The sequence below is a fragment of the Macaca fascicularis genome, chromosome 20 (genome assembly GCF_037993035.2).
Source record: "Macaca fascicularis isolate 582-1 chromosome 20, T2T-MFA8v1.1".
Classification (NCBI taxonomy): domain Eukaryota; kingdom Metazoa; phylum Chordata; class Mammalia; order Primates; family Cercopithecidae; genus Macaca; species Macaca fascicularis.
The window spans coordinates 37,523,616-37,595,704 of NC_088394.1; positions in this window are offsets into that span (position 1 = coordinate 37,523,616).

The window sequence follows — 72,089 nt, forward strand, 5'->3', positions numbered from 1 at the left end:
AATCTGTAACTCTGTGAGATGATTTCACAGAACACAAAGAAGTTTCTCAGAAAGCTTCTTTCTCTTTGTTATCAGAGGATATTTCCTTTGGCCCTATAGTCTCCAAAGGGATCCGAAATATCTGTTCTCAGATTCCACAGAAATAAGGCTAGCAAAGAGATCCACGAAATACAGATGCAACTCTGTCAGATGAATTAAAAGAACACTAAGCATTTTCTCAGAAAGCTTCTTTCCAGATTTCATCTGAGGATATTTCCTTTTTCACCATAGCCCTCTATGGGCTTCGAAATATTACGTTGCCAATTCCACAGGAACTGTCTTAGCGAAAGGCTTCTTGAGGGGAAAGCTGTAACTCTGTGAGATGATTTCACAGAACGCAAAGAAGTTTCTCAGAAAGCTTCTTTCTCTGTGTTATCGGAGGATATTTCCTTTGGCCCTGTAGTCTCCAAAGGGAACAGAAATATCTGTTCTCAGATTCCACAAAAATAAGGGTAGCAAAAAGATCCACGAAATACAGATGTACCTCTGTGAGATGAATTAACAGAACACTAAGCAGTTTCTCAGAAAGCTGCTTTCCAGATTTCATCTGAGGATATTTCCTTTTTCACCATAGCCCTCTATGGGCTTCCAAATATCATTTTGCCAATTCCACAAGAACTGTCTTAGCGAAAGGCTTCTTGAGGGGAAAGGGGAAAATCTGTGAGATGATTTCACAGAACACAAAGAAGTTTCTCAGAAAGCTTCTTTCTCTTTGTTATCGGAGGATATTTCCTTGGCCCTATAGTCTCCAAAGGGATCCGAAATATCTGTTCTCAGATTACACACAAATAAGGCTAGCAAAGACATCCACGAAATACAGATGTAACCCTGTGAGATGAATTAACAGAACACTAAGCAGTTTCTCAGAAAGCTTCTTTCCAGATTTCATCTGAGGATATTTCCTTTTTCACCATAGCCCTCTATGGGCTTCCAAATATCACTTTGCCAATTCCACAAGAACTGTCTTAGCGAAAGGCTTCTTGAGGGGAAATCTGTAACTCTGTTAGATGATTTCACAGAACACAAAGAAGTTTCTCAGAAAGCTTCTTTCTCTTTGTTATCAGAGGATATTTCCTTTGGCCCTATAGTCTCCAAAGGGATCCGAAATATCTGTTCTCAGATTCCACAGAAATAAGGCTAGCAAAGAGATCCACGAAATACAGATGTAACTCTGTGAGATGAATTAAAAGAACACTAAGCAGTTTCTCATAAATCTACTTTCCAGATTTCATCTGAGAATATTTCCTTTTTCACCATAGCCCTCTATGGGCTTACAAATATCACTTTGCCAAATCCACAAGAACTGTCTTAGCGAAAGGCTTCTTGAGGGGAAAGCTGTAACTCTGTGAGATGATTTCACAGAACACAAAGAAGTTTCTCAGAAAGCTTCTTTCTCTTTGTTATCGGAGGATATTTCCTTTGGCCCTATAGTCTCCAAAGGGAACCGAAATATCTGTTCTCAGATTCCACAGAAATAAGGCTAGCAAAGAGATCGACGAAACACAGATGTAACTCTGTGAGATGAATTAACAGAACACTAAGCAGTATCTCAGAAAGCTTCTTTCCAGATTTCATCTGAGGATATTTCCTTTTTCACCATAGCCCTCTATGGGCTTCAAAATATCACTTTGCCAATTCCACAAGAACTGTCTTAGCGAAAGGCTTCTTGAGGGGAAAGCTGTAACTCTGTGAGATGATTTCACAGAACACAAAGAAGTTTCTCAGAAAGCTTCTTTCTCTTTGTTTCGGAGGATATTTCCTTTGGCCCTATAGTCTCCAAAGGGAACCGAAATATCTGTTCTCAGATTCCACAGAAATAAGGCTAGCAAAGAGATCGAGGAAATTCAGATGTAACTCTGTGAGATGAATTAACAGAACACTAAGCAGTTTCTCAGAAAGCTTCTTTCCAGATTTCATCTGAGGATATTTCCTTTTTCACCCTAGCCCTCTATGGGCTTCCAAATATCACTTTGCCAATTCCACCGGAACTGTCTTAGCGAAAGGCTTCTTGAGGGGAAAGCTGTAACTCTGTGAGATGATTTCACAGAACACAAAGAAGTTTCTCAGAAAGCTTCTTTCTCTTTGTTATCGGAGGATATTTCCTTTGGCCCTATAGTCTCCACAGGGATCCGAAATATCTGTTCTCAGATTCCACAGAAATAAGGCTAGCAAAGAGATCCACGAAATACAGATGTAACTCTGTGAGATGAATTAACAGAACACTAAGCAGTTTCTCAGAAAGCTTCTTTCCAGATTTCATCTGAGGATATTTCCTTTTTCACCATAGCCCTCTATGGGCTTCCAAATATCACTTTGCCAATTCCACAAGAACTGTCTTAGCGAAAGGCTTCTTGAGGGGAAATCTGTAACTCTGTGAGATGATTTCACAGAACACAAAGAAGTTTCTCAGAAAGCTTCTTTCTCTTTGTTATCGGAGGATATTTCCTTTGACCCTATAGTGTCCAAAGAGATCCGAAATATGTGTTCTCAGATTCCACAGAAATAAGGCTAGCAAAGAGATCCACGAAATACAGATGTAACTCTGTGAGATGAATTAACACAACACTAAGCAGTTTCTCAGAAAGCTTCTTTCCAGATTTCATCTGAGGATATTTCCTTTTTCACCATAGCCCTCTATGGGCTTCCAAATATGACTTTGCTAAATCTACAAGAACTGTCTTAGCGAAAGGCTTCTTGAGGGGAAAGCTGTAACTCTGTGAGAAGATTTCACAGAACACAAAGGAGTTTCTAAGAAAGCTTCTTTCTCTTTGTTATCGGAGAATATTTCCTTTGGCCATATAGTCTCCACAGGGATCCAAAATATCTGTTCTCAGATTCCACAGAAATAAGGCTAGCAAAGAGATCCACGAAATACAGATGTAACTTTGTGAGATGAATTAACAGAACACTAAGCAGTGTCTCAGAAAGCTTCTTTCCAGATTTCATCTGAGGATATTTCCTTTTTCACTATAGCCCTCTATGGGTTTCCAAATATCACTTTGCCAATTCCACAAGAACTGTCTTAGCGAAAGGCTTCTTGAGGGGAAATCTGTAACTCTGTGAGATGATTTCACAGAACACAAAGGAGATTCTCAGAAAGCTTCTTTCTCTTTGTTATCGGAGTATATTTCCTTTGGCCATATAGTCTCCTCAGGGATCCGAAATATCTGTTCTCAGATTCCACAGAAATAAGGCTAGCGAAGAGATCCACGAAATACAGATGTAACTCTGTGAGATGAATTAGAAGAACACTAAGCAGTTTCTCAAAAAGCTTCTTTCCAGATTTCATCTGAGGATATTCCCTTTTTCACCATAGCCCTCTATGGACTTCCAAATATCACTTTGCCAAATCTACAAGAACTGTCTTAGCGAAAGGCTTCTTGAGGGGAAAGCTGTAACTCTGTGAGATAATTTCACAGAACACAAAGCTGTTTCTCAGAAAGCTTCTTTCTCTTTGCTATCGGAGGATATTTCCTTTGGCCATATAGTCTCCTCAGGGATCCGAAATATCTGTTCTCAGATTCCACAGAAATAAGGCTAGCAAAGAGATCCACGAAATGCAGATGTAACTCTGTGAGATGAATTAACAGAACACTAAGCAGTGTCTCCGAAAGCTTCTTTCCAGATTTCATCTGATTATATTTCCTCTTTCACCATAGCCCTCCAAGGGCTTCCAAATATCACTTTGCCAATTCCACAAGAACTGTCTTAGCGAAAGGCTTCTTGAGGGGAAAGCTGTAACTCTGTGAGATGATTTCACAGAACACAAAGAAGTTTCTCAGAAAGCTTCTTTCTCTTTGTTATCGGAGGATATTTCCTTTGGCCCTATAGTCTCCAAAGGGAACAGAAATATCTGTTCTCAGATTCCACAGAAATAAGGCTAGCAAAGAGATCCACGAAATACAGATGTAACTCTGTGAGATGAATTAACAGAACACTAAGCAGTTTCTCAGAAAGCTTCTTTGCAGATTTCATCTGAGGATATTTCCTTTTTCACCATAGCCCTCTATGGGCTTCCAAATATCACTTTGCCAATTCCACAAGAACTGTCTTAGCGAAAGGCTTCTTGAGGGGAAATCTGTAACTCTGTGAGATGATTTCACAGAACACAAAGAAGTTTCTCAGAAAGCTTCTTTCTCTTTGTTATCAGAGGATATTTCCTTTGGCCCTATAGTCTCCAAAGGGATCCGAAATATCTGTTCTCAGATTCCACAGAAATAAGGCTAGCAAAGAGATCCACGAAATACAGATGCAACTCTGTCAGATGAATTAAAAGAACACTAAGCATTTTCTCAGAAAGCTTCTTTCCAGATTTCATCTGAGGATATTTCCTTTTTCACCATAGCCCTCTATGGGCTTCGAAATATTACGTTGCCAATTCCACAGGAACTGTCTTAGCGAAAGGCTTCTTGAGGGGAAAGCTGTAACTCTGTGAGATGATTTCACAGAACGCAAAGAAGTTTCTCAGAAAGCTTCTTTCTCTGTGTTATCGGAGGATATTTCCTTTGGCCCTGTAGTCTCCAAAGGGAACAGAAATATCTGTTCTCAGATTCCACAAAAATAAGGGTAGCAAAAAGATCCACGAAATACAGATGTACCTCTGTGAGATGAATTAACAGAACACTAAGCAGTTTCTCAGAAAGCTGCTTTCCAGATTTCATCTGAGGATATTTCCTTTTTCACCATAGCCCTCTATGGGCTTCCAAATATCATTTTGCCAATTCCACAAGAACTGTCTTAGCGAAAGGCTTCTTGAGGGGAAAGGGGTAAATCTGTGAGATGATTTCACAGAACACAAAGAAGTTTCTCAGAAAGCTTCTTTCTCTTTGTTATCGGAGGATATTTCCTTGGCCCTATAGTCTCCAAAGGGATCCGAAATATCTGTTCTCAGATTACACACAAATAAGGCTAGCAAAGACATCCACGAAATACAGATGTAACCCTGTGAGATGAATTAACAGAACACTAAGCAGTTTCTCAGAAAGCTTCTTTCCAGATTTCATCTGAGGATATTTCCTTTTTCACCATAGCCCTCTATGGGCTTCCAAATATCACTTTGCCAATTCCACAAGAACTGTCTTAGCGAAACGCTTCTTGAGGGGAAATCTGTAACTCTGTTAGATGATTTCACAGAACACAAAGAAGTTTCTCAGAAAGCTTCTTTCTCTTTGTTATCAGAGGATATTTCCTTTGGCCCTATAGTCTCCAAAGGGATCCGAAATATCTGTTCTCAGATTCCACAGAAATAAGGCTAGCAAAAAGATCCACGAAATACAGATGTAACTCTGTGAGATGAATTAAAAGAACACTAAGCAGTTTCTCATAAATCTTCTTTCCAGATTTCATCTGAGAATATTTCCTTTTTCACCATAGCCCTCTATGGGCTTACAAATATCACTTTGCCAAATCCACAAGAACTGTCTTAGCGAAAGGCTTCTTGAGGGGAAAGCTGTAACTCTGTGAGATGATTTCACAGAACACAAAGAAGTTTCTCAGAAAGCTTCTTTCTCTTTGTTATCGGAGGATATTTCCTTTGGCCCTATAGTCTCCAAAGGGAACCGAAATATCTGTTCTCAGATTCCACAGAAATAAGGCTAGCAAAGAGATCGACGAAACACAGATGTAACTCTGTGAGATGAATTAACAGAACACTAAGCAGTATCTCAGAAAGCTTCTTTCCAGATTTCATCTGAGGATATTTCCTTTTTCACCATAGCCCTCTATGGGCTTCCAAATATCACTTTGCCAATTCCACAAGAACTGTCTTAGCGAAAGGCTTCTTGAGGGGAAAGCTGTAACTCTGTGAGATGATTTCACAGAACACAAAGAAGTTTCTCAGAAAGCTTCTTTCTCTTTGTTTCGGAGGATATTTCCTTTGGCCCTATAGTCTCCAAAGGGAACCGAAATATCTGTTCTCAGATTCCACAGAAATAAGGCTAGCAAAGAGATCGACGAAATACAGATGTAACTCTGTGAGATGAATTAACAGAACACTAAGCAGTTTCTCAGAAAGCTTCTTTCCAGATTTCATCTGAGGATATTTCCTTTTTCACCCTAGCCCTCTATGGGCTTCCAAATATCACTTTGCCAATTCCACCGGAACTGTCTTAGCGAAAGGCTTCTTGAGGGGAAAGCTGTAACTCTGTGAGATGATTTCACAGAACACAAAGAAGTTTCTCAGAAAGCTTCTTTCTCTTTGTTATCGGAGGATATTTCCTTTGGCCCTATAGTCTCCACAGGGATCCGAAATATCTGTTCTCAGATTCCACAGAAATAAGGCTAGCAAAGAGATCCACGAAATACAGATGTAACTCTGTGAGATGAATTAACAGAACACTAAGCAGTTTCTCAGAAAGATTCTTTCCAGATTTCATCGAGGATATTTCCTTTTTCACCATAGCCCTCTATGGGCTTCCAAATATCACTTTGCCAATTCCACAAGAACTGTCTTAGCGAAAGGCTTCTTGAGGGGAAATCTGTAACTCTGTGAGATGATTTCACAGAACACAAAGAAGTTTCTCAGAAAGCTTCTTTCTCTTTGTTATCGGAGGATATTTCCTTTGACCCTATAGTGTCCAAAGAGATCCGAAATATGTGTTCTCAGATTCCACAGAAATAAGGCTAGCAAAGAGATCCACGAAATACAGATGTAACTCTGTGAGATGAATTAACAGAACACTAAGCAGTTTCTCAGAAAGCTTCTTTCCAGATTTCATCTGAGGATATTTCCTTTTTCACCATAGCCCTCTATGGGCTTCCAAATATGACTTTGCTAAATCTACAAGAACTGTCTTAGCGAAAGGCTTCTTGAGGGGAAAGCTGTAACTCTGTGAGAAGATTTCACAGAACACAAAGGAGTTTCTAAGAAAGCTTCTTTCTCTTTGTTATCGGAGAATATTTCCTTTGGCCATATAGTCTCCACAGGGATCCAAAATATCTGTTCTCAGATTCCACAGAAATAAGGCTAGCAAAGAGATCCACGAAATACAGATGTAACTTTGTGAGATGAATTAACAGAACACTAAGCAGTGTCTCAGAAAGCTTCTTTCCAGATTTCATCTGAGGATATTTCCTTTTTCACTATAGCCCTCTATGGGTTTCCAAATATCACTTTGCCAATTCCACAAGAACTGTCTTAGCGAAAGGCTTCTTGAGGGGAAATCTGTAACTCTGTGAGATGATTTCACAGAACACAAAGGAGATTCTCAGAAAGCTTCTTTCTCTTTGTTATCGGAGTATATTTCCTTTGGCCATATAGTCTCCTCAGGGATCCGAAATATCTGTTCTCAGATTCCACAGAAATAAGGCTAGCAAAGAGATCCACGAAATACAGATGTAACTCTGTGAGATGAATTAGAAGAACACTTAGCAGTTTCTCAAAAAGCTTCTTTCCAGATTTCATCTGAGGATATTCCCTTTTTCACCATAGCCCTCTATGGACTTCCAAATATCACTTTGCCAAATCTACAAGAACTGTCTTAGCGAAAGGCTTCTTGAGGGGAAAGCTGTAACTCTGTGAGATAATTTCACAGAACACAAAGCAGTTTCTCAGAAAGCTTCTTTCTCTTTGCTATCGGAGGATATTTCCTTTGGCCATATAGTCTCCTCAGGGATCCGAAATATCTGTTCTCAGATTCCACAGAAATAAGGCTAGCAAAGAGATCCACGAAATGCAGATGTAACTCTGTGAGATGAATTAACAGAACACTAAGCAGTGTCTCCGAAAGCTTCTTTCCAGATTTCATCTGATTATATTTCCTCTTTCACCATAGCCCTCCAAGGGCTTCCAAATATCACTTTGCCAATTCCACAAGAACTGTCTTAGCGAAAGGCTTCTTGAGGGGAAAGCTGTAACTCTGTGAGATGATTTCACAGAACACAAAGAAGTTTCTCAGAAAGCTTCTTTCTCTTTGTTATCGGAGGATATTTCCTTTGGCCCTATAGTCTCCAAAGGGAACAGAAATATCTGTTCTCAGATTCCACAGAAATAAGGCTAGCAAAGAGATCCACGAAATACAGATGTAACTCTGTGAGATGAATTAACAGAACACTAAGCAGTTTCTCAGAAAGTTTCTTTCCAGATTTCATCTGAGGATATTTCCTTTTTCACCATAGCCCTCTATGGGCTTCCAAATACACTTTGCCAATTCCACAAGAACTGTCTTAGCGAAAGGCTTCTTGAGGGGAAAGCTGTAACTCTGTGAGATGATTTCACAGAACACAAAGAAGTTTCTCAGCAAGCTTCTTTCTCTTTGTTATCGGAGGATATTTCCTTTGGCCCTATAGTCTCCAAAGGGATCCGAAATATCTGTTCTCAGATTCCACAGAAATAAGGCTAGCAAAGAGATCCACGAAATACAGATGTAATTCTGTGAGATGAATTAAAAGAACACTAAGCAGTTTCTCAGAAAGCTTCTTTCCAGATTTCATCTGAGGATATTTCCTTTTTCACCATAGCCCTCTATGGGCTTCCAAATATTACGTTGCCAATTCCACAGGAACTGTCTTAGCGAAAGGCTTCTTAGGGGAAAGCTGTAACTCTGTGAGATGATTTCACAGAACACAAAGAAGTTTCTCAGAAAGCTTCTTTCTCTTTGTTATCGGAGGATATTTCCTTGGCCCTATAGTCTCCAAAGGGATCCGAAATATCTGTTCTCAGATTCCACACAAATAAGGCTAGCAAAGACATCCACGAAATACAGATGTAACCCTGTGAGATGAATTAACAGAACACTAAGCAGTTTCTCAGAAAGCTTCTTTCCAGATTTCATCTGAGGATATTTCCTTTTTCACCATAGCCCTCTATGGGCTTCCAAATATCACTTTGCCAAATCTACAAGAACTGTCTTAGCGAAAGGCTTCTTGAGGGGAAAGCTGTAACTCTGTGAGATAATTTCACAGAACACAAAGGAGTTTCTCAGAAAGCTTCTTTCTCTTTGTTATCGGAGTATATTTCCTTTGGCCATATAGTCTCCTCAGGGATCCGAAATATCTGTTCTCAGGTTCCACAGAAATAAGGCTAGCAAAGAGATCCAAGAAATACAGATGTAACTCTGTGAGATGAATTAACAGAACACTAAGCAATGTCTCAGAAAGCTTCTTTCCAGATTTCATCTGAGGATATTTCCTTTTTCAACATAGCCCTCTAAGGGCTTCCAAATATCACTTTGCCAATTCCACAAGAACTGTCTTAGCGAAAGGCTTCTTGAGGGGAAAGCTGTAACTCTGTGAGATGATTTCACAGAACACAAAGAAGTTTCTCAGAAAGCTTCTTTCTCTTTGTTATCGGAGGATATTTCCTTTGGCCCTATAGTCTCCAAAAGGATCCGAAATATCTGTTCTCAGATTCCACAGAAATAAGGTTAGCAAAGAGATCCACGAAATACAGATGTAACTCTGTGAGATGAATTAACAGAACACTAAGCAGTTTCTCAGAAAGCTTCTTTCCAGATTTCATCTGAGGATATTTCCTTTTTCACCATAGCCCTCTATGGGCTTCCAAATATCACTTTGCCAAATCCACAAGAACTGTCTTAGCGAAAGGCTTCTTGAGGGGAAAGCTGTAACTCTGTGAGATGATTTCACAGAACACAAAGAAGTTTCTCAGAAAGCTTCTTTCTCTTTGTTATCGGAGGATATTTCCTTTGGCCCTATAGTCTCCAAAGGGAACCGAAATATCTGTTCTCAGATTCCACAGAAATAAGGCTAGCAAAGAGATCGACGAAATACAGATGTAACTCTGTGAGATGAATTAACAGAACACTAAGCAGTTTCTCAGAAAGCTTCTTTCCAGATTTCATCTCAGGATATTTCCTTTTTCACCATAGCCCTCTATGGGCTTCCAAATATTACGTTGCCAATTCCACAGGAACTGTCTTTGCGAAAGGCTTCTTGAGGGGAAAGCGGTAACTCTGTGAGATGATTTCACAGAACACAAAGAAGTTTCTCAGAAAGCTTCTTTCTCTTTGTTACCGGAGGATATTTCCTTTGGCCCTATAGTCTTCAAAGGGATCAGAAATACCTTTTCTCAGATTCCACAGAAATAAGGCTAGCAAAGAGATCCACGAAATACAGATGTAACCCTGTGAGATGAATTAACAGAACACTAAGCAGTTTCTCAGAAAGCTTCTTTCCAGATTTCATCTGAGGATATTTCCTTTTTCAACACAGCCCTCTATGGGCTTCCAAATATCACTTTGTCAATTCCACAAGAACTGTCTTAGCGAAAGGCTTCTTCAGAGGAAAGCTGTAACTCTGTGAGATGATTTCACAGAACGCAAAGAAGTTTCTCAGAAAGCTTCTTTCTCTTTGTTATCGGAGGATATTTCCTTTGGCCCTATAGTCTCCAAAGGGATCCGAAATATCTGTTCTCAGATTCCACAGAAATAAGGCTAGCAAAGAGATCCACGAAATACAGATGTAACTCTGTGAGATGAATTAACAGAACACTAAGCAGTTTCTCAGAAAGCTTCTTTCCAGATTTCATCTGAGGATATTTCCTTTTTCACCATAGCCCTCTATGGGCTTCCAAATATCACTTTGCCAATTCCACAAGAACAGTCTTAGCGAAAGGCTTTTGGAGGGGAAAGCTGTAACTCTGTGAGATGATTTCACAGAACACAAAGAAGTTTCTCAGAAAGCTTCTTTCTCTTTGTTATCGGAGGATATTTCCTTTGGCCCTATAGTCTCCAAAGGGATCCGAAATATCTGTTCTCAGATTCCACAGAAATAAGGCTAGCAAAGAGATCCACGAAATACAGATGTAACCCTGTGAGATAAATTAACAGAACACTAAGCAGTTTCTCAGAAAACTTCTTTCCAGATTTCATCTGAGGATATTTCCTTTTTCACCATAGCCCTCTATGGGCTTCCAAATATCACTTTGCCAATTCCACAAGAACTGTCTTAGCGAAAGGCTTCTTGAGGGGAAATCTGTAACTCTGTGAGATGATTTCACAGAACACAAAGAATTTTCTCAGAAAGCATCTTTCTCTTTGTTATCGGAGGATATTTCCTTTGGTCCTGTAGTCTCCAAAGGGATCCGAAATATCTGTTCTCAGATTCCACAGAAATAAGGCTAGCAAAGAGATCCACGAAATACAGATGTAACTCTGTGAGATGAATTAACAGAACACTAAGCAGTTTCTCAGAAAGCTTCTTTCCAGATTTCATCTGAGGATATTTCCTTTTTCACCATAGCCCTCTAAGGGCTTCCAAATATCACTTTGCCAATTCCACAAGAACTGTCTTTGAGAAAGGCTTCTTGAGGGGAAAGCTGTAACTCTGTGAGATGATTTCACAGAACACAAAGAAATTTCTCAGAAAGCTTCTTTCTCTTTGTTATCGGAGGATATTTCCTTTGGCCCTATAGTCTCCAAAGGGATCCGAAATATCTGTTCTCAGATTCCACAGAAATAAGGCTAGCAAAGAGATCCACGAAATACAGATGTAACTCTGTGAGATGAATTAACAGAACAGTAAGCAGTTTCTCAGAAAGCTTCTTTCCAGATTTCATCTGAGGATATTTCCTTTTTCACCATAGCCCTCTAAGGGCTTCCAAATATCACTTTGCCAATTCCACCCGAACTGTCTTAGAGAAAGGCTTCTTGAGGGGAAAGCTGTAACTCTGTGAGATGATTTCACAGAACACAAAGAAGTTTCTCAGAAAGCTTCTTTCTCTTTGTTATCGGAGGATATTTCCTTTGGCCCTAGAGTCTCCAAAGGGATCCGAAATATCTTTTCTCAGATTCCACAGAAATAAGGCTAGCAAAGAGATCCACGAAATACAGATGTAACTCTGTGAGATGAATTAACAGAACACTAAGCAGTTTCTCAGAAAGCTTCTTTCCAGATTTCATCTGAGGATATTTCCTTTTTCACCATAGCCCTCTATGGCTTCGAAATATCACTTTGCCAATTCCACAAGAACTGTCTTTGAGAAAGACTTCTTGAGGGGAAATCTGTAACTCTGTGAGGTGATTTCACAGAACACAAAGAAATTTCTCAGAAAGCTTCTTTCTCTTTGTTATCGGAGGATATTTCCTTTGGCTCTATAGTCTCCAAAGGGATCCGAAATATCTGTTCTCAGATTGCACAGAAATAAGGCTAGCAAAGAGATCCACGAAATACAGATGTAACTCTGAGAGATGAATTAACAGAACACTAAGCAGTTTCTCAGAAAGCTTCTTTCCAGATTTCATCTGAGGATATTTCCTTTTTCACCATAGCCCTCTATGGGCTTCCAAATATCACTTTGCCAATTCCAGAAGAACTGTCTTAGCGAAAGGCTTCTTGAGGGGAAAGCTGTAACTCTGTGAGATGATTTCACAGAACACAAAGAAGATTCTCAGAAAGCTTCTTTCTCTTTGTTATCGGAGGATATTTCCTTTGTCCCTATAGTCTCCAAACGTAACCGAAATATCTGTTCTCAGATTCCACAGAAATAAGACTAGCAAAGAGATCGACGAAATACAGATGTAACTCTGTGAGATGAATTAACAGAACACTAAGCAGTTTCTCAGAAAGCTTCTTTCCAGATTTCATCTGAGGATATTTCCTTTTTCACCATAGCCCTCTATTGGCTTCCAAATATTACGATTCCAATTCCACAGGAACTGTCTTAGCGAAAGGCTTCTTGAGGGGAAATCTCTAACTCTGTGAGATGACTTCACAGAACACAAAGAAGTTTCTCAGAAAGCTTCTTTCTCTTTGTTATCGGAGGATATTTCCTTTGGCCCTATAGTCTTCAAAGGGATCCGAAATATCTGTTCTCAGATTCCACAGAAATAAGGCTAGGAAGGAGATCCACCCAATACAGATGTATCCCTGTGAGATGAATTAACAGAACACTAAGCAGTTTCTCAGAAAGCTTCTTTCCAGATTTCATCTGAGGATATTTCCTTTTTCAACACAGCCCTCTATGGGCTTCCAAATATCACTTTGTCAATTCCACAAGAACTGTCTTAGCGAAAGGCTTCTTGAGGGGAAAGCTGTAACTCTGTGAGATGATTTCACAGAACACAAAGAAGTTTCTTAGAAAGCTTCTTTCTCTTTGTTATCGGAGGATATTTCCTTTGGCCCTGTAGTCTCCAAAGGGAACAGAAATATCTGTTCTCAGATTCCACAAAAATAAGGGTAGCAAAGAGATCCACGAAATACAGATGTAACTCTGTGAGATGAATTAACAGAACACTAAGCGGTTTCTCAGAAAGCTTCTTTCGAGATTTCATCTGAGGATATTTCCATTTTCACCATAGCCCTCTATGGGCTCCAAATATTACTTTGCCAATTCCACAAGAACTGTCTTAGCGAAAGGCTTCTTGAGGGGAAAGCTGTAACTCTGTGAGATGATTTCACAGAACACAAAGAAGTTTCTCAGAAAGCTTCTTTCTCTTTGTTATCGGAGGACATTTCCTTTGGCACTATAGTCTCCAAAGGGATCCGAAATATCTGTTCTCAGATTCCACAGAAATAAGGCTAGCAAAGAGATCCACGAAATAGAGACGTAACTCTGTGAGACGAATTAACAGAACACTAAGCAGTTTCTCAGAAAGCTTCTTTCCAGTTTTCATCTGAGGATATTTCCTTTTTCACCGTAGCCCACTATGGGCTTCCAAATATCACTTTGCCAATTCCACAAGAACTGTCTTAGCGAAAGGCTTCTTGAGGGGAAATCTGTAACTCTGTGAGATGATTTCACAGAACACAAAGAAGTTTCTCAGAAAGCTTCTTTCTCTTTTTTATCAGAGGATATTTCCTGTGGCCCTATAGTCTCCAAAGGGATCCGAAATATCTGTTCTAAAATTCCACAGAAATAAGGCTAGCAAAGAGATCCACGAAATACAGATGTAACCCTGTGAGATGAATTAACAGAACACTAAGCAGTTTCTCAGAAAGCTTCTTTCCAGATTTCATCTGAGATTATTTCCTTTTTCACCATAGCCCTCAAAGGGCTTCCAAATATCACTTTGCCAATTCCACAAGAACTGTCTTAGCGAAAGGCTTCTTGAGGGGAAATCTGTAACTCTGTGAGATGATTTCACAGAACACAAAGAAGTTTCTCACAAAGCTTCTTTCTCTTTGTTTCGGAGGATATTTCCTTTGGCCCTACAGTCTCCAAAGGGATCCGAAATATCTGTTCTCAGATTCCACAGAAATAAGGCTAGCAAAGAGATCCACGAAATACAGATGTAACTCTGTGAGATGAATTAACAGAACACTAAGCAGTTTCTCAGAAAGCTTCTTTCCAGATTTCATCTGAGGATATTTCCTTTTTCACCATAGCCCTCTATGGGCTTCCAAATATCACTTTGCCAATTCCACAAGAACTGTCTAAGCGAAAGGCTTCTTGAGGGGAAAGCTGTAAATCTGTGAGATGATTTCACAGAACACAAAGAAGTTTCTCAGAAAGCTTCTTTCTCTTTGTTATCGGAGGATATTTCCTTTGGCCCTGTAGTCTCCAAAGGGAACAGAAATATCTGTTCTCAGATTCCACAAAAATAAGGGTAGCAAAGAGATCCACGAAATACAGATGTAACTCTGAGAGATGAATTAACAGAACACTAAGCAGTTTCTCAGAAAGCTTCTTTCCAGATTTCATCTGAGGATATTTCCTTTTTCACCATAGCCCTCTATGGGCTTCCAAATATCACTTTGCCAATTCCACAAGAACTGTCTTAGCGAAAGGCTTCTTGAAGGGAAAGCTGTAAATCTGTGAGATGATTTCACAGAACACAAAGAAGTTTCCAAGAAAGCTTCTTTCTCTTTGTTATCGGAGGAAATTTCCTTTGGCCCTATAGTCTCCAAAGGGATCCGAAATATCTGTTCTCAGATTCCACAGAAATAAGGCTAGCAAAGAGATCCACGAAATACAGATGTAACCCTGTGAGATGAATTAACAGAACACTAAGCAGTTTCTCAGAAAGCTTCTTTCCAGATTTCATCTGAGGATATTTCCTTTTTCACCATAGCCCTCTATGGGCTTCCAAATATCACTTTGCACATTCCACCAGAACTGTCTTAGCGAAAGGCTTCTTGAGGGGAAAGCTGTAACTCTGTGAGATGATTTCACAGAACACAAAGAAGTTTCTCAGAAAGCTTCTTTCTCTTTTTTTTATCGGAGGATATTTCCTTTGGCCCTATAGGCTCCAAAGGGATCCGAAATATCTGTTCTCAGATTCCACAGAAATAAGGCTGGCAAAGAGATCCACGAAATAGAGATGTAACTCTGTAAGATGAATTAACAGAACACTGAGCAGTTTCTCAGAAATCTTCTTTCCAGATTTCATCTGAGGATATTTCCTTTTTCACCATAGCCCTCTAGGGGCTTCCAAATATCACTTTGCCAAATCTACAAGAACTGTCTTAGCGAAAGGCTTCTTGAGGGGAAAGCTGCAACTCTGTGAGATGATTTCACAGAACACAAGGGAGTTTCTCAGAAAGCTTCTTTCTCTTTGTTATCGGAGTATATTTCCTTTGGCCATATAGACCTCACAGGGATCCGAAATATCTGTTCTCAGATTCCACAGAAATAAGGCTAGCAAAGAGATCCACGAAATACAGATGTAACTCTGTGAGAAGAATTAACAGAACACTAAGCAGTGTCTTAGAAAGCTTCTTTCCAGATTTCATCTTAGGATATTTCCTTTTTCACCATAACCCTCTATGGGCTTCCAAATATTACTTTGCCAATTCCACAAGAACTGTCTTAGCGAAAGGCTTCTTGAGGGGAATGCTGTAACTCTGTGAAATGATTTCACAGAACACAAAGAAGTTTCTCTGAAAGCTTCTTTCTCTTTGTTATCGGAGGATATTTCCTTTGGCCCTGTAGTCTCCAAAGGGAACAGAAATATCTGTTCTCAGTTTCCACAAAAATAAGGGTAGCAAAGAGATCCACGAAATACAGATGTAACCCTGTGAGATAAATTAACAGAACACTAAGCAGTTTCTCAGAAAGCTTCTTTCCAGATTTCATCTGAGGATATTTCCATTTTCACCATAGCCCTCTATGGGCTTCCAAATATCACTTTGCCAATTCCACAAGAACTGTCTTTGAGAAAGGCTTCTTGAGGGGAAATCTGTAACTCTGTGAGATGACTTCACAGAACTCAAAGAAGTTTCTCAGAAAGCTTCCTTCTCTTTGTTATCGGAGGATATTTCCTTTGGCCCTATAGTCTCCAAAGGGATCCGAAATATCTGTTCTCAGATTCCACAAAAATAAGGCTAGCAAAGAGATCCACGAAATACAGATGTAACTCTGTGAGATGAATTAACAGAACACTAAGCAGTTTCTCAGAAAGCTTCTTTCCAGATTTCATCTGGGGATATTTCCTTTTTCACCATAGCCCTCTATGGGCTTCCAAATATCACTTTGCCAAATCTACAAGAACTGTCTTAGCGAAAGGCTTGATGAGGGGAAAGCTGTAACTCTGTGAGATGATTTCACAGAACACAAAGAAGTTTCTCAGAAAGCTTCTTTCTCTTTGTTATCGGAGTATATTTCCTTTGGCCATATAGTCTCCAAAGGGATCCGAAATATCTGTTCTCAGATTCCACAGAAATAAGGCTAGCAAAGAGATCCACGAAATACAGATGTAACTCTGTCAGACGAATTAACACAACACTAAGCAGTTTCGAAGAAAGCTTCTTTCCAGATTTCATCTCAGGATATTTCCTTTTTCACCATAGCCCTCTATGGGCTTCAAAATATTACGTTGCCAATTGCACAGGAACTGTCTTAGCGAAAGGCTTCTTGAGAGAAAGCTGTAACTCTGTGAGATGATTTCACAGAACACAAAGAAGTTTCTCAGAAAGCTTCTTTCTCTTTGTTATCGGAGGATATTTCCTTTGGCCCTATAGTCTTCAAAGGGATCCGAAATATCTGTTCTCAGATTCCACAGAAATAAGGCTAGCAAAGAGATCCACGAAATACAGATGTAACCCTGTGAGATGAATTAACAGAACACTAAGCAGTTTCTCAGAAAGCTTCTTTCCAGATTTCATCTGAGGATATTTCCTTTTTAACCATAGCCCTCTATGGGCTTCCAAATATCACTTTCTCAAATCCACAAGAACTGTCTTAGCGAAAGGCTTCTTGAGGGGAAAGCTGTAACTCTGTGAGATGATTTCACAGAACACAAAGAAGTTTCTCAGAAAGCTTCTTTCTCTTTGTTATCGGAGTATATTTCCTTTGGCCCTGTAGTCTCCAAAGGGAACAGAAATATCTGTTCTCAGATTCCACAAAAATAAGGGTAGCAAATAGATCCACGAAATACAGATGTAACTCTGTGAGATGAATTAACAGAACACTAAGCAGTTTCTCAGAAAGCTTCTTTCCAGATTTCATCTGAGGATATTTCCATTTTCACCATAGCCCTCTATGGGCTTCCAAATATCACTTTGCCAAATCTACAAGAACTGTCTTAGCGAAAGGCTTCTTGAGGGGAAAGCTGTAACTCCGTGAGATGATTTCACAGAACACAAAGAAGTTTCTCAGAAAGCTTCTTTCTCTTTGTTATCGGAGTATATTTCCTTTGGCCCTATAGTCTCCACAGGGATCCGAAATATCTGTTCTCAGATTCCACAGAAATAAGGCTAGCAAAGAGATCCACGAAATACAGATGTAACTCTGTGAGATGAATTAACAGAACACTAAGCAGTTTCTCAGAAAGCTTCTTTCCAGATTTCATCTGAGGATATTTCCTTTTTCACCATAGCCCTCTATGGGCTTCCAAATATCACTATGCCAATTCCACAAGAACTGTCTTAGCTAAGGGCTTCTTGAGGGGAAAGCTGTAACTCTGTGAGATGATTTCACAGAACACAAAGAAGTTTCTCAGAAAGCTTCTTTCTCTTTGTTATCGGAGGATATTTCCTTTGGCCCTATAGTCTCCAAAGGGATCCGAAATATCTGTTCTCAGATTCCACAGAAATAAGGCTAGCAAAGAGATCCACGAAATACAGATGTAACCCTGTGAGATGAATTAACAGAACACTAAGCAGTTTCTCAGAAAGCTTCTTTCCAGATTTCATCTGAGGATATTTCCTTTTTCACCATAGCCCTCTATGGGCTTCCAATTATCACTTTGTCAAATCCACAAGAACTGTCTTAGCGAAAGGCTTCTTGAGGGGAAAGCTGTAACTCTGTGAGATGATTTCACAGAACACAAAGGATTTTCTCAGAAAGCTTCTTTCTCTTTGTTATCGGAGGATATTTCCTTTGGCCCTATAGTCTCCAAAGGGATCCGAAATATCTGTTCTCAGATTCCACAGAAATAAGGCTAGCAAAGAGATGAACGAAATACAGATGTAACTCTGTGAGATGAATTAACAGAACACTAAGCAGTGTCTCAGAAAGCTTCTTTCCAGATTTCATCTGAGGATATTTCCTTTTTCACCATAGCCCTCCATGGGCTTCCAAATATCACTTTGCCAATTCCACAAGAACTGTCTTAGCGAAAGGCTTCTTGAAGGGAAGGCTGTAACTCTGTGAGATGATTTCACAGAACACAAAGAATTTTCTCAGAAAGCTTCTTTCTCTTTGTTATCGGAGGATATTTCCTTTGGCCCTGTAGTCTCCAAAGGGAACAGAAATATCTGTTCTCAGATTCCACAAAAATAAGGGTAGCAAAGAGATCCACGAAATACAGATGTAACTCTGTGAGATGAATTAACAGAACACTAAGCAGTTTCTCAGAAAGCTTCTTTCCAGATTTCATCTGAGGATATTTCCTTTTTCAGCATAGCCCTCTATGGGCTTCCAAATATCACTTTGCCAATTCCACAAGAACTGTCTTTGAGAAAGGCTTCTTGAGGGGAAATCTGTAACTCTGTGAGATGATTTCACAGAACTCAAAGAAGTTTCTCAGAAAGCTTCTTTCTCTTTGTTATCGGAGGATATTTCCTTTGGCCCTATAGTCTCCAAAGGGATCCGAAATATCTGTTCTCAGATTCCACAGAAATAAGGCTAGCAAAGAGATCCACGAAATACAGATGTAACTCTGTGAGATGAATTAACAGAACACTAAGCATTTCTGAGAAAGCTTCTTTCCAGATTTCATCTGGGGATATTTCCCTTTTCACCATAGCCCTCTATGGGCTTCCAAATATCACTTTGCCAATTCCACAAGAACTGTCTTAGCGAAAGGCTTCTTGAGGGGAAAGCTGTAACTCTGTGAGATGATTTCACAGAACACAAAGAAGTTTCTCAGAAAGCTTCTTTCCCTTTGTTATCGGAGGATATTTCCTTTGGCCCTGTAGTATCCAAAGGGAACAGGAATATCTGTTCTCAGATTCCACAAAAATAAGGGTAGCAAAGAGATCCACGAAATACAGATGTATCACTGTGAGATGAATTAACAGAACACTAAGAAGTTTCTCAGAAAGCTACTTTCCAGATTTGATCTGAGGATATTTCCTTTTTCACCATAGCCCTCTATGGGCTTCCAACTATCACTTTGCCAATTCCACAAGAACTGTCTTAGCGAAAGGCTTCTTGAGGGGAAAGCTGTAACTCTGTGAGATGATTTCACAGAACACAAAGAAGTTTCTCAGAAAGCTTCTTTCTCTTTGTTATCGGAGGATATTTCCTTTGGCCCTATAGTCTTCAAAGGGATCCGAAATATCTGTTCTCAGATTCCACAGAAATAAGGCTAGCAAGGAGATCCACGAAATACAGATGTAACTCTGTGAGAAGAATTAACAGAACACTAAGCAGTTTCTCAGAAAGCTTCTTTCCAGATTTCATCTGAGGATATTTCCTTTTTCACCATAGCCCTCTATGAGCTTCCAACTATCACTTTGCCAATTCCACAAGAACTGTCTTAGCGAAAGGCTTCTTGAGGGGAAAGCTGTAACTCTGTGAGATGATTTCACAGAACACAAAGAATTTTCTCAGAAAGCTTCTTTCTCTTTGTTATCGGAGGATATTTCCTTTGGCCCTGTAGTCTCCAAAGGGAACAGGAATATCTGTTCTCAGATTCCACAAAAATAAGGGTAGCAAAGAGATCCACGAAATACAGATGTAACCCTGTGAGATAAATTAACAGAACACTAAGCAGTTTCTCAGAAAGCTTCTTTACAGATTTCATCTGAGGATATTTCCATTTTCACCATAGCCCTCTATGGGCTTCCAAATATCACTTTGCCAATTCCACAAGAACTGTCTTTGAGAAAGGCTTCTTGAGGGGAAATCTGTAACTCTGTGAGATGATTTCACAGAACTCAAAGAAGTTTCTCAGAAAGCTTCCTTCTCTTTGTTATCGGAGGATATTTCCTTTGGCCCTATAGTCTCCAAAGGGATCCGAAATATCTGTTCTCAGATTCCACAGAAATAAGGCTAGCAAAGAGATCCACGAAATACAGATGTAACTCTGTGAGATGAATTAACAGAACACTAAGCAGTTTCTCAAAAAGCTTCTTTCCAGATTTCATCTGGGGATATTTCCTTTTGCACCATAGCCCTCTATGGGCTTCCAAATATCACTTTGCCAAATCTACAAGAACTGTCTTAGCGAAAGGCTTGATGAGGGGAAAGCTGTAACTCTGTGAGATGATTTCACAGAACACAAAGAAGTTTCTCAGAAAGCTTCTTTCTCTTTGTTATCGGAGTATATTTCCTTTGGCCATATAGTCTCCAAAGGGATCCGAAATATCTGTTCTCAGATTCCACAGAAATAAGGCTAGCAAAGAGATCCACGAAATACAGATGTAACTCTGTCAGACGAATTAACACAACACTAAGCAGTTTCGAAGAAAGCTTCTTTCCAGATTTCATCTCAGGATATTTCCTTTTTCACCATAGCCCTCTATGGGCTTCCAAATATTACGTTGCCAATTGCACAGGAACTGTCTTAGCGAAAGGCTTCTTGAGAGAAAGCTGTAACTCTGTGAGATGATTTCACAGAACACAAAGAAGTTTCTCAGAAAGCTTCTTTCTCTTTGTTATCGGAGGATATTTCCCTTGGCCCTATAGTCTTCAAAGGGATCCGAAATATCTGTTCTCAGATTCCACAGAAATAAGGCTAGCAAAGAGATCCACGAAATACAGATGTAACCCTGTGAGATGAATTAACAGATCACTAAGCAGTTTCTCAGAAAGCTTCTTTCCAGATTTCATCTGAGGATATTTCCTTTTTCACCATAGCCCTCTATGGGCTTCCAAATATCACTTTGTCAAATCCACAAGAACTGTCTTAGCGAAAGGCTTCTTGAGGGGAAAGCTGTAACTCTGTGAGATGATTTCACAGAACACAAGAAGTTTCTCAGAAAGCTTCTTTCTCTTTGTTATCGGAGTATATTTCCTTTGGCCCTGTAGTCTCCAAAGGGAACAGAAATATCTGTTCTCAGATTCCACAAAAATAAGGGTAGCAAAGAGATCCACGAAATACAGATGTAACTCTGTGAGATGAATTAACAGAACACTAAGCAGTTTCTCAGAAAGCTTCTTTCCAGATTTCATCTGAGGATATTTCCATTTTCACCATAGCCCTCTATGGGCTTCCAAATATCACTTTGCCAATTCCACAAGAACTGTCTTAGCGAAAGGCTTCTTGAGGGGAAAGCTGTAAATCTGTGAGATGATTTCACAGAACACAAAGAATTTTCTCAGAAAGCTTCTTTCTCTTTGTTATCGGAGGATATTTCCTTTGGCCCTATAGTCTCCAAAGGGATCCGAAATATCTGTTCTCAGATTCCACAGAAATAAGGCTGGCAAAGAGATCCACGAAATACAGATGTAACTCTGTAAGATGAATTAACAGAACACTGAGCAGTTTCTCAGAAATCTTCTTTCCAGATTTCATCTGAGGATATTTCCTTTTTCACCATAGCCCTCTATGGGCTTCCAAATATCACTTTGCCAAATCTACAAGAACTGTCTTAGCGAAAGGCTTCTTGAGGGGAAAGCTGTAACTCTGTGAGATGATTTCACAGAACACAAGGGAGTTTCTCAGAAAGCTTCTTTCTCTTTGTTATCGGAGTATATTTCCTTTGGCCATATAGACTCCACAGGGATCCGAAATATCTGTTCTCAGATTCCACAGAAATAAGGCTAGCAAAGAGATCCACGAAATACAGATGTAACTCTGTGAGAAGAATTAACAGAACACTAAGCAGTGTCTTAGAAAGCTTCTTTCCAGATTTCATCTTAGGATATTTCCTTTTTCACCATAACCCTCTATGGGCTTCCAAATATTACTTTGCCAATTCCACAAGAACTGTCTTAGCGAAAGGCTTCTTGAGGGGAAAGCTGTAACTCTGTGAAATGATTTCACAGAACACAAAGAAGTTTCTCTGAAAGCTTCTTTCTCTTTGTTATCGGAGGATATTTCCTTTGGCCCTGTAGTCTATAAAGGGAACAGGAATATCTGTTCTGAGATTCCACAAAAATAAGGGTGGCAAAGAGATCCACGAAATACAGATGTAACCCTGTGAGATGAATTAACAGAACACTAAGCAGTTTCTCAGAAAGCTTCTTTCCAGATTTCATCTGAGGATATTTCCTTTTTCACCATAGCCCTCTAAGGGCTTCCAAATATCACTTTGCCAATTCCACCCGAACTGTGTTAGAGAAAGCCTTCTTGAGGGGAAAGCTGTAACTCTGTGAGATGATTTCACAGAACACAAAGAAGTTTCTCAGAAAGCTTCTTTCTCTTTGTTATCGGAGGATATTTCCTTTGGCCCTGTAGTCTCCAAAGGGAACAGAAATATCTGTTCTCAGATTCCACAAAAATAAGGGTAGCAAAGAGATCCAAGAAATACAGATGTAACTCTGTGAGATGAATTAACAGAACACTAAGCAGTTTCTCAGAAAGCTTCTTTCCAGATTTCATCTGAGGATATTTCCTTTTTCAGCATAGCCCTCTATAGGCTTCCAAATATCACTTTGCCAATTCCACAAGAACTGTCTTTGAGAAAGGCTTCTTGAGGGGAAATCTGTAACTCTGTGAGATGATTTCACAGAACTCAAAGAAGTTTCTCAGAAAGCTTCTTTCTCTTTGTTATCGGAGGATATTTCCTTTGGCCCTATAGTCTCCAAAGGGATCCGAAATATCTGTTCTCAGATTCCACAGAAATAAGGCTAGCAAAGAGATCCACGAAATACAGATGTAACTCTGTGAGATGAATTAACAGAACACTAAGCATTTCTCAGAAAGCTTCTTTCCAGATTTCATCTGGGGATATTTCCCTTTTCACCATAGCCCTCTATGGGCTTCCAAATATCACTTTGCCAATTCCACAAGAACTGTCTTAGCGAAAGGCTTCTTGAGGGGAAAGCTGTAACTCTGTGAGATGATTTCACAGAACACAAAGAAGTTTCTCAGAAAGCTTCTTTCCCTTTGTTATCGGAGGATATTTCCTTTGGCCCTGTAGTATCCAAAGGGAACAGGAATATCTGTTCTCAGATTCCACAAAAATAAGGGTAGCAAAGAGATCCACGAAATACAGATGTAACACTGTGAGATGAATTAACAGAACACTAAGAAGTTTCTCAGAAAGCTACTTTCCAGATTTGATCTGAGGATATTTCCTTTTTCACCATAGCCCTCTATGGGCTTCCAACTATCACTTTGCCAATTCCACAAGAACTGTCTTAGCGAAAGGCTTCTTGAGGGGAAAGCTGTAACTCTGTGAGATGATTTCACAGAACACAAAGAAGTTTCTCAGAAAGCTTCTTTCTCTTTGTTATCGGAGGATATTTCCTTTGGCCCTATAGTCTTCAAAGGGATCCGAAATATCTGTTCTCAGATTCCACAGAAATAAGGCTAGCAAGGAGATCCACGAAATACAGATGTAACTCTGTGAGAAGAATTAACAGAACACTAAGCAGTTTCTCAGAAAGCTTCTTTCCAGATTTCATCTGAGGATATTTCCTTTTTCACCATAGCCCTCTAGGAGCTTCCAACTATCACTTTGCCAATTCCACAAGAACGGTCTTAGCGAAAGGCTTCTTGAGGGGAAAGCTGTAACTCTGTGAGATGATTTCACAGAACACAAAGAAGTTTCTCAGAAAGCTTCTTTCTCTTTGTTATCGGAGTATATTTCCTTTGGCCATATAGTCTCCAAAGGGATCCGAAATATCTGTTCTCAGATTCCACAGAAATAAGGCTAGCAAAGAGATCCACGAAATACAGATGTAACTCTGTCAGACGAATTAACACAACACTAAGCAGTTTCGAAGAAAGCTTCTTTCCAGATTTCATCTCAGGATATTTCCTTTTTCACCATAGCCCTCTATGGGCTTCCAAATATTACGTTGCCAATTGCACAGGAACTGTCTTAGCGAAAGGCTTCTTGAGAGAAAGCTGTAACTCTGTGAGATGATTTCACAGAACACAAAGAAGTTTCTCAGAAAGCTTCTTTCTCTTTGTTATCGGAGGATATTTCCCTTGGCCCTATAGTCTTCAAAGGGATCCGAAATATCTGTTCTCAGATTCCACAGAAATAAGGCTAGCAAAGAGATCCACGAAATACAGATGTAACCCTGTGAGATGAATTAACAGATCACTAAGCAGTTTCTCAGAAAGCTTCTTTCCAGATTTCATCTGAGGATATTTCCTTTTTCACCATAGCCCTCTATGGGCTTCCAAATATCACTTTGTCAAATCCACAAGAACTGTCTTAGCGAAAGGCTTCTTGAGGGGAAAGCTGTAACTCTGTGAGATGATTTCACAGAACACAAGAAGTTTCTCAGAAAGCTTCTTTCTCTTTGTTATCGGAGTATATTTCCTTTGGCCCTGTAGTCTCCAAAGGGAACAGAAATATCTGTTCTCAGATTCCACAAAAATAAGGGTAGCAAAGAGATCCACGAAATACAGATGTAACTCTGTGAGATGAATTAACAGAACACTAAGCAGTTTCTCAGAAAGCTTCTTTCCAGATTTCATCTCAGGATATTTCCATTTTCACCATAGCCCTCTATGGGCTTCCAAATATCACTTTGCCAATTCCACAAGAACTGTCTTAGCGAAAGGCTTCTTGAGGGGAAAGCTGTAAATCTGTGAGATGATTTCAGAGAACACAAAGAATTTTCTCAGAAAGCTTCTTTCTCTTTGTTATCGGAGGATATTTCCTTTGGCCCTATAGTCTCCAAAGGGATCCGAAATATCTGTTCTCAGATTCCACAGAAATAAGGCTGGCAAAGAGATCCACGAAATACAGATGTAACTCTGTAAGATGAATTAACAGAACACTGAGCAGTTTCTCAGAAATCTTCTTTCCAGATTTCATCTGAGGATATTTCCTTTTTCACCATAGCCCTCTATGGGCTTCCAAATATCACTTTGCCAAATCTACAAGAACTGTCTTAGCGAAAGGCTTCTTGAGGGGAAAGCTGTAACTCTGTGAGATGATTTCACAGAACACAAGGGAGTTTCTCAGAAAGCTTCTTTCTCTTTGTTATCGGAGTATATTTCCTTTGGCCATATAGACTCCACAGGGATCCGAAATATCTGTTCTCAGATTCCACAGAAATAAGGCTAGCAAAGAGATCCACGAAATACAGATGTAACTCTGTGAGAAGAATTAACAGAACACTAAGCAGTGTCTTAGAAAGCTTCTTTCCAGATTTCATCTTAGGATATTTCCTTTTTCACCATAACCCTCTATGGGCTTCCAAATATTACTTTGCCAATTCCACAAGAACTGTCTTAGCGAAAGGCTTCTTGAGGGGAAAGCTGTAACTCTGTGAAATGATTTCACAGAACACAAAGAAGTTTCTCTGAAAGCTTCTTTCTCTTTGTTATCGGAGGATATTTCCTTTGGCCCTGTAGTCTATAAAGGGAACAGGAATATCTGTTCTGAGATTCCACAAAAATAAGGGTGGCAAAGAGATCCACGAAATACAGATGTAACCCTGTGAGATGAATTAACAGAACACTAAGCAGTTTCTCAGAAAGCTTCTTTCCAGATTTCATCTGAGGATATTTTCTTTTTCAACCCAGCCCTCTATGGGCTTCCAAATATCACTTTGTCAATTCCACAAGAACTGTCTTAGCGAAAGGCTTCTTGAGGGGAAAGCTGTAACTCTGTGAGATGATTTCACAGAACACAAAGAAGTTTCTTAGAAAGCTTCTTTCTCTTTGTTATCGGAGGATATTTCCTTTGGCCCTGTAGTCTCCAAAGGGAACAGAAATATCTGTTCTCAGATTCCACAAAAATAAGGGTAGCAAAGAGATCCACGAAATACAGATGTAACTCTGTGAGATGAATTAACAGAACACTAAGCGGTTTCTCAGAAAGCTTCTTTCGAGATTTCATCTGAGGATATTTCCATTTTCACCATAGCCCTCTATGGGCTCCAAATATTACTTTGCCAATTCCACAAGAACTGTCTTAGCGAAAGGCTTCTTGAGGGGAAAGCTGTAACTCTGTGAGATGATTTCACAGAACACAAAGAAGTTTCTCAGAAAGCTTCTTTCTCTTTGTTATCGGAGGATATTTCCTTTGGCTCTATAGTCTCCAAAGGGATCCGAAATATCTGTTCTCAGATTCCACACAAATAAGGCTAGCAAAGAGATCCACGAAATACAGACGTAACTCTGTGAGACGAATTAAAAGAACACTAAGCAGTTTCTCAGAAAGCTTCTTTCCAGTTTTCATCTGAGGATATTTCCTTTTTCACCGTAGCCCACTATGGGCTTCCAAATATCACTTTGCCAATTCCACAAGAACTGTCTTAGCGAAAGGCTTCTTGAGGGGAAATCTGTAACTCTGTGAGATGATTTCACAGAACACGAAGAAGTTTCTCAGAAAGCTTCTTTCTCTTTGTTATCGGAGGATATTTCCTTTGGCCCTATAGTCTCCAAAGGGATCCGAAATATCTGTTCTCAGATTCCACAGAAATAAGGCTAGCAAAGAGATCCACGAAATACAGATGTAACTCTGTGAGATGAATTAACAGAACAGTAAGCAGTTTCTCAGAAAGCTTCTTTCCAGATTTCATCTGAGGATATTTCCTTTTTCACCATAGCCCTCTAAGGGCTTCCAAATATCACTTTGCCAATTCCACCCGAACTGTCTTAGAGAAAGGCTTCTTGAGGGGAAAGCTGTAACTCCGTGAGATGATTTCAAAGAACACAAAGAAGTTTCTCAGAAAGCTTCTTTCTCTTTGTTATCGGAGGATATTTCCTTTGGCCCTAGAGTCTCCAAAGGGATCCGAAATATCTTTTCTCAGATTCCACAGAAATAAGGCTAGCAAAGAGATCCACGAAATACAGATGTAACTCTGTGAGATGAATTAACAGAACACTAAGCAGTTTCTCAGAAAGCTTCTTTCCAGATTTCATCTGAGGATATTTCCTTTTTCACCATAGCCCTCTATGGCTTCGAAATATCACTTTGCCAATTCCACAAGAACTGTCTTTGAGAAAGACTTCTTGAGGGGAAATCTGTAACTCTGTGAGGTGATTTCACAGAACACAAAGAAATTTCTCAGAAAGCTTCTTTCTCTTTGTTATCGGAGGATATTTCCTTTGGCTCTATAGTCTCCAAAGGGATCCGAAATATCTGTTCTCAGATTGCACAGAAATAAGGCTAGCAAAGAGATCCACGAAATACAGATGTAACTCTGAGAGATGAATTAACAGAACACTAAGCAGTTTCTCAGAAAGCTTCTTTCCAGATTTCATCTGAGGATATTTCCTTTTTCACCATAGCCCTCTATGGGCTTCCAAATATCACTTTGCCAATTCCACAAGAACTGTCTTAGCGAAAGGCTTCTTGAGGGGAAAGCTGTAACTCTGTGAGATGATTTCACAGAACACAAAGAAGATTCTCAGAAAGCTTCTTTCTCTTTGTTATCGGAGGATATTTCCTTTGTCCCTATAGTCTCCAAACGTAACCGAAATATCTGTTCTCAGATTCCACAGAAATAAGACTAGCAAAGAGATCGACGAAATACAGATGTAACTCTGTGAGATGAATTAACAGAACACTAAGCAGTTTCTCAGAAAGCTTCTTTCCAGATTTCATCTGAGGATATTTCCTTTTTCACCATAGCCCTCTATTGGCTTCCAAATATTACGATTCCAATTCCACAGGAACTGTCTTAGCGAAAGGCTTCTTGAGGGGAAATCTCTAACTCTGTGAGATGACTTCACAGAACACAAAGAAGTTTCTCAGAAAGCTTCTTTCTCTTTGTTATCGGAGGATATTTCCTTTGGCCCTATAGTCTTCAAAGGGATCCGAAATATCTGTTCTCAGATTCCACAGAAATAAGGCTAGGAAAGAGATCCACCCAATACAGATGTATCCCTGTGAGATGAATTAACAGAACACTAAGCAGTTTCTCAGAAAGCTTCTTTCCAGATTTCATCTGAGGATATTTCCTTTTTCAACACAGCCCTCTATGGGCTTCCAAATATCACTTTGTCAATTCCACAAGAACTGTCTTAGCGAAAGGCTTCTTGAGGGGAAAGCTGTAACTCTGTGAGATGATTTCACAGAACACAAAGAAGTTTCTTAGAAAGCTTCTTTCTCTTTGTTATCGGAGGATATTTCCTTTGGCCCTGTAGTCTCCAAAGGGAACAGAAATATCTGTTCTCAGATTCCACAAAAATAAGGGTAGCAAAGAGATCCACGAAATACAGATGTAACTCTGTGAGATGAATTAACAGAACACTAAGCGGTTTCTCAGAAAGCTTCTTTCGAGATTTCATCTGAGGATATTTCCATTTTCACCATAGCCCTCTATGGGCTCCAAATATTACTTTGCCAATTCCACAAGAACTGTCTTAGCGAAAGGCTTCTTGAGGGGAAAGCTGTAACTCTGTGAGATGATTTCACAGAACACAAAGAAGTTTCTCAGAAAGCTTCTTTCTCTTTGTTATCGGAGGACATTTCCTTTGGCACTATAGTCTCCAAAGGGATCCGAAATATCTGTTCTCAGATTCCACAGAAATAAGGCTAGCAAAGAGATCCACGAAATACAGACGTAACTCTGTGAGACGAATTAACAGAACACTAAGCAGTTTCTCAGAAAGCTTCTTTCCAGTTTTCATCTGAGGATATTTCCTTTTTCACCGTAGCCCACTATGGGCTTCCAAATATCACTTTGCCAATTCCACAAGAACTGTCTTAGCGAAAGGCTTCTTGAGGGGAAATCTGTAACTCTTTGAGATGATTTCACAGAACACAAAGAAGTTTCTCAGAAAGCTTCTTTCTCTTTTTTATCAGAGGATATTTCCTGTGGCCCTATAGTCTCCAAAGGGATCCGAAATATCTGTTCTCAGATTCCACAGAAATAAGGCTAGCAAAGAGATCCACGAAATACAGATGTAACCCTGTGAGATGAATTAACAGAACACTAAGCAGTTTCTCAGAAAGCTTCTTTCCAGATTTCATCTGAGATTATTTCCTTTTTCACCATAGCCCTCAAAGGGCTTCCAAATATCACTTTGCCAATTCCACAAGAACTGTCTTAGCGAAAGGCTTCTTGAGGGGAAATCTGTAACTCTGTGAGATGATTTCACAGAACACAAAGAAGTTTCTCACAAAGCTTCTTTCTCTTTGTTTCGGAGGATATTTCCTTTGGCCCTACAGTCTCCAAAGGGATCCGAAATATCTGTTCTCAGATTCCACAGAAATAAGGCTAGCAAAGAGATCCACGAAATACAGATGTAACTCTGTGAGATGAATTAACAGAACACTAAGCAGTGTCTTAGAAAGCTTCTTTCCAGATTTCATCTTAGGATATTTCCTTTTTCACCATAACCCTCTATGGGCTTCCAAATATTACTTTGCCAATTCCACAAGAACTGTCTTAGCGAAAGGCTTCTTGAGGGGAAAGCTGTAACTCTGTGAAATGATTTCACAGAACACAAAGAAGTTTCTCTGAAAGCTTCTTTCTCTTTGTTATCGGAGGATATTTCCTTTGGCCCTGTAGTCTATAAAGGGAACAGGAATATCTGTTCTGAGATTCCACAAAAATAAGGGTGGCAAAGAGATCCACGAAATACAGATGTAACCCTGTGAGATGAATTAACAGAACACTAAGCAGTTTCTCAGAAAGCTTCTTTCCAGATTTCATCTGAGGATATTTCCTTTTTCAACCCAGCCCTCTATGGGCTTCAAAATATCACTTTGTCAATTCCACAAGAACTGTCTTAGCGAAAGGCGTCTTGAGGGGAAAGCTGTAACTCTGTGAGATGATTTCACAGAACGCAAAGAAGTTCCTCAGAAAGCGTCTTTCTCTTTGTTATCGGACGATATTTCCTTTGGCCCTGCAGTCTCCAAAGGGAACAGAAATATCTGTTCTCAGATTCCACAAAAATAAGGGTAGCAAAGAGATCCACGAAATACAGATGTAACCCTGTGAGATAAATTAACAGAACACTAAGCAGTTTCTCAGAAAGCTTCTTTCCAGATTTCATCTGAGGATATTTCCATTTTCACCATAGCCCTCTATGGGCTTCCAAATATCACTTTGCCAATTCCACAAGAACTGTCTTTGAGAAAGGCTTCTTGAGGGGAAATCTGTAACTCTGTGAGATGACTTCACAGAACTCAAAGAAGTTTCTCAGAAAGCTTCCTTCTCTTTGTTATCGGAGGATATTTCCTTTGGCCCTATAGTCTCCAAAGGGATCCGAAATATCTGTTCTCAGATTCCACAGAAATAAGGCTAGCAAAGAGATCCACGAAATACAGATGTAACTCTGTGAGATGAATTAACAGAACACTAAGCAGTTTCTCAGAAAGCTTCTTTCCAGATTTCATCTGGGGATATTTCCTTTTTCACCATAGCCCTCTATGGGCTTCCAAATATCACTTTGCCAAATCTACAAGAACTGTCTTAGCGAAAGGCTTGATGAGGGGAAAGCTGTAACTCTGTGAGATGATTTCACAGAACACAAAGAAGTTTCTCAGAAAGCTTCTTTCTCTTTGTTATCGGAGTATATTTCCTTTGGCCATATAGTCTCCAAAGGGATCCGAAATATCTGTTCTCAGATTCCACAGAAATAAGGCTAGCAAAGAGATCCACGAAATACAGATGTAACTCTGTCAGACGAATTAACACAACACTAAGCAGTTTCGAAGAAAGCTTCTTTCCAGATTTCATCTCAGGATATTTCCTTTTTCACCATAGCCCTCTATGGGCTTCAAAATATTACGTTGCCAATTGCACAGGAACTGTCTTAGCGAAAGGCTTCTTGAGAGAAAGCTGTAACTCTGTGAGATGATTTCACAGAACACAAAGAAGTTTCTCAGAAAGCTTCTTTCTCTTTGTTATCGGAGGATATTTCCTTTGGCCCTATAGTCTTCAAAGGGATCCGAAATATCTGTTCTCAGATTCCACAGAAATAAGGCTACCAAAGAGATCCACGAAATACAGATGTAACCCTGTGAGATGAATTAACAGAACACTCAGCAGTTTCTCAGAAAGCTTCTTTCCAGATTTCATCTGAGGATATTTCCTTTTTAACCATAGCCCTCTATGGGCTTCCAAATATCACTTTGTCAAATCCACAAGAACTGTCTTAGCGAAAGGCTTCTTGAGGGGAAAGCTGTAACTCTGTGAGATGATTTCACAGAACACAAAGAAGTTTCTCAGAAAGCTTCTTTCTCTTTGTTATCGGAGTATATTTCCTTTGGCCCTGTAGTCTCCAAAGGGAACAGAAATATCTGTTCTCAGATTCCACAAAAATAAGGGTAGCAAATAGATCCACGAAATACAGATGTAACTCTGTGAGATGAATTAACAGAACACTAAGCAGTTTCTCAGAAAGCTTCTTTCCAGATTTCATCTGAGGATATTTCCATTTTCACCATAGCCCTCTATGGGCTTCCAAATATCACTTTGCCAAATCTACAAGAACTGTCTTAGCGAAAGGCTTCTTGAGGGGAAAGCTGTAACTCTGTGAGATGATTTCACAGAACACAAAGAAGTTTCTCAGAAAACTTCTTTCTCTTTGTTATCGGAGGATATTTCCTTTGGCCCTGCAGTCTCCAAAGGGAACAGAAATATCTGTTCTCAGATTCCACAAAAATAAGGGTAGCAAAGAGATCCACGAAATACAGATGTAACTCTGTGAGATGAATTAACAGAACACTAAGCAGTTTCTCAGAAAGCTTCTTTCCAGATTTCATCTGAGGATATTTCCTTTTTCAGCATAGCCCTCTATGGGCTTCCAAATATCACTTTGCCAATTCCACAAGAACTGTCTTTGAGAAAGGCTTCTTGAGGGGAAATCTGTAACTCTGTGAGATGATTTCACAGAACTCAAAGAAGTTTCTCAGAAAGCTTCTTTCTCTTTGTTATCGGAGGATATTTCCTTTGGCCCTATAGTCTCCAAAGGGATCCGAAATATCTGTTCTCAGATTCCACAGAAATAAGGCTAGCAAAGAGATCCACGAAATACAGATGTAACTCTGTGAGATGAATTAACAGAACACTAAGCATTTCTCAGAAAGCTTCTTTCCAGATTTCATCTGGGGATATTTCCCTTTTCACCATAGCCCTCTATGGGCTTCCAAATATCACTTTGCCAATTCCACAAGAACTGTCTTAGCGAAAGGCTTCTTGAGGGGAAAGCTGTAACTCTGTGAGATGATTTCACAGAACACAAAGAAGTTTCTCAGAAAGCTTCTTTCCCTTTGTTATCGGAGGATATTTCCTTTGGCCCTGTAGTATCCAAAGGGAACAGGAATATCTGTTCTCAGATTCCACAAAAATAAGGGTAGCAAAGAGATCCACGAAATACAGATGTAACACTGTGAGATGAATTAACAGAACACTAAGAAGTTTCTCAGAAAGCTACTTTCCAGATTTGATCTGAGGATATTTCCTTTTTCACCATAGCCCTCTATGGGCTTCCAACTATCACTTTGCCAATTCCACAAGAACTGTCTTAGCGAAAGGCTTCTTGAGGGGAAAGCTGTAACTCTGTGAGATGATTTCACAGAACACAAAGAAGTTTCTCAGAAAGCTTCTTTCTCTTTGTTATCGGAGGATATTTCCTTTGGCCCTATAGTCTTCAAAGGGATCCGAAATATCTGTTCTCAGATTCCACAGAAATAAGGCTAGCAAGGAGATCCACGAAATACAGATGTAACTCTGTGAGAAGAATTAACAGAACACTAAGTAGTTTCTCAGAAAGCTTCTTTCCAGATTTCATCTGAGGATATTTCCTTTTTCACCATAGCCCTCTATGAGCTTCCAACTATCACTTTGCCAATTCCACAAGAACTGTCTTAGCGAAAGGCTTCTTGAGGGGAAAGCTGTAACTCTGTGAGATGATTTCACAGAACACAAAGAATTTTCTCAGAAAGCTTCTTTCTCTTTGTTATCGGAGGATATTTCCTTTGGCCCTGTAGTCTCCAAAGGGAACAGGAATATCTGTTCTCAGATTCCACAAAAATAAGGGTAGCAAAGAGATCCACGAAATACAGATGTAACCCTGTGAGATAAATTAACAGAACACTAAGCAGTTTCTCAGAAAGCTTCTTTCCAGATTTCATCTGAGGATATTTCCATTTTCACCATAGCCCTCTATGGGCTTCCAAATATCACTTTGCCAATTCCACAAGAACTGTCTTTGAGAAAGGCTTCTTGAGGGGAAATCTGTAACTCTGTGAGATGATTTCACAGAACTCAAAGAAGTTTCTCAGAAAGCTTCCTTCTCTTTGTTATCGGAGGATATTTCCTTTGGCCCTATAGTCTCCAAAGGGATCCGAAATATCTGTTCTCAGATTCCACAGAAATAAGGCTAGCAAAGAGATCCACGAAATACAGATGTAACTCTGTGAGATGAATTAACAGAACACTAAGCAGTTTCTCAGAAAGCTTCTTTCCAGATTTCATCTGGGGATATTTCCTTTTGCACCATAGCCCTCTATGGGCTTCCAAATATCACTTTGCCAAATCTACAAGAACTGTCTTAGCGAAAGGCTTGATGAGGGGAAAGCTGTAACTCTGTGAGATGATTTCACAGAACACAAAGAAGTTTCTCAGAAAGCTTCTTTCTCTTTGTTATCGGAGTATATTTCCTTTGGCCATATAGTCTCCAAAGGGATCCGAAATATCTGTTCTCAGATTCCACAGAAATAAGGCTAGCAAAGAGATCCACGAAATACAGATGTAACTCTGTCAGACGAATTAACACAACGCTAAGCAGTTTCGAAGAAAGCTTCTTTCCAGATTTCATCTGAGGATATTTCCTTTTTCACCATAGCCCTCTATGGGCTTCCAAATATTACGTTGCCAATTGCACAGGAACTGTCTTAGCGAAAGGCTTCTTGAGAGAAAGCTGTAACTCTGTGAGATGATTTCACAGAACACAAAGAAGTTTCTCAGAAAGCTTCTTTCTCTTTGTTATCGAAGGATATTTCCTTTGGCCCTATAGTCTTCAAAGGGATCCGAAATATCTGTTCTCAGATTCCACAGAAATAAGGCTAGCAAAGAGATCCACGAAATACAGATGTAACCCTGTGAGATGAATTAACAGAACACTAAGCAGTTTCTCAGAAAGCTTCTTTCCAGATTTCATCTGAGGATATTTCCTTTTTCACCATAGCCCTCTATGGGCTTCCAAATATCACTTTGTCAAATCCACAAGAACTGTCTTAGCGAAAGGCTTCTTGAGGGGAAAGCTGTAACTCTGTGAGATGATTTCACAGAACACAAGAAGTTTCTCAGAAAGCTTCTTTCTCTTTGTTATCGGAGTATATTTCCTTTGGCCCTGTAGTCTCCAAAGGGAACAGAAATATCTGTTCTCAGATTCCACAAAAATAAGGGTAGCAAAGAGATCCACGAAATACAGATGTAACTCTGTGAGATGAATTAACAGAACACTAAGCAGTTTCTCAGAAAGCTTCTTTCCAGATTTCATCTGAGGATATTTCCATTTTCACCATAGCCCTCTATGGGCTTCCAAATATCACTTTGCCAATTCCACAAGAACTGTCTTAGCGAAAGGCTTCTTGAGGGGAAAGCTGTAAATCTGTGAGATGATTTCACAGAACACAAAGAATTTTCTCAGAAAGCTTCTTTCTCTTTGTTATCGGAGGATATTTCCTTTGGCCCTATAGTCTCCAAAGGGATCCGAAATATCTGTTCTCAGATTCCACAGAAATAAGGCTGGCAAAGAGATCCACGAAATACAGATGTAACTCTGTAAGATGAATTAACAGAACACTGAGCAGTTTCTCAGAAATCTTCTTTCCAGATTTCATCTGAGGATATTTCCTTTTTCACCATAGCCCTCTATGGGCTTCCAAATATCACTTTGCCAAATCTACAAGAACTGTCTTAGCGAAAGGCTTCTTGAGGGGAAAGCTGTAACTCTGTGAGATGATTTCACAGAACACAAGGGAGTTTCTCAGAAAGCTTCTTTCTCTTTGTTATCGGAGTATATTTCCTTTGGCCATATAGACTCCACAGGGATCCGAAATATCTGTTCTCAGATTCCACAGAAATAAGGCTAGCAAAGAGATCCACGAAATACAGATGTAACTCTGTGAGAAGAATTAACAGAACACTAAGCAGTGTCTTAGAAAGCTTCTTTCCAGATTTCATCTTAGGATATTTCCTTTTTCACCATAACCCTCTATGGGCTTCCAAATATTACTTTGCCAATTCCACAAGAACTGTCTTAGCGAAAGGCTTCTTGAGGGGAAAGCTGTAACTCTGTGAAATGATTTCACAGAACACAAAGAAGTTTCTCTGAAAGCTTCTTTCTCTTTGTTATCGGAGGATATTTCCTTTGGCCCTGTAGTCTATAAAGGGAACAGGAATATCTGTTCTGAGATTCCACAAAAATAAGGGTGGCAAAGAGATCCACGAAATACAGATGTAACCCTGTGAGATGAATTAACAGAACACTAAGCAGTTTCTCAGAAAGCTTCTTTCCAGATTTCATCTGAGGATATTTCCTTTTTCAACCCAGCCCTCTATGGGCTTCAAAATATCACTTTGTCAATTCCACAAGAACTGTCTTAGCGAAAGGCGTCTTGAGGGGAAAGCTGTAACTCTGTGAGATGATTTCACAGAACGCAAAGAAGTTCCTCAGAAAGCGTCTTTCTCTTTGTTATCGGACGATATTTCCTTTGGCCCTGTAGTCTCCAAAGGGAACAGAAATATCTGTTCTCAGATTCCACAAAAATAAGGGTAGCAAAGAGATCCACGAAATACAGATGTAACCATGTGAGATAAATTAACAGAACACTAAGCAGTTTCTCAGAAAGCTTCTTTCCAGATTTCATCTGAGGATATTTCCATTTTCACCATAGCCCTCTATGGGCTTCCAAATACCACTTTGCCAATTCCACAAGAACTGTCTTTGAGAAAGGCTTCTTGAGGGGAAATCTGTAACTCTGTGAGATGACTTCACAGAACTCAAAGAAGTTTCTCAGAAAGCTTCCTTCTCTTTGTTATCGGAGGATATTTCCTTTGGCCCTATAGTCTCCAAAGGGATCCGAAATATCTGTTCTCAGATTCCACAGAAATAAGGCTAGCAAAGAGATCCACGAAATACAGATGTAACTCTGTGAGATGAATTAACAGAACACTAAGCAGTTTCTCAGAAAGCTTCTTTCCAGATTTCATCTGGGGATATTTCCTTTTTCACCATAGCCCTCTATGGGCTTCCAAATATCACTTTGCCAAATCTACAAGAACTGTCTTAGCGAAAGGCTTGATGAGGGGAAAGCTGTAACTCTGTGAGATGATTTCACAGAACACAAAGAAGTTTCTCAGAAAGCTTCTTTCTCTTTGTTATCGGAGTATATTTCCTTTGGCCATATAGTCTCCAAAGGGATCCGAAATATCTGTTCTCAGATTCCACAGAAATAAGGCTAGCAAAGAGATCCACGAAATACAGATGTAACTCTGTCAGACGAATTAACACAACACTAAGCAGTTTCGAAGAAAGCTTCTTTCCAGATTTCATCTCAGGATATTTCCTTTTTCACCATAGCCCTCTATGGGCTTCAAAATATTACGTTGCCAATTGCACAGGAACTGTCTTAGCGAAAGGCTTCTTGAGAGAAAGCTGTAACTCTGTGAGATGATTTCACAGAACACAAAGAAGTTTCTCAGAAAGCTTCTTTCTCTTTGTTATCGGAGGATATTTCCTTTGGCCCTATAGTCTTCAAAGGGATCCGAAATATCTGTTCTCAGATTCCACAGAAATAAGGCTAGCAAAGAGATCCACGAAATACAGATGTAACCCTGTGAGATGAATTAACAGAACACTAAGCAGTTTCTCAGAAAGCTTCTTTCCAGATTTCATCTGAGGATATTTCCTTTTTAACCATAGCCCTCTATGGGCTTCCAAATATCACTTTGTCAAATCCACAAGAACTGTCTTAGCGAAAGGCTTCTTGAGGGGAAAGCTGTAACTCTGTGAGATGATTTCACAGAACACAAAGAAGTTTCTCAGAAAGCTTCTTTCTCTTTGTTATCGGAGTATATTTCCTTTGGCCCTGTAGTCTCCAAAGGGAACAGAAATATCTGTTCTCAGATTCCACAAAAATAAGGGTAGCAAATAGATCCACGAAATACAGATGTAACTCTGTGAGATGAATTAACAGAACACTAAGCAGTTTCTCAGAAAGCTTCTTTCCAGATTTCATCTGAGGATATTTCCATTTTCACCATAGCCCTCTATGGGCTTCCAAATATCACTTTGCCAAATCTACAAGAACTGTCTTAGCGAAAGGCTTCTTGAGGGGAAAGCTGTAACTCCGTGAGATGATTTCACAGAACACAAAGAAGTTTCTCAGAAAGCTTCTTTCTCTTTGTTATCGGAGTATATTTCCTTTGGCCATATAGTCTCCACAGGGATCCGAAATATCTGTTCTCAGATTCCACAGAAATAAGGCAAGCAAAGAGATGCATGAAATACAGATGTAACTCTGTGAGATGAATTAACAGAACACTAAGCAGTTTCTCAGAAAGCTTCTTTCCAGATTTCATCTGAGGATATTTCCTTTTTCACCATAGCCCTCTATGGGCTTCCAAATATCACTATGCCAATTCCACAAGAACTGTCTTAGCGAAAGGCTTCTTGAGGGGAAAGCTGTAACTCTGTGAGATGATTTCACAGAACACAAAGAAGTTTCTCAGAAAGCTTCTTTCTCTTTGTTATCGGAGGATATTTCCTTTGGCCCTATAGTCTCCAAAGGGATCCGAAATATCTGTTCTCAGATTCCACAGAAATAAGGCTAGCAAAGAGATCCACGAAATACAGATGTAACCCTGTGAGATGAATTAACAGAACACTAAGCAGTTTCTCAGAAAGCTTCTTTCCAGATTTCATCTGAGGATATTTCCTTTTTCACCATAGCCCTCTATGGGCTTCCAATTATCACTTTGTCAAATCCACAAGAACTGTCCTAGCGAAAGGCTTCTTGAGGGGAAAGCTGTAACTCTGTGAGATGATTTCACAGAACACAAAGGATTTTCTCAGAAAGCTTCTTTCTCTTTGTTATCGGAGGATATTTCCTTTGGCCCTATAGTCTCCAAAGGGATCCGAAATATCTGTTCTCAGATTCCACAGAAATAAGGCTAGCAAAGAGATGAACGAAATACAGATGTAACTCTGTGAGATGAATTAACAGAACACTAAGCAGTGTCTCAGAAAGCTTCTTTCCAGATTTCATCTGAGGATATTTCCTTTTTCACCATAGCCCTCCAAGGGCTTCCAAATATCACTTTGCCAATTCCACAAGAACTGTCTTAGCGAAAGGCTTCTTGAAGGGAAGGCTGTAACTCTGTGAGATGATTTCACAGAACACAAAGAATTTTCTCAGAAAGCTTCTTTCTCTTTGTTATCGGAGGATATTTCCTTTGGCCCTGTAGTCTCCAAAGGGAACAGAAATATCTGTTCTCAGATTCCACAAAAATAAGGGTAGCAAAGAGATCCACGAAATACAGATGTAACTCTGAGAAATGAATTAACAGAACTCTAAGCAGTTTCTCTGAAAGCTTCTTTCCAGATTTCATCTGAGGATATTTCCTTTTTCACCATAGCCCTCTATGGGCTTCCAAATATTACGTTGCCAATTCCACAGGAACTGTCTTAGCGAAAGGCTTCTTGAGGGGAAATCTCTAACTCTGTGAGATGATTTCACAGAACACAAAGAAGTTTCTCAGAAAGCTTCTTTCTCTTTGTTATCAGAGGATATTTCCTTTGGCCCTGTAGTCTTCAAAGGGATCCGAAATATCTGTTCTCAGATTCCACAGAAATAAGGCTAGCAAAGAGATCCACGAAATACAGATGTAACTCTGTGAGATGAATTAACAGAACACTAAGCAGTTTCTCAGAAAGCTTCTTTCCAGATTTCATCTGAGGATATTTCCTTTTTCAGCATAGCCCTCTATGGGCTTCCAAATATCACTTTGCCAATTCCACAAGAACTGTCTTTGAGAAAGGCTTCTTGAGGGGAAATCTGTAACTCTGTGAGATAATTTCACAGAACTCAAAGAAGTTTCTCAGAAAGCTTCTTTCTCTTTGTTATCGGAGGATATTTCCTTTGGCCCTATAGTCTCCAAAGGGATCCGAAATATCTGTTCTCAGATTCCACAGAAATAAGGCTAGCAAAGAGATCCACGAAATACAGATGTAACTCTGTGAGATGAATTAACAGAACACTAAGCATTTCTCAGAAAGCTTCTTTCCAGATTTCATCTGGGGATATTTCCCTTTTCACCATAGCCCTCTATGGGCTTCCAAATATCACTTTGCCAATTCCACAAGAACTGTCTTAGCGAAAGGCTTCTTGAGGGGAAAGCTGTAACTCTGTGAGATGATTTCACAGAACACAAAGAAGTTTCTCAGAAAGCTTCTTTCCCTTTGTTATCGGAGGATATTTCCTTTGGCCCTGTAGTATCCAAAGGGAACAGGAATATCTGTTCTCAGATTCCACAAAAATAAGGGTAGCAAAGAGATCCACGAAATACAGATGTAACACTGTGAGATGAATTAACAGAACACTAAGAAGTTTCTCAGAAAGCTACTTTCCAGATTTGATCTGAGGATATTTCCTTTTTCACCATAGCCCTCTACGGGCTTCCAACTATCACTTTGCCAATTCCACAAGAACTGTCTTAGCGAAAGGCTTCTTGAGGGGAAAGCTGTAACTCTGTGAGATGATTTCACAGAACACAAAGAAGTTTCTCAGAAAGCTTCTTTCTCTTTGTTATCGGAGGATATTTCCTTTGGCCCTATAGTCTTCAAAGGGATCCGAAATATCTGTTCTCAGATTCCACAGAAATAAGGCTAGCAAGGAGATCCACGAAATACAGATGTAACTCTGTGAGAAGAATTAACAGAACACTAAGCAGTTTCTCAGAAAGCTTCTTTCCAGATTTCATCTGAGGATATTTCCTTTTTCACCATAGCCCTCTATGAGCTTCCAACTATCACTTTGCCAATTCCACAAGAACTGTCTTAGCGAAAGGCTTCTTGAGGGGAAAGCTGTAACTCTGTGAGATGATTTCACAGAACACAAAGAATTTTCTCAGAAAGCTTCTGTCTCTTTGTTTTCGGAGGATATTTCCTTTGGCCCTGTAGTCTCCAATGGGAACAGGAATATCTGTTCTCAGATTCCACAAAAATAAGGGTAGCAAAGAGATCCACGAAATACAGATGTAACCCTGTGAGATAAATTAACAGAACACTAAGCAGTTTCTCAGAAAGCTTCTTTCCAGATTTCATCTGAGGATATTTCCATTTTCACCATAGCCCTCTATGGGCTTCCAAATATCACTTTGCCAATTCCACAAGAACTGTCTTTGAGAAAGGCTTCTTGAGGGGAAATCTGTAACTCTGTGAGATGATTTCACAGAACTCAAAGAAGTTTCTCAGAAAGCTTCCTTCTCTTTGTTATCGGAGGATATTTCCTTTGGCCCTATAGTCTCCAAAGGGATCCGAAATATCTGTTCTCAGATTCCACAGAAATAAGGCTAGCAAAGAGATCCACGAAATACAGATGTAACTCTGTGAGATGAATTAACAGAACACTAAGCAGTTTCTCAGAAAGCTTCTTTCCAGATTTCATCTGGGGATATTTCCTTTTGCACCATAGCCCTCTATGGGCTTCCAAATATCACTTTGCCAAATCTACAAGAACTGTCTTAGCGAAAGGCTTGATGAGGGGAAAGCTGTAACTCTGTGAGATGATTTCACAGAACACAAAGAAGTTTCTCAGAAAGCTTCTTTCTCTTTGTTATCGGAGTATATTTCCTTTGGCCATATAGTCTCCAAAGGGATCCGAAATATCTGTTCTCAGATTCCACAGAAATAAGGCTAGCAAAGAGATCCACGAAATACAGATGTAACTCTGTCAGACGAATTAACACAACACTAAGCAGTTTCGAAGAAAGCTTCTTTCCAGATTTCATCTCAGGATATTTCCTTTTTCACCATAGCCCTCTATGGGCTTCCAAATATTACGTTGCCAATTGCACAGGAACTGTCTTAGCGAAAGGCTTCTTGAGAGAAAGCTGTAACTCTGTGAGATGATTTCACAGAACACAAAGAAGTTTCTCAGAAAGCTTCTTTCTCTTTGTTATCGGAGGATATTTCCTTTGGCCCTATAGTCTTCAAAGGGATCCGAAATATCTGTTCTCAGATTCCACAGAAATAAGGCTAGCAAAGAGATCCACGAAATACAGATGTAACCCTGTGAGATGAATTAACAGAACACTAAGCAGTTTCTCAGAAAGCTGCTTTCCAGATTTCATCTGAGGATATTTCCTTTTTCACCATAGCCCTCCATGGGCTTCCAAATATCACTTTGTCAAATCCACAAGAACTGTCTTAGCGAAAGGCTTCTTGAGGGGAAAGCTGTAACTCTGTGAGATGATTTCACAGAACACAAAGAAGTTTCTCAGAAAGCTTCTTTCTCTTTGTTATCGGAGTATATTTCCTTTGGCCCTGTAGTCTCCAAAGGGAACAGAAATATCTGTTCTCAGATTCCACAAAAATAAGGGTAGCAAAGAGATCCACGAAATACAGATGTAACTCTGTGAGATGAATTAACAGAACACTAAGCAGTTTCTCAGAAAGCTTCTTTCCAGATTTCATCTGAGGATATTTCCATTTTCACCATAGCCCTCTATGGGCTTCCAAATATCACTTTGCCAATTCCACAAGAACTGTCTTAGCGAAAGGCTTCTTGAGGGGAAAGCTGTAAATCTGTGAGATGATTTCACAGAACACAAAGAATTTTCTCAGAAAGCTTCTTTCTCTTTGTTATCGGAGGATATTTCCTTTGGCCCTATAGTCTCCAAAGGGATCCGAAATATCTGTTCTCAGATTCCACAGAAATAAGGCTAGCAAAGAGATCGACGAAATACAGATGTAACTCTGTCAGACGAATTAACACAACACTAAGTAGTTTCGAAGAAAGCTTCTTTCCAGATTTCATCTCAGGATATTTCCTTTTTCACCATAGCCCTCTATGGGCTTCCAAATATCACTTTGCCAAATCTACAAGAACTGTCTTAGCGAAAGGCTTCTTGAGGGGAAAGCTGTAACTCCGTGAGATGATTTCACAGAACACAAAGAAGTTTCTCAGAAAGCTTCTTTCTCTTTGTTATCGGAGTATATTTCCTTTGGCCGTATAGTCTCCACAGGGATCCGAAATATCTGTTCTCAGATTCCACAGAAGTAAGGCAAGCAAAGAGATGCATGAAATACAGATGTAACTCTGTGAGATGAATTAACAGAACACTAAGCAGTTTCTCAGAAAGCTTCTTTCCAGATTTCATCTGAGGATATTTCCTTTTTCACCATAGCCCTCTATGGGCTTCCAAATATCACTATGCCAATTCCACAAGAACTGTCTTAGCGAAAGGCTTCTTGAGGGGAAAGCTGTAACTCTGTGAGATGATTTCACAGAACACAAAGAAGTTTCTCAGAAAGCTTCTTTCTCTTTGTTATCGGAGGATATTTCCTTTGGCCCTATAGTCTCCAAAGGGATCCGAAATATCTGTTCTCAGATTCCACAGAAATAAGGCTAGCAAAGAGATCCACGAAATACAGATGTAACCCTGTGAGATGAATTAACAGAACACTAAGCAGTTTCTCAGAAAGCTTCTTTCCAGATTTCATCTGAGGATATTTCCTTTTTCACCATAGCCCTCTATGGGCTTCCAATTATCACTTTGTCAAATCCACAAGAACTGTCTTAGCGAAAGGCTTCTTGAGGGGAAAGCTGTAACTCTGTGAGATGATTTCACAGAACACAAAGGATTTTCTCAGAAAGCTTCTTTCTCTTTGTTATCGGAGGATTTTTCCTTTGGCCCTATAGTCTCCAAAGGGATCCGAAATATCTGTTCTCAGACTCCACAGAAATAAGGCTAGCAAAGAGATCCACGAAATACAGATGTAACTCTGTGAGATGAATTAACAGAACACTAAGCAGTATCTCAGAAAGCTTCTTTCCAGATTTCATCTGAGGATATTTCCTTTTTCACCATAGCCCTCTATGGGCTTCCAAATATCACTTTGCCAATTCCACAAGAACTGTCTTAGCGAAAGGATTCTGGAGGGGAAAGCTGTAACTCTGTCAGATGATTTCACAGAACACAAAGAAGTTTCTCAGAAAGCTTCTTTCTCTTTGTTATCGGAGGATATTTCCTTTGGCCCTATAGTCTCCAAAGGGATCCGAAATATCTGTTCTCAGATTCCACAGAAATAAGGCTAGCAAAGAGATGAACGAAATACAGATGTAACTCTGTGAGATGAATTAACAGAACACTAAGCAGTGTCTCAGAAAGCTTCTTTCCAGATTTCATCTGAGGATATTTCCTTTTTCACCATAGCCCTCCATGGGCTTCCAAATATCACTTTGCCAATTCCACAAGAACTGTCTTAGCGAAAGGCTTCTTGAAGGGAAGGCTGTAACTCTGTGAGATGATTTCACAGAACACAAAGAAGTTTCTCAGAAAGCTTCTTTCTCTTTGTTATCGGAGGATATTTCCTTTGGCCCTGTAGTCTCCAAAGGGAACAGAAATATCTGTTCTCAGATTCCACAAAAATAAGGGTAGCAAAGAGATCCACGAAATACAGATGTAACTCTGAGACATGAATTAACAGAACACTAAGCAGTTTCTCTGAAAGCTTCTTTCCAGATTTCATCTGAGGATATTTCCCTTTTCACCATAGCCCTCTATGGGCATCCAAATATTACGTTGCCAATTCCACAGGAACTGTCTTAGCGAAAGGCTTCTTGAGGGGAAATCTCTAACTCTGTGAGATGATTTCACAGAACACAAAGAAGTTTCTCAGAAAGCTTCTTTCTCTTTGTTATCAGAGGATATTTCCTTTGGCCCTGAAGTCTTCAAAGGGATCCGAAATATCTGTTCTCAGATTCCACAGAAATAAGGCTAGCAAAGAGATCCACGAAATACAGATGTAACTCTGTGAGATGAATTAACAGAACACTAAGCAGTTTCTCAGAAAGCTTCTTTCCAGATTTCATCTGAGGATATTTCCTTTTTCAGCATAGCCCTCTATGGGCTTCCAAATATCACTTTGCCAATTCCACAAGAACTGTCTTTGAGAAAGGCTTCTTGAGGGGAAATCTGTAACTCTGTGAGATGATTTCACAGAACTCAAAGAAGTTTCTCAGAAAGCTTCTTTCTCTTTGTTATCGGAGGATATTTCCTTTGGCCCTATAGTCTCCAAAGGGATCCGAAATATCTGTTCTCAGATTCCACAGAAATGAGGCTAGCAAAGAGATCCACGAAATACAGATGTAACTCTGTGAGATGAATTAACAGAACACTAAGCATTTCTCAGAAAGCTTCTTTCCAGATTTCATCTGGGGATATTTCCCTTTTCACCATAGCCCTCTATGGGCTTCCAAATATCACTTTGCCAATTCCACAAGAACTGTCTTAGCGAAAGGCTTCTTGAGGGGAAAGCTGTAACTCTGTGAGATGATTTCACAGAACACAAAGAAGTTTCTCAGAAAGCTTCTTTCCCTTTGTTATCGGAGGATATTTCCTTTGGCCCTGTAGTATCCAAAGGGAACAGGAATATCTGTTCTCAGATTCCACAAAAATAAGGGTAGCAAAGAGATCCACGAAATACAGATGTAACACTGTGAGATGAATTAACAGAACACTAAGAAGTTTCTCAGAAAGCTACTTTCCAGATTTGATCTGAGGATATTTCCTTTTTCACCATAGCCCTCTATGGGCTTCCAAATATCACTTTGCCAATTCCACAAGAACTGTCTTAGCGAAAGGCTTCTTGAGGGGAAAGCTGTAACTCTGTGAGATGATTTCACAGAACACAAAGAAGTTTCTCAGAAAGCTTCTTTCTCTTTGTTATCGGAGGATATTTCCTTTGGCCCTATAGTCTTCAAAGGGATCCGAAATATCTGTTCTCAGATTCCACAGAAATAAGGCTAGCAAGGAGATCCACGAAATACAGATGTAACTCTGTGAGATGAATTAACAGAACACTAAGCAGTTTCTCAGAAAGCTTCTTTCCAGATTTCATCTGAGGATATTTCCTTTTTCACCATAGCCCTCTATGGGCTTCCAATTATCACTTTGTCAAATCCACAAGAACTGTCTTAGCGAAAGGCTTCTTGAGGGGAAAGCTGTAACTCTGTGAGATGATTTCACAGAACACAAAGGATTTTCTCAGAAAGCTTCTTTCTCTTTGTTATCGGAGGATTTTTCCTTTGGCCCTATAGTCTCCAAAGGGATCCGAAATATCTGTTCTCAGACTCCACAGAAATAAGGCTAGCAAAGAGATCCAGGAAATACAGATGTAACTCTGTGAGATGAATTAACAGAACACTAAGCAGTATCTCAGAAAGCTTCTTACCAGATTTCATCTGAGGATATTTCCTTTTTCACCATAGCCCTCTATGGGCTTCCAAATATCACTTTGCCAATTCCACAAGAACTGTCTTAGCGAAAGGATTCTGGAGGGGAAAGCTGTAACTCTGTCAGATGATTTCACAGAACACAAAGAAGTTTCTCAGAAAGCTTCTTTCTCTTTGTTATCGGAGGATATTTCCTTTGGCCCTATAGTCTCCAAAGGGATCCGAAATATCTGTTCTCAGATTCCACAGAAATAAGGCTAGCAAAGAGATGAACGAAATACAGATGTAACTCTGTGAGATGAATTAACAGAACACTAAGCAGTGTCTCAGAAAGCTTCTTTCCAGATTTCATCTGAGGATATTTCCTTTTTCACCATAGCCCTCCATGGGCTTCCAAATATCACTTTGCCAATTCCACAAGAACTGTCTTAGCGAAAGGCTTCTTGAAGGGAAGGCTGTAACTCTGTGAGATGATTTCACAGAACACAAAGAAGTTTCTCAGAAAGCTTCTTTCTCTTTGTTATCGGAGGATATTTCCTTTGGCCCTGTAGTCTCCAAAGGGAACAGAAATATCTGTTCTCAGATTCCACAAAAATAAGGGTAGCAAAGAGATCCACGAAATACAGATGTAACTCTGAGACATGAATTAACAGAACACTAAGCAGTTTCTCTGAAAGCTTCTTTCCAGATTTCATCTGAGGATATTTCCCTTTTCACCATAGCCCTCTATGGGCATCCAAATATTACGTTGCCAATTCCACAGGAACTGTCTTAGCGAAAGGCTTCTTGAGGGGAAATCTCTAACTCTGTGAGATGATTTCACAGAACACAAAGAAGTTTCTCAGAAAGCTTCTTTCTCTTTGTTATCAGAGGATATTTCCTTTGGCCCTGAAGTCTTCAAAGGGATCCGAAATATCTGTTCTCAGATTCCACAGAAATAAGGCTAGCAAAGAGATCCACGAAATACAGATGTAACTCTGTGAGATGAATTAACAGAACACTAAGCAGTTTCTCAGAAAGCTTCTTTCCAGATTTCATCTGAGGATATTTCCTTTTTCAGCATAGCCCTCTATGGGCTTCCAAATATCACTTTGCCAATTCCACAAGAACTGTCTTTGAGAAAGGCTTCTTGAGGGGAAATCTGTAACTCTGTGAGATGATTTCACAGAACTCAAAGAAGTTTCTCAGAAAGCTTCTTTCTCTTTGTTATCGGAGGATATTTCCTTTGGCCCTATAGTCTCCAAAGGGATCCGAAATATCTGTTCTCAGATTCCACAGAAATGAGGCTAGCAAAGAGATCCACGAAATACAGATGTAACTCTGTGAGATGAATTAACAGAACACTAAGCATTTCTCAGAAAGCTTCTTTCCAGATTTCATCTGGGGATATTTCCCTTTTCACCATAGCCCTCTATGGGCTTCCAAATATCACTTTGCCAATTCCACAAGAACTGTCTTAGCGAAAGGCTTCTTGAGGGGAAAGCTGTAACTCTGTGAGATGATTTCACAGAACACAAAGAAGTTTCTCAGAAAGCTTCTTTCCCTTTGTTATCGGAGGATATTTCCTTTGGCCCTGTAGTATCCAAAGGGAACAGGAATATCTGTTCTCAGATTCCACAAAAATAAGGGTAGCAAAGAGATCCACGAAATACAGATGTAACACTGTGAGATGAATTAACAGAACACTAAGAAGTTTCTCAGAAAGCTACTTTCCAGATTTGATCTGAGGATATTTCCTTTTTCACCATAGCCCTCTATGGGCTTCCAAATATCACTTTGCCAATTCCACAAGAACTGTCTTAGCGAAAGGCTTCTTGAGGGGAAAGCTGTAACTCTGTGAGATGATTTCACAGAACACAAAGAAGTTTCTCAGAAAGCTTCTTTCTCTTTGTTATCGGAGGATATTTCCTTTGGCCCTATAGTCTTCAAAGGGATCCGAAATATCTGTTCTCAGATTCCACAGAAATAAGGCTAGCAAGGAGATCCACGAAATACAGATGTAACTCTGTGAGATGAATTAACAGAACACTAAGCAGTTTCTCAGAAAGCTTCTTTCCAGATTTCATCTGAGGATATTTCCTTTTTCACCATAGCCCTCTATGAGCTTCCAACTATCACTTTGCCAATTCCACAAGAACTGTCTTAGCGAAAGGCTTCTTGAGGGGAAAGCTGTAACTCTGTGAGATGATTTCACAGAACACAAAGAATTTTCTCAGAAAGCTTCTTTCTCTTTGTTATCGGAGGATATTTCCTTTGGCCCTGTAGTCTCCAAAGGGAACAGGAATATCTGTTCTCAGATTCCACAAAAATAAGGGTAGCAAAGAGATCCACGAAATACAGATGTAACTCTGTGAGATGAATTAACAGAACACTAAGAAGTTTCTCAGAAAGCTACTTTCCAGATTTGATCTGAGGATATTTCCTTTTTCACCATAGCCCTCTATGGGCTTCCAACTATCACTTTGCCAATTCCACAAGAACTGTCTTAGCGAAAGGCTTCTTGAGGGGAAAGCTGTAACTCTGTGAGATGATTTCACAGAACACAAAGAAGTTTCTCAGAAAGCTTCTTTCTCTTTGTTATCGGAGGATATTTCCTTTGGCCCTATATTCTCCAAAGGGATCCGAAATATCTGTTCTCAGATTCCACAGAAATAAGGCTAGCAAAGAGATCCACGAAATGCAGATGTAACTCTGTGAGATGAATTAACAGAACACTAAGCAGTTTCTCAGAAAGCTTCTTTCCTGATTTCATCTGGGGATATTTCCTTTTTCACCATAGCCCTCTATGGGCTTCCAAATATCACTTTGCCAAATCTACAAGAACTGTCTTAGCGAAAGGCTTGATGAGGGGAAAGCTGTAACTCTGTGAGATGATTTCACAGAACCCAAAGAAGTTTCTCAGAAAGCTTCTTTCTCTTTGTTATCGGAGTATATTTCCTTGGGCCATATAGTCTCCAAAGGGATCCGAAATATCTGTTCTCAGATTCCCCAGAAATAAGGCTAGCAAAGAGATCCACGAAATACAGATGTAACTCTGTCAGACGAATTAACACAACACTAAGCAGTTTCGAAGAAAGCTTCTTTCCAGATTTCATCTCAGGATATTTCCTTTTTCACCATAGCCCTCTATGGGCTTCCAAATATTACGTTGCCAATTCCACAGGAACTGTCTTAGCGAAAGGCTTCTTGAGAGAAAGCTGTAACTCTGTGAGATGATTTCACAGAACACAAAGAAGTTTCTCAGAAAGCTTCCTTCTCTTTGTTATCGGAGGATATTTCCTTTGGCCCTATAGTCTTCAAAGGGATCCGAAATATCTGTTCTCAGATTCCACAGTAATAAGGCTAGCAAAGAGATACACGAAATACAGATGTAACCCTGTGAGATGAATTAACAGAACACTAAGCAGTTTCTCAGAAAGCTTCTTTCCAGATTTCATCTGAGGATATTTCCTTTTTCACCATAGCCCTCTATGGGCTTCCAAATATCACTTTGCCAATTCCACAAGAACTGTCTTAGCGAAAGGATTCTGGAGGGGAAAGCTGTAACTCTGTCAGATGATTTCACAGAACACAAAGAAGTTTCTCAGAAAGCTTCTTTCTCTTTGTTATCGGAGGATATTTCCTTTGGCCCTATAGTCTCCAAAGGGATCCGAAATATCTGTTCTCAGATTCCACAGAAATAAGGCTAGCAAAGAGATGAACGAAATACAGATGTAACTCTGTGAGATGAATTAACAGAACACTAAGCAGTGTCTCAGAAAGCTTCTTTCCAGATTTCATCTGAGGATATTTCCTTTTTCACCATAGCCCTCCATGGGCTTCCAAATATCACTTTGCCAATTCCACAAGAACTGTCTTAGCGAAAGGCTTCTTGAAGGGAAGGCTGTAACTCTGTGAGATGATTTCACAGAACACAAAGAAGTTTCTCAGAAAGCTTCTTTCTCTTTGTTATCGGAGGATATTTCCTTTGGCCCTGTAGTCTCCAAAGGGAACAGAAATATCTGTTCTCAGATTCCACAAAAATAAGGGTAGCAAAGAGATCCACGAAATACAGATGTAACTCTGAGACATGAATTAACAGAACACTAAGCAGTTTCTCTGAAAGCTTCTTTCCAGATTTCATCTGAGGATATTTCCCTTTTCACCATAGCCCTCTATGGGCATCCAAATATTACGTTGCCAATTCCACAGGAACTGTCTTAGCGAAAGGCTTCTTGAGGGGAAAGCTGTAACTCTGTGAGATGATTTCACAGAACACAAAGAAGTTTCTCAGAAAGCTTCTTTCTCTTTGTTATCAGAGGATATTTCCTTTGGCCCTGAAGTCTTCAAAGGGATCCGAAATATCTGTTCTCAGATTCCACAGAAATAAGGCTAGCAAAGAGATCCACGAAATACAGATGTAACTCTGTGAGATGAATTAACAGAACACTAAGCAGTTTCTCAGAAAGCTTCTTTCCAGATTTCATCTGAGGATATTTCCTTTTTCAGCATAGCCCTCTATGGGCTTCCAAATATCACTTTGCCAATTCCACAAGAACTGTCTTTGAGAAAGGCTTCTTGAGGGGAAATCTGTAACTCTATGAGATGATTTCACAGAACTCAAAGAAGTTTTTCAGAAAGCTTCTTTCTCTTTGTTATCGGAGGATATTTCCTTTGGCCCTATAGTCTCCAAAGGGATCCGAAATATCTGTTCTCAGATTCCACAGAAATAAGGCTAGCAAAGGGATCCACGAAATACAGATGTAACTCTGTGAGATGAATTAACAGAACACTAAGCATTTCTCAGAAAGCTTCTTTCCAGATTTCATCTGGGGATATTTCCCTTTTCACCATAGCCCTCTATGGGCTTCCAAATATCACTTTTCCAATTCCACAAGAACTGTCTTAGCGAAAGGCTTCTTGAGGGGAAAGCTGTAACTCTGTGAGATGATTTCACAGAACACAAAGAAGTTTCTCAGAAAGCTTCTTTCCCTTTGTTATCGGAGGATATTTCCTTTGGCCCTGTAGTATCCAAAGGGAACAGGAATATCTGTTCTCAGATTCCACAAAAATAAGGGTAGCAAAGAGATCCACGAAATACAGATGTAACACTGTGAGATGAATTAACAGAACACTAAGAAGTTTCTCAGAAAGCTACTTTCCAGATTTGATCTGAGGATATTTCCTTTTTCACCATAGCCCTCTATGGGCTTCCAAATATCACTTTGCCAATTCCACAAGAACTGTCTTAGCGAAAGGCTTCTTGAGAGGAAAGCTGTAACTCTGTGAGATGATTTCACAGAACAGAAAGAAGTTTCTCAGAAAGCTTCTTTCTCTTTGTTATCGGAGGATATTTCCTTTGGCCCTATAGTCTTCAAAGGGATCCGAAATATCTGTTCTCAGATTCCACAGAAATAAGGCTAGCAAGGAGATCCACGAAATACAGATGTAACTCTGTGAGATGAATTAACAGAACACTAAGCAGTTTCTCAGAAAGCTTCTTTCCAGATTTCATCTGAGGATATTTCCTTTTTCACCATAGCCCTCTATGAGCTTCCAACTATCACTTTGCCAATTCCACAAGAACTGTCTTAGCGAAAGGCTTCTTGAGGGGAAAGCTGTAACTCTGTGAGATGATTTCACAGAACACAAAGAATTTTCTCAGAAAGCTTCTTTCTCTTTGTTATCGGAGGATATTTCCTTTGGCCCTGTAGTCTCCAAAGGGAACAGGAATATCTGTTCTCAGATTCCACAAAAATAAGGGTAGCAAAGAGATCCACGAAATACAGATGTAACTCTGTGAGATGAATTAACAGAACACTAAGAAGTTTCTCAGATAGCTACTTTCCAGATTTGATCTGAGGATATTTCCTTTTTCACCATAGCCCTCTATGGGCTTCCAGCTATCACTTTGCCAATTCCACAAGAACTGTCTTAGCGAAAGGCTTCTTGAGGGGAAAGCTGTAACTCTGTGAGATGATTTCACAGAACACAAAGAAGTTTCTCAGAAAGCTTCTTTCTCTTTGTTATCGGAGGATATTTCCTTTGGCCCTATATTCTCCAAAGGGATCCGAAATATCTGTTCTCAGATTCCACAGAAATAAGGCTAGCAAAGAGATCCACGAAATGCAGATGTAACTCTGTGAGATGAATTAACAGAACACTAAGCAGTTTCTCAGAAAGCTTCTTTCCAGATTTCATCTGGGGATATTTCCTTTTTCACCATAGCCCTCTATGGGCTTCCAAATATCACTTTGCCAAATCTACAAGAACTGTCTTAGCGAAAGGCTTGATGAGGGGAAAGCTGTAACTCTGTGAGATGATTTCACAGAACCCAAAGAAGTTTCTCAGAAAGCTTCTTTCTCTTTGTTATCGGAGTATATTTCCTTGGGCCATATAGTCTCCAAAGGGATCCGAAATATCTGTTCTCAGATTCCCCAGAAATAAGGCTAGCAAAGAGATCCACGAAATACAGATGTAACTCTGTCAGACGAATTAACACAACACTAAGCAGTTTCGAAGAAAGCTTCTTTCCAGATTTCATCTCAGGATATTTCCTTTTTCACCATAGCCCTCTATGGGCTTCCAAATATTACGTTGCCAATTCCACAGGAACTGTCTTAGCGAAAGGCTTCTTGAGAGAAAGCTGTAACTCTGTGAGATGATTTCACAGAACACAAAGAAGTTTCTCAGAAAGCTTCCTTCTCTTTGTTATCGGAGGATATTTCCTTTGGCCCTATAGTCTTCAAAGGGATCCGAAATATCTGTTCTCAGATTCCACAGAAATAAGGCTAGCAAAGAGATACACGAAATACAGATGTAACCCTGTGAGATGAATTAACAGAACACTAAGCAGTTTCTCAGAAAGCTTCTTTCCAGATTTCATCTGAGGATATTTCCATTTTCACCATAGCCCTCTATATGCTTCCAAATATCACTTTGCCAATTCCACAAGAACTGTCTTAGCGAAAGGCTTCTTGAGGGGAAATCTGTAACTCTGTGAGATGATTTCACGGAACACAAAGAAGTTTCTCAGAAAGCTTCTTTCTCTTTGTTATCGGAGGATATTTCCTTTGGCCCTATAGTCTCCAAAGGGATCCGAAATATCTGTTCTCAGATTCCACAGAAATAAGGCTAGCAAAGAGATCCACGAAATACAGATGTAACTCTGTGAGATGAATTAACAGAACACTAAGCAGTTTCTCAGAAAGCTTCTTTCCAGATTTCATCTGAGGATATTTCCTTTTTCTCCATAGCCCTCTATGGGCTACCAAGTATCACTTTGCCAAATCTTCAAGAACTGTCTTAGCGAAAGGCTTCTTGAGGGGAAAGCTGTAACTCTGTGAGATGATTTCACAGAACACAAAGAAGTTTCTCAGAATGCTTCTTTCTCTTTGTTATCGGAGGATATTTCCTTTGGCCCTGTAGTCTCCAAAGGGATCCGAAATATCTGTTCTCAGATTCCACAGAAATAAGGCTAGCAAAGAGATCCACGAAATACAGATGTAACTCTGTGAGATGAATTAACAGAACACTAAGCAGTTTCTCAGAATGCTTCTTTCCAGATTTCATCTGAGGATATTTCCTTTTTCACCATAGCCCTCTATGAGCTTCCAACTATCACTTTGCAATTCCACAAGAACTGTCTTAGCGAAAGGCTTCTTGAGGGGAAAGCTGTAAATCTGTGAGATGATTTCACAGAACACAAAGAATTTTCTCAGAAAGCTTCTTTCTCTTTGTTATCGGAGGATATTTCCTTTGGCCCTATAGTCTCCAAAGGGATCCGAAATATCTGTTCTCAGATTCCACAGAAATAAGGCTCGCAAACAGATCCACGAAATACAGATGTAACTCTGTGAGATGAATTAACAGAACACTAAGCAGTTTCTCAGAAAGCTTCTTTCCAGATTTCATCTGAGGATATTTCCTTTTTCACCATAGCCCTCTATGGGCTTCCAAATATCACTTTGCCAATTCCACAAGAACTGTCTTTGAGAAAGACTTCTTGAGGGGAAAGCTGTAACTCTGTGAGATGATTTCACAGAACACAAAGAAGTTTCTCAGAAAGCTTCTTTCTCTTTGTTAACGGAGGATATTTACTTTGGCCCTATAGTCTCCAAAGGGATCCGAAATATCTGTTCTCAGATTCCACAGAAATAAGGCTAGCAAAGAGATCCACGAAATACAGATGTAACTCTGTGAGATTAATTAACAGAACACTAAGCAGTTTCTCAGAAAGCTTCTTTCCAGATTTCATCTGGGGATATTTCCTTTTTCACCATAGCCCTCTAAGGGCTTCCAAATATCACTTTGCCAAATCTACAAGAAGTGTCTTAGCGAAAGGCTTGTTGAGGGGAAAGCTGTAACTCTGTGAGATGATTTCACAGAACACAAAGAAGTTTCTCAGAAAGCTTCTTTCTCTTTGTTATCGGAGTATATTTCTTTTGGCCATATAGTCTCCAAAGGGATCCGAAATATCTGTTCTCAGATTCCACAGAAATAAGGCTAGCAAAGAGAATCACGAAATACAGATGTAACTCTGTCAGACGAATTAACACAACACTAAGCAGTTTCGAAGAAAGCTTCTTTCCAGATTTCATCTCAGGATATTTCCTTTTTCACCATAGCCCTCTATGGGCTTCCAAATATTACGTTGCCAATTCCACAGGAACTGTGTTAGCGAAAGGCTTCTTGAGAGAAAGCTGTAACTCTGTGAGATGATTTCACAGAACACAAAGAAGTTTCTCAGAAAGCTTCTTTCTCTTTGTTATCGGAGGATATTTCCTTGGCCCTATAGTCTTCAAAGGGATCCGAAATATCTGTTCTCAGATTCCACAGAAATAAGGCTAGCAAAGAGATCCACGAAATACAGATGTAACCTTGTGAGATGAATTAACAGAACACTAAGCAGTTTCTCAGAAAGCTTCTTTCCAGATTTCATCTGAGGATATTTCCTTTTTCACCATAGCCCTCTATGGGCTTCCAATTATCACTTTGTGAAATCCACAAGAACTGTCTTAGCGAAAGGCTTCTTGAGGGGAAAGCTGTAACTCTGTGAGATGATTTCACAGAACACAAAGGATTTTCTCAGAAAGCTTCTTTCTCTTTGTTATCAGAGGATTTTTCCTTTGGCCCTATAATCTCCAAAGGGATCCGAATTATCTGTTCTCAGACTCCACAGAAATAAGGCTAGCAAAGAGATCCACGAAATACAGATGTAACTCTGTGAGATGAATTAACAGAACACTAAGCAGTTTCTCAGAAAGCTTCTTTCCAGATTTCATCTGAGGATATTTCCTTTTTCACCATAGCCCTCTATGGGCTTCCAAATATCACTTTGCCAATTCCACAAGTACTGTCTTAGAGAAAGGCTTCTTGAGGGGAAATCTGTAACTCTGTGAGATGATTTCACAGAACACAAAGAAGTTTCTCAGAAAGCTTCTTTCTCTTTGTTATCGGAGGATATTTCCTTTGGCCCTGTAGTCTCAAAAGGGAACAGAAATATCTGTTCTCAGATTCCACAAAAATAAGGGTAGCAAAGAGATCCACGAAATACAGATGTAACTCTGTGAGATGAATTAACAGAAAACTAAGCAGTTTCTCAGAAAGCTTCTTTCCAGATTTCATCTCAGGATATTTCCTTTTTCACCATAGCCCTCTATGGGCTTCCAAATATCACTTTGCCAAATCCACAAGAACTGTCTTAGCGAAAGGCTTCTTGAGGGGAAAGCTGTAACTCTTTGAGGTGATTTCACAGAACACAAAGAAGTTTCTCAGAAAGCTTCTTTCTCTTTGTTATCGGAGGATATTTCCTTTGGCCGTATAGTCTCCACAGGGATCCGAAATACCTGTTCTCAGATTCCACAGAAATAAGGCTAGCAAAGAGATCCATGAAATACAGATGTAACTCTGTGAGATGAATTAACAGAACACTAAGCAGTTTCTCAGAAAGCTTCTTTCCAGATTTCATCTGGGGATATTTCCTTTTTCACCATAGCCCTCTATGGGCTTCCAAATATCACTTTGCCAATTCCACAAGAACTGTCTTAGCGAAAGGCTTCTTGAGGGGAAAGCTGTAACTCTGTGAGATGATTTCACAGAACACAAAGAAGTTTCTCAGAAAGCTTCTTTCTCTTTGTTATCGGAGGATATTTCCTTTGGCCCTATAGTCTTCAAAGGGATCCGAAATATCTGTTCTCAGATTCCACAGAAATAAGGCTAGCAAAGAGATCCACGAAATACAGATGTAACCTTGTGAGATGAATTAACAGAACACTAAGCAGTTTCTCAGAAAGCTTCTTTCCAGATTTCATCTGAGGATATTTCCTTTTTCACCATAGCCCTCTATGGGCTTCCAATTATCACTTTGTGAAATCCACAAGAACTGTCTTAGCGAAAGGCTTCTTGAGGGGAAAGCTGTAACTCTGTGAGATGATTTCACAGAACACAAAGGATTTTCTCAGAAAGCTTCTTTCTCTTTGTTATCAGAGGATTTTTCCTTTGGCCCTATAATCTCCAAAGGGATCCGAATTATCTGTTCTCAGACTCCACAGAAATAAGGCTAGCAAAGAGATCCACGAAATACAGATGTAACTCTGTGAGATGAATTAACAGAACACTAAGCAGTTTCTCAGAAAGCTTCTTTCCAGATTTCATCTGAGGATATTTCCTTTTTCACCATAGCCCTCTATGGGCTTCCAAATATCACTTTGCCAATTCCACAAGTACTGTCTTAGAGAAAGGCTTCTTGAGGGGAAATCTGTAACTCTGTGAGATGATTTCACAGAACACAAAGAAGTTTCTCAGAAAGCTTCTTTCTCTTTGTTATCGGAGGATATTTCCTTTGGCCCTGTAGTCTCAAAAGGGAACAGAAATATCTGTTCTCAGATTCCACAAAAATAAGGGTAGCAAAGAGATCCACGAAATACAGATGTAACTCTGTGAGATGAATTAACAGAAAACTAAGCAGTTTCTCAGAAAGCTTCTTTCCAGATTTCATCTCAGGATATTTCCTTTTTCACCATAGCCCTCTATGGGCTTCCAAATATCACTTTGCCAAATCCACAAGAACTGTCTTAGCGAAAGGCTTCTTGAGGGGAAAGCTGTAACTCTTTGAGGTGATTTCACAGAACACAAAGAAGTTTCTCAGAAAGCTTCTTTCTCTTTGTTATCGGAGGATATTTCCTTTGGCCGTATAGTCTCCACAGGGATCCGAAATACCTGTTCTCAGATTCCACAGAAATAAGGCTAGCAAAGAGATCCACGAAATACAGATGTAACTCTGTGAGATGAATTAACAGAACACTAAGCAGTTTCTCAGAAAGCTTCTTTCCAGATTTCATCTGAGGATATTTCCTTTTTCACCATAGCCCTCTATGGGCTTCCAAATATCACTTTGCCAATTCCACAAGAACTGTCTTAGCGAAAGGCTTCTTGAGGGGAAAGCTGTAACTCTGTGAGATGATTTCACAGAACACAAAGAAGTTTCTCAGAAAGCTTCTTTCTCTTTGTTATCGGAGGATATTTCCTTTGGCCCTATAGTCTCCAAAGGGATCCGAAATATCTGTTCTCAGATTCCACAGAAATAAGGCTAGCAAAGAGATCCACGAAATACAGATGTAACTCTGGGAGATGAATTAACAGCACACTAAGCAGTGTCTCAGAAAGCTTCTTTCCAGATTTCATCTGAGGATATTTCCTTTTTCACCATAGCCCTCCATGGGCTTCCAAATATCACTTTGCCAATTCCACAAGAACTGTCTTGCGAAAGGCTTCTTGAAGGGAAGGCTGTAACTCTGTGAGATGATTTCACAGAACACAAAGAAGTTTCTCAGAAAGCTTCTTTCTCTTTGTTATCGGAGGATATTTCCTTTGGCCCTGTAGTCTCCAAAGGGAACAGAAATATCTGTTCTCAGATTCCACAAAAATAAGGGTAGCAAAGAGATCCACGAAATACAGATGTAACTCTGAGACATGAATTAACAGAACACTAACTCTGAGACATGAATTAACAGAACACTAAGCAGTTTCTCAGAAAGCTTCTTTCCAGATTTCATCTGAGGATATTTCCTTTTTCACCATAGTCCTCTAAGGGCTTCCAAATATCACTTTGCCAATTCCACAAAAACTGTCTTAGCGAAAGGCTTCTTGAGGGGAAAGCTGTAACTCTGTGAGATGATTTCACAGAACACAAAGAAGTTTCTCAGAAAGCTTCTTTCTCTTTGTTATCGGAGGATATTTCCTTTGGCCCTATAGTCTCCACAGGGATCCGAAATATCTGTTCTCAGATTCCACAGAAATAAGGCTAGCAAAGAGATCCACGAAATACAGATGTAACTCTGTGAGATGAATTAACAGAACACTAAGCAGTTTCTCAGAAAGCTTCTTTCCAGATTTCATCTGAGGATATTTCCTTTTTCACCATAGCCCTCTATGGGCTTCCAAATATTACGTTGCCAATTCCACAGGAACTGTCTTAGCGAAAGGCTTCTTGAGGGGAAATCTCTAACTCTGTGAGATGATTTCACAGAACACAAAGAAGTTTCTCAGAAAGCTTCTTTCTCTTTGTTATCAGAGGATATTTCCTTTGGCCCTGTAGTCTTCAAAGGGATCCGAAATATCTGTTCTCAGATTCCACAGAAATAAGGCTAGCAAAGAGATCCACGAAATACAGATGTAACCCTGTGAGATGAATTAACAGAACACTAAGCAGTTTCTCAGAAAGCTTCTTTCCAGATTTCATCTCAGGATATTTCCTTTTTCACCATAGCCCTCTATGAGCTTCCAACTATCACTTTGCCAATTCCACAAGAACTGTCTTAGCGAAAGGCTTCTTGAGGGGAAAGCTGTAACTCTGTGAGATGATTTCACAGAACACAAAGCATTTTCTCAGAAAACTTCTTTCTCTTTGTTATCGGAGGATATTTCCTTTGGCACTATAGTCTCCAAAGGGATCCGAAATATCTGTTCTCAGATTCCACAGAAATAAGGCTAGCAATGAGATCCACGAAATACAGATGTATCTACGTGAGATGAATTAACAGAACACTAAGCAGTTTCTCAGAAAGCTTCTTTCCAGATTTCATCTGAGGATATTTCCTTTTTCACCTTAGCCCTCTATGGGCTTCCAAATATCACTTTTCCAATTCCACAAGTACTGTCTTAGCGAAAGACTTCTTGAGGGGAAATCTGTACCTCTGTGAGATGATTTCACAGAACACAAAGAAGTTTCTCAGAAAGCTTCTTTCTCTTTGTTATCGGAGGATATTTCCTTTGGCCATATAGTCTCCAAAGGGATCCGAAATATCTGTTCTCAGATTCCACAGAAATAAGGCTAGCAAAGAGATCCACGAAATACAGATGTAACTCTGTCAGACGAATTAACACAACACTAAGCAGTTTCTCAGAAAGCTTCTTTCCAGATTTCATCTGAGGATATTTCCTTTTTCACCATAGCCCTCTATGGGCTTCCAAATATTACGTTGCCAATTCCACAGGAACTGTCTTAGCGAAAGGCTTCTTGAGGGAAAGCTGTAACTCTGTGAGATGATTTCACAGAACACAAAGAAGTTTCTCAGAAAGCTTCTTTCTCTTTGTTATCGGAGGATATTTCCATTGGCCCTATCGTCTTCAAAGGTATCCGAAATATCTGTTCTCAGATTCCACAGAAATAAGGCTAGCAAACAGATCCACGAAATACAGATGTAACCCTGTGAGATGAATTAACAGAACACTAAGCAGTTTCTCAGAAAGCTTCTTTCCAGATTTCATCTGAGGATATTTCCTTTTTCACCATAGCCCTCTATGGGCTTCCAAATATCACTTTGTCAAATCCACAAGAACTGTTTTAGCGAAAGGCTTCTTGAGGGGAAAGCTGTAACTCTGTGAGATGATTTCACAGAACACAAAGAATTTTCTCAGAAAGCTTCTTTCTCTTTGTTATCGGAGGATTTTTCCTTTTGCCCTATAGTCTCCAAAGGGATCCGAAATATCTGTTCTCAGACTCCACAGAAATAAGGCTAGCAAATAGATCCAGGAAATACAGATGTAACTCTGTGAGATGAATTAACAGAACACTAAGCAGTTTCTCAGAAAGCTTCTTTCCAGATTTCATCTGAGGATATTTCCTTTTTCACCATAGCCCTCTATGGGCTTCCAAATATCACTTTGCCAATTCCACAAGAACTCTTTTTGAGAAAGGCTTCTTGAGGGGAAATCTGTAACTCTTTGAGATGATTTCACAGAACACAAAGAAGTTTCTCAGAAAGCTTCTTTCTCTTTGTTATCGGAGGATATTTCCTTTGGTCCTATAGTCTCCAAAGGGATCCGAAATATCTGTTCTCAGATTCCACAGAAATAAGGCTAGCATAGAGATCCACGAAATACAGACGTAACTCTGTGAGATGAATTAACAGAACACTAAGCAGTTTCTCAAAAAGCTTCTTTCCAGATTTCATCTCAGGATATTTCCTTTTTCACCGTAGCCCTCTATGGGCTTCCAAATATCACTTTGCCAAATCCACAAGAACTGTCTTAGCGAAAGGCTTCTTGAGGGGAAAGCTGTAACTCTGTGAGATGATTTCACAGAACACAAAGAAGTTTCTCAGAAAGCTTCTTTCTCTTTGTTATCGGAGGATATTTCCTTTGGCCGTATAGTCTCCACAGGGATCCGAAATATCTGTTCTCAGATTCCACAGAAATAAGGCTAGCAAAGAGATCCACGAAATACAGATGTAACTCTGTGAGATGAATTAACAGAACACTAAGCAGTTTCTCAGAAAGCTTCTTTCCAGATTTCATCTCAGGATATTTCCTTTTTCATCATAGCCCTCTATGGGCTTCCAAATATCACTTTGCCAATTCCACAAGAACTGTCTTAGCGAAAGGCTTTTTGAGGGGAATGCAGTAACTCTGTGAGATGATTTCACAGAACACAAAGAAGTTTCTCAGAAAGCTTCTTTCTCTTTGTTATCGGAGGATATTTCCTTTGGCCCTATAGTCTCCAAAGGGATCCGAAATATCTGTTCTCAGATTCCACAGAAATAAGGCTAGCAAAGAGATCCACGAAATACAGATGTAACTCTGTGAGATGAATTAACAGAACACTAAGCAGTGTCTCAGAAAGCTTCTTTCCAGATTTCATCTGAGGATATTTCCTTTTTCACCATAGCCCTCTATGGGCTTCCAAATATCACTTTGCCAATTCCACAAGAACTGTCTTAGCGAAAGGCTTCTTGAAGGGAAGGCTGTAACTCTGTGAGATGATTTCACAGAACACAAAGAAGTTTCTCAGAAAGCTTCTTTCTCTTTGTTATCGGAGGATATTTCCTTTGGCCCTGTAGTCTCCAAAGGGAACAGAAATATCTGTTCTCAGATTCCACAAAAATAAGGGTAGCAAAGAGATACACGAAATACAGATGTAACTCTGAGAGATGAATTAACAGAACACTAAGCAGTTTCTCAGAAAGCTTCTTTCCAGATTTCATCTGAGGATATTTCCTTTTTCACCATAGCCCTCTAAGGGCTTCCAAATATCACTTTGCCAATTCCACAAGAACTGTCTTAGCGAAAGGCTTCTTGAGGGGAAAGCTGTAACTCTGTGAGATGATTTCACAGAACACAAAGAAGTTTCTCAGAAAGCTTCTTTCTCTTTGTTATCGGAGGATATTTCCTTTGACCCTATAGTCTCCACAGGGATCCGAAATATCTGTTCTCAGATTCCACAGAAATAAGGCTAGCAAAGAGATCCACGAAATACAGACGTAAATCTGTGAGATGAATTAACAGAACACTAAGCAGTTTCTCAGAAAGCTTCTTTCCAGATTTCATCTGAGGATATTTCCTTTTTCACCATAGCCCTCTATGGGCTTCCAAATATCACTTTGCCAATTCCACAAGAACTGTCTTAGCGAAAGGCTTCTTGAGGGGAAAGCTGTAACTCTGTGAGATGATTTCACAGAACACAAAGAAGTTTCTCAGAAAGCTTCTTTCTCTTTGTTATCGGAGGATATTTCCTTTGGCCCTATAGTCTCCAAAGGGAACCGAAATAGCTGTTCTCAGATTCCACAGAAATAAGGCTTGCAAAGAGATCCACGAAATACAGATGTAACTCTGTGAGATGAGTTAACAGAACACTAAGCAGTTTCTCAGAAAGCTTCTTTCCAGATTTCATCTCAGGATATTTCCTTTTTCACCATAGCCCTCTATGGGCTTCCAAATATCACTTTGCCAATTCCACAAGAACTGTCTTAGCGAAAGGCTTCTTGAGGGGAATGCAGTAACTCTGTGAGATGATTTCACAGAAAACAAAGAAGTTTCTCAGAAAGCTTCTTTCTCTTTGTTATCGGAGGATATTTCCTTTGGCCCTATAGTCTCCTAAGAGATCCGAAATATCTGTTCTCAGATTCCACAGAAATAAGGCTAGCAAAGAGATCCACGAAACACAGATGTAACTCTGTGAGATGAATTAACAGAACACTAAGCAGTGTCTCAGAAAGCTTCTTTCCAGATTTCATCTGAGGATATTTCCTTTTTCACCATAGCCCTCTATGGGCTTCCAAATATCACTTTGCCAATTCCACAAGAACTGTCTTAGCGAAAGGCTTCTTGAAGGGAAGGCTGTAACTCTGTGAGATGATTTCACAGAACACAAAGAAGTTTCTCAGAAAGCTTCTTTCTCTTTGTTATCGGAGAATGTTTCCTTTGGCCCTGTAGTCTCCAAAGGGAACAGAAATATCTGTTCTCAGATTCCACAAAAATAAGGGTAGCAAAGAGATCCACGAAATACAGATGTAACTCTGAGAGATGAATTAACAGAACACTAAGCAGTTTCTCAGAAAGCTTCTTTCCAGATTTCATCTGAGGATATTTCCTTTTTCACCATAGCCCTCTAAGGGCTTCCAAATATCACTTTGCCAATTCCACAAGAACTGTCTTAGCGAAAGGCTTCTTGAGGGGAAATCTCTAACTCTGTGAGATGATTTCACAGAACACAAAGAAGTTTCTCAGAAAGCTTCTTTCTCTTTGTTATCGGAGGATATTTCCTTTGGCCCTATAGTCTCCACAGGGATCCGAAATATCTGTTCTCAGATTCCACAGAAATAAGGCTAGCAAAGAGATCCACGAAATACAGACGTAAATCTGTGAGATGAATTAACAGAACACTAAGCAGTTTCTCAGAAAGCTTCTTTCCAGATTTCATCTGAGGATATTTCCTTTTTCACCATAGCCCTCTATGGGCTTCCAAATATCACTTTGCCAATTCCACAAGAACTGTCTTAGCGAAAGGCTTCTTGAGGGGAAAGCTGTAACTCTGTGAGATGATTTCACAGAACACAAAGAAGTTTCTCAGAAAGCTTCTTTCTCTTTGTTATGGGAGGATATTTCCTTTGGCCATATAGTCTCCAAAGGGATCCGAAATATCTGTTCTCAGATTCCACAGAAATAAGGCTAGCAAAGAGATCCATGAAATACAGATGTAACTCTGTGAGATGAATTAACAGAACACTAAGCAGTTTCTCAGAAAGCTTCTTTCCAGATTTCATCTGAGGATATTTCCTTTTTCACCATAGCCCTCTATGGGCTTCCAAATATCACTTTGCCAATTCCACAAGAACTGTCTTAGCGAAAGGCTTCTTGAGGGGAAAGCTGTAACTCTGTGAGATGATTTCACAGAACACAAAGAAGTTTCTCAGAAAGCTTCTTTCTCTTTGTTATCGGAGGATATTTCCTTTGGCCCTATAGTCTCCAAAGGGAACCGAAATATCTGTTATCAGATTCCACAGAAATAAGGCTAGCAAATAGATCCAGGAAATACAGATGTAACTCTGTGAGATGAATTAACAGAACACTAAGCAGTTTCTCAGAAAGCTTCTTTCCAGATTTCATCTGAGGATATTTCCTTTTTCACCATAGCCCTCTATGGGCTTCCAAATATCACTTTGCAAATTCCACAAGAACTGTTTTAGCGAAAAGCTTCTTGAGGGGAAAGATGTAACTCTGTGAGATGATTTCACAGAACACAAAGAAGTTTCTCAGAAACCTTCTTTCTCTTTGTTATCGGAGTGTATTTCCTTTGGCCATATAGTCTCCAAAGGGATCCGAAATATCTGTTCTCAGATTCCACAGAAATAAGGCTAGCAAAGAGATCCACGAAATACAGATGTAACTCTGTGAGATGAATTAACAGAACACTAAGCAGTTTCTCAGAAAGCTTCTTTCCAGATTTCATCTGAGGATATTTCCTTTTTCACCATAGCCCTCTATGGGCTTCCAAATATCACTTTGCCAATTCCACAAGAACTGTCTTAGCGAAAGGCTTCTTGTGGGGAAAGCTGTAACTCTGTGAGATGATTTCACAGAACACAAAGAAGTTTCTCAGAAAGCTTCTTTCTCTTTGTTATCGGAGGATATTTCCTTTGGCCCTGTAGTCTCCAAAGGGAACCGAAATATCTGTTATCAGATTCCACAGAAATAAGGCTAGCAAAGAGATCCACGAAATACAGATGTAACTCTGTGAGATGAATTAACAGAACACTAAGCAGTTTCTCACAAAGCTTCTTTACAGATTTCATCTGAGGATATTTCCTTTTTCACCATAGCCCTCTGTGGGCTTCCAAATATCACTTTGCCAATTCCACAAGAACTGTTTTAGCGAAAGGCTTCTTGAGGGGAAAGCTGTAACTCTGTGAGATGATTTCACAGAACACAAAGAAGTTTCTCAGAAAGCTTCTTTCTCTTTGTTATCGGAGTGTATTTCCTTTGGCCATATAGTCTCCACAGGGATCCGAAATATCTGTTCTCAGATTCCACAGAAATAAGGCTAGCAAAGAGATCCACGAAATACAGATGTAACTCTGTGAGATGAATTAACAGAACACTAAGCAGTTTCTCAGAAAGCTTCTTTCCAGATTTCATCTGAGGATATTTCCTTTTTCAGCACAGCTCTCTATGGGCTTCCAAATATCACTTTGCCAATTCCACAAGAACTGTCTTAGCGAAAGGCTTCTTGAGGGGAAAGCTGTAACTCTGTGAGATGATTTCACAGAACACAAAGAAGTTTCTCAGAAAGCTTCTTTCTCTTTGTTATCGGAGGATATTTCCTTTGGCCCTATAGTCTCCAAAGGGATCCGAAATATCTGTTCTCAGATTCCACAGAAATAAGGCTAGCAAAGAGATCCACGAAATACAGATGTAACTCTGTGAGATGAATTAACAGAACACTAAGCAGTTTCTCAGAAAGCTTCTTTCCAGATTTCATCTGAGGATATTTCCTTTTTCACCATAGCCCTCTATGGGCTTCAAAATATCACTTTGCCAATTCCACAAGAACTGTCTTAGCGAAAGGCTTCTTGAGGGGAAAGCTGTAACTCTGTGAGATGATTTCACAGAACACAAAGAAGTTTCTCAGAAAGCTTCTTTCTCTTTGTTATCGGAGGATATTTCCTTTGGCCCTATAGTCTCCAAAGGGAACCGAAATAGCTGTTCTCAGATTCCACAGAAATAAGGCTAGCAAGGAGATCCACGAAATACAGATGTAACTCTGTGAGATGAATTAACAGAACACTAAGCAGTTTCTCAGAAAGCTTCTTTCCATATTTCATCTGAGGATATTTCCTTTTTCACCATAGCCCTCTATGGGCTTCCAAATATCACTTTGCCAATTCCACAAGAACTGTCTTAGCGAAAGGCTTCTTGAGGGGAAAGCTGTAACTCTGTGAGATGATTTCACAGAACACAAAGAATTTTCTCAGAAAGCTTCTTTCTCTTTGTTATCGGAGGATATTTCCTTTGGCCCTATAGTCTCCAAAGGGATCCGAAATATCTGTTCTCAGATTCCACAGAAATAAGGCTAGCAAAGAGATACACGAAATACAGATATAACTCTGTGGGATGAATTAACAGAACACTAAGCAGTTTCTCAGAAAGCTTCTTTCCAGATTTCACCTAAGGATATTTCCTTCTTCACCATAGCCCTCTATGGGCTTCCAAATATCACTTTGCCAATTCCACAAGAACTGTCTTAGCGAAAGGCTTCTTGAGGGGAAAGCTGTAACTCTGTGAGATGATTTCACAGAACACAAAGAAGTTTCTCAGAAAGCTTCTTTCTCTTTGTTATCGGAGGATATTTCCTTTGGCCCTATAGTCTCCAAAGGGAACCGAAATAGCTGTTCTCAGATTCCACAGAAATAAGGCTTGCAAAGAGATCCACGAAATACAGATGTAACTCTGTGAGATGAATTAACAGAACACTAAGCAGTTTCTCAGAAAGCTTCTTTCCAGATTTCATCTTAGGATATTTCCTTTTTCACCATAGCCCTCTATGGGCTTCCAAATATCACTTTGCCAATTCCACAAGAACTGTCTTAGCGAAAGGCTTCTTGAGGGGAAAGCTGTAACTCTGTGAGATGATTTCACAGAACACAAAGAAGTTTCTCAGAAAGCTTCTTTCTCTTTTTTATCGGAGTATATTTCCTTTGGCCATATAGTCTCCACAGGGATCCGAAATATCTGTTCTCAGATTCCACAGAAATAAGGCTAGCAAAGAGATCCACGAAATACAGATGTAACTCTGTGAGATGAATTAACAGAACACTAAGCAGTTTCTCAGAGAGCTTCTTTCCAGATTTCATCTGAGGATATTTCCTTTTTCACCATAGCACTCTACGGGCTTCCAAATATCACTTTGCCAATTCCACAAGAACTGTCTTAGCGAAAGGCTTCTTGAGGAGAAAGCTGTAACTCTGTGAGATGATTTCACAGAACACAAAGAAGTTTCTCAGAAAGCTTCTTTCTCTTTGTTATCGGAGGATATTTCCTTTGGCCCTATAGTCTCCAAATTGAACCGAAATATCTGTTCTCAGATTCCACAGAAATAAGGCTAGCAAAGAGATCCACGAAATAGAGATATAACTCTGTGAGATGAATTAACAGAACACTAAGCAGTTTCTCAGAAAGCTTCTTTCCAGATTTCATCTGAGGATATTTCCTTTTTCACCATAGCCCTCTATGGGCTTCCAAATATCACTTTGCCAATTCCACAAGAACTGTCTTAGCGAAAGGCTTCTTGAGGGGAAAGCTGTAACTCTGTGAGATGATTTCACAGAACACAAAGAAGTTTCTCAGAAAGCTTCTTTCTCTTTGTTATCGGAGGATATTTCCTTTGGCCCTATAGTCTCCAAAGGGATCCGAAATATCTGTTCTCAGATTCCACAGAAATAAGGCTAGCAAAGAGATCCACGAAATACAGATGTAACTCTCTGAGATGAATTAACAGAACACTAAGCAGTTTCTCAGAAAGCTTCTTTCCAGATTTCATCTGAGGATATTTCCTTTTTCACCATAGCCCTCTATGGGCTTCCAAATATCACTTTGCCAATTCCACAAGAACTGTCTTAGCGAAAGGATTCTTGAGGGGAAAGCTGTAACTCTGTGAGCTGATTTCACAGAACACAAAGAAGTTTCTCAGAAAGCTTCTTTCTCTTTGTTATCGAAGGATATTTCCTTTGGTCATATAGTCTCCACAGGGATCCGAAATATCTGTTCTCAGATTCCACAGAAATAAGGCTAGCAAAGAGATCCACGAAATACAGATGTAACTCTGTGAGATGAATTAACAGAACACTAAGCAGTTTCTCAGAAAGCTTCTTTCCAGATTTCATCTGAGGATATTTCCTTTTTCACCATAGCCCTCTATGGGCTTCCAAATATCACTTTGCCAATTCCACAAGAACTGTCTTAGCGAAAGGCTTCTTGAGGGGAAAGCTGTAACTCTGTGAGATGATTTCACAGAACACAAAGAAGTTTCTCAGAAAGCTTCTTTCTCTTTGTTATCGGAGGATATTTCCTTTGGCCCTGTAGTCTCCAAAGGGAACCGAAATATCTGTTATCAGATTCCACAGAAATAAGGCTAGCAAAGAGATCCACGAAATACAGATGTAACTCTGTGAGATGAATTAACAGAACACTAAGCAGTTTCTCAGAAAGCTTCTTTCCAGATTTCATCTGAGGATATTTCCTTTTTCACCATAGCCCTCTATGGGCTTCCAAATATCACTTTGCCAATTCCACAAGAACTGTTTTAGCGAAAGGCTTCTTGAGGGGAAAGCTGTAACTCTGTGAGATGATTTCACAGAACACAAAGAAGTTTCTCAGAAAGCTTCTTTCTCTTTGTTATCGGAGTGTATTTCCTTTGGCCATATAGTCTCCACAGGGATCCGAAATATCTGTTCTCAGATTCCACAGAAATAAGGCTAGGAAAGAGATCCACGAAATACAGATGTAACTCTGTGAGATGAATTAACAGAACACTCAGCAGTTTCTCAGAAAGCTTCTTTCCAGATTTCATCTGAGGATATTTCCTTTTTCACCACAGCTCTCTATGGGCTTCCAAATATCACTTTGCCAATTCCACAAGAACTGTCTTAGCGAAAGGCTTCTTGAGGGGAAAGCTGTAACTCTGTGAGATGATTTCACAGAACACAAAGAAGTTTCTCAGAAAGCTTCTTTCTCTTTGTTATCGGAGGATATTTCCTTTGGCCCTTTAGTCTCCAAAGGGATCCGAAATATCTGTTCTCAGATTCCACAGAAATAAGGCTAGCAAAGAGATCCACGAAATACAGATGTAACTCTGTGAGATGAATTAACAGAACACTAAGCAGTTTCTCAGAAAGCTTCTTTCCAGATTTCATCTGAGGATATTTCCTTTTTCACCATAGCCCTCTATGGGCTTCCAAATATCACTTTGCCAATTCCACAAGAACTGTCTTAGCGAAAGGCTTCTTGAGGGGAAAGCTGTAACTCTGTGAGATGATTTCACAGAACACAAAGAAGTGTCTCAGAAAGCTTCTTTCTCTTTGTTATGGGAGGATATTTCCTTTGGCCCTATAGTCTCCAAAGGGAACCGAAATAGCTGTTCTCAGATTCCACAGAAATAAGGCTAGCAAGGAGATCCACGAAATAAAGATGTAACTCTGTGAGATGAATTAACAGAACACTAAGCAGTTTCTCAGAAAGCTTCTTTCCATATTTCATCTGAGGATATTTCCTTTTTCACCATAGCCCTCTATGGGCTTCCAAATATCACTTTGCCAATTCCACAAGAACTGTCTTAGCGAAAGGCTTCTTGAGGGGAAAGCTGTAACTCTGTGAGATGATTTCACAGAACACAAAGAATTTTCTCAGAAAGCTTCTTTCTCTTTGTTATCGGAGGATATTTCCTTTGGCCCTATAGTCTCCAAAGGGATCCGAAATATCTGTTCTCAGATTCCACAGAAATAAGGCTAGCAAAGAGATCCACGAAATACAGATATAACTCTGTGGGATGAATTAACAGAACACTAAGCAGTTTCTCAGAAAGCTTCTTTCCAGATTTCACCTAAGGATATTTCCTTCTTCACCATAGCCCTCTATGGGCTTCCAAATATCACTTTGCCAATTCCACAAGAACTGTCTTAGCGAAAGGCTTCTTGAGGGGAAAGCTGTAACTCTGTGAGATGATTTCACAGAACACAAAGAAGTTTCTCAGAAAGCTTCTTTCTCTTTGTTATCGGAGGATATTTCCTTTGGCCCTATAGTCTCCAAAGGGAACCGAAATAGCTGTTCTCAGATTCCACAGAAATAAGGCTTGCAAAGAGATCCACGAAATACAGATGTAACTCTGTGAGATGAATTAACAGAACACTAAGCAGTTTCTCAGAAAGCTTCTTTCCAGATTTCATCTTAGGATATTTCCTTTTTCACCATAGCCCTCTATGGGCTTCCAAATATCACTTTGCCAATTCCACAAGAACTGTCTTAGCGAAAGGCTTCTTGAGGGGAAAGCTGTAACTCTGTGAGATGATTTCACAGAACACAAAGAAGTTTCTCAGAAAGCTTCTTTCTCTTTTTTATCGGAGTATATTTCCTTTGGCCCTATAGTCTCCACAGGGATCCGAAATATCTGTTCTCAGATTCCACAGAAATAAGGCTAGCAAAGAGATCCACGAAATACAGATGTAACTCTGTGAGATGAATTAACAGAACACTAAGCAGTTTCTCAGAGAGCTTCTTTCCAGATTTCATCTGAGGATATTTCCTTTTTCACCATAGCCCTCTATGGGCTTCCAAATATCACTTTGCCAATTCCACAAGAACTGTCTTAGCGAAAGGCTTCTTGAGGGGAAAGCTGTAACTCTGTGAGATGATTTCACAGAACACAAAGAAGTTTCTCAGAAAGCTTCTTTCTCTTTGTTATCGGAGGATATTTCCTTTGGCCCTATAGTCTCCAAATTGAACCGAAATATCTGTTCTCAGATTCCACAGAAATAAGGCTAGCAAAGAGATCCACGAAATAGAGATATAACTCTGTGAGATGAATTAACAGAACACTAAGCAGTTTCTCAGAAAGCTTCTTTCCAGATTTCATCTGAGGATATTTCCTTTTTCACCATAGCCCTCTATGGGCTTCCAAATATCACTTTGCCAATTCCACAAGAACTGTCTTAGCGAAAGGCTTCTTGAGGGGAAAGCTGTAACTCTGTGAGATGATTTCACAGAACACAAAGAAGTTTCTCAGAAAGCTTCTTTCTCTTTGTTATCGGAGGATATTTCCTTTGGCCCTATAGTCTCCAAAGGCAACCGAAATATCTGTTCTCAGATTCCACAGAAATAAGGCTAGCAAAGAGATCCACGAAATACAGATGTAACTCTGTGAGATGAATTAACAGAACACTAAGCAGTTTCTCACAAAGCTTCTTTACAGATTTCATCTGAGGATATTTCCTTTTTCACCATAGCCCTCTGTGGGCTTCCAAATATCACTTTGCCAATTCCACAAGAACTGTTTTAGCGAAAGGCTTCTTGAGGGGAAAGCTGTAACTCTGTGAGATGATTTCACAGAACACAAAGAAGTTTCTCAGAAAGCTTCTTTCTCTTTGTTATCGGAGTGTATTTCCTTTGGCCATATAGTCTCCACAGGGATCCGAAATATCTGTTCTCAGATTCCACAGAAATAAGGCTAGCAAAGAGATCCACGAAATACAGATGTAACTCTGTGAGATGAATTAACAGAACACTAAGCAGTTTCTCAGAAAGCTTCTTTCCAGATTTCATCTGAGGATATTTCCTTTTTCAGCACAGCTCTCTATGGGCTTCCAAATATCACTTTGCCAATTCCACAAGAACTGTCTTAGCGAAAGGCTTCTTGAGGGGAAAGCTGTAACTCTGTGAGATGATTTCACAGAACACAAAGAAGTTTCTCAGAAAGCTTCTTTCTCTTTGTTATCGGAGGATATTTCCTTTGGCCCTATAGTCTCCAAAGGGATCCGAAATATCTGTTCTCAGATTCCACAGAAATAAGGCTAGCAAAGAGATCCACGAAATACAGATGTAACTCTGTGAGATGAATTAACAGAACACTAAGCAGTTTCTCAGAAAGCTTCTTTCCAGATTTCATCTGAGGATATTTCCTTTTTCACCATAGCCCTCTATGGGCTTCAAAATATCACTTTGCCAATTCCACAAGAACTGTCTTAGCGAAAGGCTTCTTGAGGGGAAAGCTGTAACTCTGTGAGATGATTTCACAGAACACAAAGAAGTTTCTCAGAAAGCTTCTTTCTCTTTGTTATCGGAGGATATTTCCTTTGGCCCTATAGTCTCCAAAGGGAACCGAAATAGCTGTTCTCAGATTCCACAGAAATAAGGCTAGCAAGGAGATCCACGAAATACAGATGTAACTCTGTGAGATGAATTAACAGAACACTAAGCAGTTTCTCAGAAAGCTTCTTTCCATATTTCATCTGAGGATATTTCCTTTTTCACCATAGCCCTCTATGGGCTTCCAAATATCACTTTGCCAATTCCACAAGAACTGTCTTAGCGAAAGGCTTCTTGAGGGGAAAGCTGTAACTCTGTGAGATGATTTCACAGAACACAAAGAATTTTCTCAGAAAGCTTCTTTCTCTTTGTTATCGGAGGATATTTCCTTTGGCCCTATAGTCTCCAAAGGGATCCGAAATATCTGTTCTCAGATTCCACAGAAATAAGGCTAGCAAAGAGATACACGAAATACAGATATAACTCTGTGGGATGAATTAACAGAACACTAAGCAGTTTCTCAGAAAGCTTCTTTCCAGATTTCACCTAAGGATATTTCCTTCTTCACCATAGCCCTCTATGGGCTTCCAAATATCACTTTGCCAATTCCACAAGAACTGTCTTAGCGAAAGGCTTCTTGAGGGGAAAGCTGTAACTCTGTGAGATGATTTCACAGAACACAAAGAAGTTTCTCAGAAAGCTTCTTTCTCTTT